Source organism: Marmota monax, unplaced genomic scaffold, assembly GCF_021218885.2.
Source record: "Marmota monax isolate L192 unplaced genomic scaffold, Marmota_monax_Labrador192_F-V1.1 WCK01_AAM20220418_F8-fsc01500, whole genome shotgun sequence".
Lineage (NCBI taxonomy): Eukaryota > Metazoa > Chordata > Mammalia > Rodentia > Sciuridae > Marmota > Marmota monax.
The window spans coordinates 1-62,260 of NW_026695007.1; the positions used below are offsets into that span (position 1 = coordinate 1).

Consider the following 62,260-nt stretch of genomic DNA (forward strand, 5'->3'; position numbering starts at 1 on the left):
CAAGCAAATGATTTGTTGGATGAAAATCTGCAGGAAGCATTTCCTGGGAAGAGCTCCAGGGGATCTGGCCTTCATTGATTAGCAGGCTCACCGGTGGGGTATGTCAATCTTAGGGTGGGAACCTAGGTTTGGGGAAATGGAACAGAAGCCAGCTCCACATCCTGGGGAACTTTATTCTCACAAATGGAGCTTTTTCAACACTGGGGCAAAACAGTCTTGATATGGAGCCAGGGCTACTTGAGAGACCTGTTACCATGGGGAAACTGGGTGGGCTCAAAGCCTGATGCCAGTCAGCACTGGACATGCTAGTGGCTCTGTAACGCCTGGGTGAGGTGGGCACACAAGGTGTTGATCCTAATGCACCATAAAAGAACATCATGAGTGAAAATACAGTCTAACCCAAGAGACATAATATCTGACCTCCAAGCCTGCTCCATGAGAGCAGGTGGTGCTTGGCCATGAATGAAAGCCAGGAAAGTAAGGGGCCTGGCTCCATGAGCCTACCCTTGTCAGAGAGGACATCTGTCTGTTTTCCAAAGAGCATCTATCTCACTGCTCAGCGCAGGGTCACTTACCCAAATGGAGGTGCAGGGCCACAGTCCATCAAATGGAATCAACATGGCTGCAGAGGGTTAAACAAATGAGTTTAACAGAAAGAAGTTGGAACTCAATACTGGTATAACAGCCACCAGGAGAGTGCCACCTAAGTGCCAGGCCCCCTTCTGTGTTGCTTTTCAAAGATTTATTCATTGCATTCATACAGCACTCCCAAGATTATGATGAGCTGCCATTGGTGGAACATCTCTTTACAGCAGTCACCATGCAGACCGTGTGGCATCTACATCCATGATTCTATATTGATGAATCTAAGTTGAAGATTTGACTTTGATGAATTTATATCAATGCATGGTTATCAATGAATCCATATCAATGAAATGAGATATTGAAGAATTGATATTAATTAATCTACATGAATGATATATATCAATGAATCAATATCACTGAATGTGTAATGATGTATCATATCAATGAATCAATATTAATGAATTTATATTGATTTATCAATATCCATGAATGAATCTATATCAATGAAATGATATCAATGAATCTCCATCAGGGAATCTATATCACTGAATCAATACTGATGAATCTGTGCCAATGATATTGATATTAAAATATCAATATAAAATATTATATGATGAATTGTTATGAATGAATCATTATCAATTCATTGATCTCAAAGAGTATTGGGCTGGGGTTGTAGCTCAGAGGAAGAGCACTTGCCTACCATGTGTCAAGCACTGGGTTCGATTCTCAGCACCATATACAAATAAATAAAATAAAGGTTCATCAACAACTAAACAAAAAATATTTTTAAAAAAGAGTATTGATAAATCGACATCAATGTATCTATAACAATAAATCTATATTGATGAATCTAAACCAATACATCAATATCAGTGTATTTATATCTCTAAAATATATTTATATCAATGAATCTATATAGACCAATTGATATCAATCAATCTACATTGATGAATTGATATGATGAATCCTTATTGATGAATCAAAATCAATGAATAGATCTCATTGAATCTACATTGATTTGTCTATATTGATGAAACAATATTAAGAAATTATATTATGCTGATGACTCTATATAAAATATTATATGATAAATTGATATCGATGAAACTGTATTGAATAATAGATCTCAAAGAATATATCTTGATAAATCAATACCAATCAATATTGATGAATCAATATCAATGCATCTACTTCAATGAATCTATATCCATGAACCAACAACAATGTACTTATTTCTTTTTTAATACTGTTTTTTAGTTGTAGATGGACACAATACCTTTATTTTATTTATTCATTTTTATGGGGTGCTGAGGATCGAACCCAGTTCCTCACACGTGCTAGGCAACCAGGGCTTAAAGGACCTGGAAGAAGAGTCTGCAGGGGTCATTTCTGACCAGGGCTTAAAGGACCTGAAGCTGGGACACTATTCCTAGAAAACTGTATAATATAATTGGATCCATCAATTCCCACCCTGTCCCACTTCTATCTGCATTCCATGATAATTTTAGTGCAAGTTCTCTTCTAGCACTGAAAGTTGAACTCATGTTCTTTCTTGACATTTCCATTTATTTTTGAGTTGGTTATATTAAACAGTTAAGTTTTTCAGAAACAATAATTATTACTTTATTCCATCTTTTGACTTGTGTTTTTAATTTTTTTTTTTTTTGGTCAGACAAAATGGTGTATGTCGGTAATCCTAGGAGTCCAGAAGGCAAAGGGAGGAGAATCACAAGTTCAAATCCAGACTCAGCAATTTATCAAGGCCCTAAGCAATTTATCAAGACTCTATCTCTAAATAAAATATAAAAAGTGTTGAGGATGTGGCTCGTGTTTAAGTTCCCTTGAGTTCAATTCTTAATACAAAAAAAAGGGAGTTTTCTTTAAATTAATTGTATTTTTGTTTCTTTTTCTCACCTTACTTTATGTAAGTTTATTTACCAAATATTAGATTTTTTGCTCCTTTCTTTCTTTCAGATTCTAATTAGGTTTTATATTCAGTTAGGGACTTGTTTAGCATCTCTATTTTCCAGAGCTCAAAACTCTCTATATTCTTTTAATCACATTGACCTGTTATCTGTCTTGGAATTTTTTATTAAATATGTTTGCCTAAGTTTATAGCATGAAAAAAAATTTGTAATTGTCATTTTATTCCTCTTGTTAATTTTTAATTTTCAAATGCATTTTGTTTCTTTTTATTCTGCTTTGTTTTATTCAACATGTTTATATCATTGCTGTGTCACTCATTACAAACTTTTATTAAATTTCCAGTTTCCATTTTCATACTACTATATTTTGAATATAGGTAAATTGTCTCTGAAACCTTGTGATTTTTATTTTGGTATAGCAGGATAAAGAAAGAACCCTCTCTTTCAACAGTTCCCCTGAAAAATTTCCACCTCCTAATCCATGAAACCTATGTGACCTTGAATGGTAAAAGAGACTTTACAGATGAGATGAAGTCATGAATTTTAAAAGAGAAGATTTTCCTAGATCATCTGGGTACAGCCAAGGCCATCACAATGTCCTTTATGAAAGGCAGCTAAGGAGGTACAATCAGAGTGGACCTGTAACCATGGAAGCAGATATTAGACTAATGCCTGTTGAAGAACAAGAACAACAGCTACGTATTGCAGCAGCTTTGAAACCTGTTGTGGGAGGGGGGATGAAAGCTTTTCAAGTTGAGACACCAGATAGGAGCAGCCCTCCTCAAACCTTGATTTTAGACCTCAAGTGCCATACTAGACTTTTGACCTCAGGACTAGAAAATGATATGTTTATATTTTAAGTGATAAAATTTTGGTAAATTTCTATGAAAGCAGTAGGAAACTGATACAATTAGAATAACCATTTCCTATGGATCTGGGGGTGTATGGACAGATGAGATATCCTTGGACCCACACCCACATTTCAGCATGCCTGTCACCTAGGTTTCTAAAGATTGTACTTATGTTGTTTAATTCATGTCACTTTTATTTTTGTTATCAAGTGCAAAGTATGAAAGTTCAAGTTAATGATAGGGTTTCCACTATATAAAATGTATCACATTAGCTGATGAGCTTTATCAATGCTGTAGCACTATGAATACTGGCTGGGTTCTTGGACTGTGTGATGTCATCAATAGGTCACAATACATTGTTGAGGCCTTAGTGATAGCTGATCTCATAACAACCCTGATATTTTGTTGGGCTCTGCTCAGTACAGAGATTTAGAGAACACATAGCATCACTCAATTTTTTTTTCTTCAGGTGTGGATTTCATTCTTAGTCATCATCAGCTAAATTTTGGAGAATTGAGCTTCTGAGATAAATTTACCTTATCTGAATAAACCTCCAAAGAGTTGAACCATGAAAAGAAGGCAAAAGAGGTAATATCTGGAAAGATATTCATTCCCCAATCTGCTAATAAGTCAAGGGTTATGTGTTGGCATATTCTCCAGACCTATGATAATCAGGAACTGCCTTCAAAAAAGGAGAAAGAGCATTTTTAGTCAGTAGAAAAGGAGGAGATGAGAGAGATTAAAAAAGCAAGAAAAGTGACAGAAAGAGGAAAAAAAGAAGAAAGCAGTATTATTCTACTGCCTATGGATCTGGGGGTGTATGAGATTATCCTGAAGGCAAATGTTTTTGATAGTAAAGAAAACATTCAATGATCCAGTTTTGTGTTTGGGGCTTTGGATCCTGGTCACCTACACAAGTCAGAGTTTATCTGTCAATGTTCTTTCGTTAGACTCTAATTAAAAACTGAGGGAAAATAATATCATATATATTTTAATAGTAATTTTTCCTTTTAGTGAAGATGAAAGTGGCTCACATGAATGAGGAAAATCCTGAAAGAAATTTAAACAATTTAAAACTGGCCATGCAGGGATGTATATGAAATTCTATAAATTTTATATACTCAGGAGTAAAAACTGTTTTGTTTCAGACTCTAAGATAGAAACCTGGAGAACATATGTGAAATGTAAAGAAAAAAAGGGACAAACACACAAACATTGTTAGCTATGATGGATAAATTAAGATAAGATTTGGCTTTTTAAGGGAAATGAGATAATGGTGGTAAATACACAGATTAAGTTTAAACAGATCACACTTTTGTGACAGTATCCTTCAGTGGTGGTAGGAGACAGATTGGAGCCAACCACAAAATACAAAGTTGTAGCTCATGTTTCTGAAAACAATCTGATATTTCCTGCAAAAACTGCTGAGGATGATCTGATGATATTTTCAATATTTTGGACTTGTGTGTTTCCTAATGGTCACTTGGAGAGGAATGGAGAGCAAAGCTGTCTTCAATAAAATTAATATGTATTCAAGATGCCCAAGATGCTACTGAGTATAAACTGAAACATGCCAAGAACATATACCTATTAACATCCATGTGGATACAAACACATAAAACATATAAGTAGGCCAGGAAAGAGATAAATATTTACTTCTACCATAATTGTCCACCTATTATATACCTAATAAGTTTATTTGCATCTACAAAAGAAATGTACATAATGACTTCATAGCAATGGAGACAATAGTCACTATCATGAGGAATCTCTTAAGTCAAAATTTAGAACATAGAAGTAGGTAGAAATGGTATGTCTTTTCCGTGGTTTAATTCACAATTCATAGACTGGAATGGAAGGAAACTTTGTCATCATGAGCATTGAGCTATATTGGATACCTTGAGTTAAAACATCCCAGAAAGCTAGAAAAAAAATAGCATGAAAACAATGGAATTTTTTGTATGCATATTCCTGGCAGTGGCACATGTTACTTCCACTCATTTTCAGTTTTAGAAATCTTTATCATATGATCAGAACTAACTACAAGGCAGCTTGATAAATATAATAGAGTAGTATGCCCAGGATGAAAGAATATATCTGGCAGTCTCTGTTCCATTCACAAATGACATATTCTGCAAATAAAATCATCTGAGCATACATTGGCACTGAAAGGAAAGCGAGGAACCGGGAGACACAGGTGAGCGAGAAATGAAAGACAGAGATCAGGCAGAGATACACACAGAGTTTATTTGTCAGAGCTGTCAAATAAAGTCCATCTCTCCATAGATGGAGAGAGGCAACACAGGCTTGGAGTTAGAGACTTGTATGGAGGTGGCTTAAGAGTTAGAGCTGGGTGGGTCCAAATGTGGGCAGTTAAGGGTGGGGTTGGTATGAGGGAGTGGTGAGCCTTTCTCAAAAAGGCCTTTGGGTGGAAAGTGAAACTCTTTCTTTCTTTTTTTTTTTTTAATTTTTTATTGTTGGCTGTTCAAAACATTACATAGTTGTGAAACTGTTTCTTAAGATGGCAGCTGTCACTTAAGATGACGATATAGATGCTAAGCAAGGACCTTACATTCCCCTCTTTTTTTGTTGTTGTTATTATTTGTTTGTTATTGGGCCCCTTAAGGGAGAAGGGTCATAGATCAACCTTCTGTAGCTTCTTCCTGCTTGGAAGGGGTGGCATCTGGACCCTTGTTAGGGGTGCAGGGTGTCATTGAGGCAATGGTGATGGTCAGGAGGTGCCGGACGATCCTGACTCTGGACAGCCCAATTTTGGTGAGAGGTTGGAAGTCCTGTAACGGAAGCTGGTTCATGGTTTGGTTAGAGATCCTTTGAATCTGGTCTTGAATAAATCTAATGATACAGGGGACAAGCATTAGAAAAAGACCTATGACAAGGAGAGAGGTCAGGAAGGAAGAGCCCACTGAAGAAGGGGGTTACTTAGCTGCCATCCTTCAGTTCCAATGGCAGTGGGAATCTTTGAGGCCTGAAGGAGATCGGAGATAAAAGGGGCATTAGTAATTGAAGTTCCCTTGGTGGTAAGGAATCTGTGCTCCTTCCATATAGCAACTTGGGAGAGAAGTATGTGGAACGTGGACTTAGAGTGAGTGTAAACAATAAGGGAGGCTCCCTTTGCCAAAGTGAAGGCTCTGACAAGGGCAACAAGTTCAGCCTGCTGATTGGATGTATTTTTTGGGAGGGGAGCTGCTTCCACAACAAACCAAGGTTAGAGAGACTGTAGCACAGCCTGCCAAATGAACTCCCTCCTGAAGGAAGGAGGAGCCATCTGGGAACCCTGTGTATATTGCCTGGAGCAAGAGGTCTTCCTGTATGTGGGAGAAAAGTGCAAGAAACTCCTCCAGAGTTTCAATGCATGAATGGGTAAGAGGAAAAGAGGTGGAAGAGCCCTGAGGAGTGGGGAGGAGAGTAGCAGGGTTTAAAGGTGAACACACATGTGGGAAGTAAGACTAGGATCTTCCACTAGGGAAACTGTAGAGATAAAAGGCAACAGGGGGGTGAGGAATGTAAGCCCTTGTAGATGAGCACTTCCTTTAGGTGATGGGGAACTAGGATGGTGAGTGAGGCCCCAAAGGTGAGTTTCTTTGACTTGTTAATGAGTAGAGAGGCTGTGGCCAAGGTTGGTAAGCCAGGGTAAAGTAAAACACTTTTTTTTCCCCCTCAGGCCTCCTATTGAGCCTACTGAGTCTGTCCTTTGTATTTCAATGTTAGCTTCAGTGCGGCCTTGGCCAGGGATATTGTTGCCTAGGGCTTTTCAATGTAAGAGAATTCTAGGTCCTTTGTTTGTCCAGAAATAGGGTCTCTGGAGGAATCCAGAGTTTTAGTGGCAGGTAGAAGCTGAGGAGGGGAGCAAGAGGAGCAAAGGGAAGGCTCTGAATAGAGAAAGGAGAAAGCCTGCACATAAGGGATTTTCTTCCATTTTTCTGAATGGTAGCAAAAGTTGTGAAGATTGGAAGGTTGAATTGGTCAGGAGCCAAATGGAGTGGGGCTGAGTGGGCAAGAAAGTAGCCATGAATCAGATGGGTTTGGGGAGTTCCCCATGGCAAGCTGGAGTCTGGGACTGAGAGTGGGAGTCACCTGCTACTTCCCTAGTCCTGGGCTTTGCCTGTAGAGAGTCTTGGTTGCCTGGCCAGGGCTTTCACGAGCTCTGCTGAGGAGCTGAGAACCAAGACCAAAGAGTGAACTCGCCAAGGGGAAGGTGAAAGGCGAGTGACTCACCCGAGATGGAGATTCAACCAAGAGATTTTATTGGGGGGCTGCCTGAAGGGGAAGAAAAGGAGAGGCAGAGAGAAACAGAAAGAGAGCAGAGGAAGAGAGCTGAGAGAAAAAGAGTAGAGAGGAGATAGAAGAGGAAGAGGACAGAGAGCAAAGGAAGAAGGCAGAGTGTGCGCTTGCAAACTTCAGCTTAAGAAGGGTTACATAGGCGACGTGATGGGTGCTGATTGGCAGGGTGACTCAGGAACTGTGAGCTGACACTGTGTCCTGCAGGGATTGGTCAAGAAAACTTTTGAATTTGGCGCTTTTCAGCTTGGCACCCTTCGGAGAAGACAGGGAGGGGTAAGGGATTCCGTGATGTTCTGTGATGTTCTCGTGAGACAGAAACTTAACTTCAGTGGGGAGTCTCCCACATACACAACAGAAGAGATGGGCTAGAACCTTGGTGCTGGGCCAAGAGCTAAGTTCTAGAGAGGAGACTTGTACCCAAATGAGGCCAAGTGTGGATGAAGAAAAACAGTGCTAGGTGAATGGAAGAAGGTGTGTGGTAATTGTCCTGGGCCCTCAGGCCAGGATCCCAAAGCAGCTCAAATCCCCAGAGGGGAGAGCAAGACTGATGGGAGAATGTGATCAAGGCTACTCTGGAAAAGTTTTGAGATGAATGAGAACAGGCTCATGGTGTGAGGCAATAGAAGGCCTTGAAACATCCCAGATAAAAGGGGCCACCTCAGAAGGCGGTAATGGGAAGGCAGTGGCAGATGGAATAGGGGATGGTCCTAAGGTAAGGGTGAGGATCAGGGGAGCGGCAGGCAAATCTGGATGGAAGTAAATATGAGGGGAGAAGGAAAGCATAGCTTTCAACTTTGTAAGGATGTCCCTACCCATAAGGGAACAGGGCACTGTGGAATGACCAAAAGGCATGGGTGAAAACTAGAGAGCCAAAGGCACAAACAAAGCTAGATGTTTGCAAGGACTGGTATGGTTTGCCCTCTACCTGAACAATAGAGGTCATAGAATGAGTGGTAGGCCCCCACACTCCTTGAAAACTGAATATGTAGCCCTGTGTCTAAGAGAAAGGAGACAGGCCTACCTGAAATATGCAGAGTTACTCTGGGTTCCCACAGAGTGATGGTAGTGGTCAGGTGATGAGGACTTGGGCCTTGTCAGTCCTCTGTAGAGTCTTAAGAGTTGGAAAGGGGGACCAGTAAGGCTGGATGGCTGGGGGCCTCTATGGGCCTGGGGACAGTCAATGGCCCAGTGTCCCTTTTGATGGCATTTAGGACAAAGGCCCGGAGGCTTGCAAGGCTTAGGACATGTATGAGCCCAGTGACCTGTCTGATCACATTTAAAACAGGGTCTGGGCCTTCCTGAGAGACCCTTCCATGGGCCAGAGGAACCAGGGACAGATGCTGAGGTCGGATGGATGGCTTGAGGGAGCACCTGATATTTTTGCTTCCAGGCCTTCTCATCTCTCCTGTTATACACATTAAAGGTCACTCTGAGAACCTTATCTTGGGGAGTTTAGGGGCCCCCCTTTTGAGGCACCTTACTTTGGCCTTAATATTGGGGACACTTTGGGAAAAAAAGTAGGTCATTAGTAGTTGTCTCCCATCTGGAGTCTCAGAGGCCAGATTAGTATATTGAAATAAAGCCTTCATCAGGCGACCTAAAAATGCTGAAGTGTTTTCATTTTTATCTTGGATGACTTCCTGGAGCTTTTCATAATTGATAGCCTTATGGGCTGCCTTTCTAAGTCCTGCCATGAGGCAAGTAATGAATTGGTTTTTTACTAGTTACTTCTCCAGGCAAATTATAATCCCAATTGGGGTTTCAATCAGGGATGGCTTCAGCATAATTTCTAGCTTGCTCCTTGGGCAGGAGGGTGTTAGACAAGATCATAAGGCATATATGTGGTGGAACTTGAAGTATACGACCTAAGCCACCCTTCTAACTGTGGAAGAGCTGATAAGGGAAAGGAACATGAACCCAGATTACACCATTGATTCCAGCCACCTTGAGAGGGACACAGAGATATGGGTGGGGCAGCGGCAGCCTGTGAGCATGGGGCAGGAGAAGAGAAGGGCAGAGGGCCAAGGGGACAGTTGCTGTGGCAGCTTCATCAGAAAGAAAGGGGAGGTGAGAGCTAAGGAGACTTGTGTGGGAGAACAAGAGTTGCAGAAGAGGGCTTAGAAGAGAGGAGAAGATCTGAACATATGACATCTCTTTCCATTTTCCCGAATGCTCACAATAGTTGAAAAGATCCCTGATAATACTGGGATCTAGAGTGTCGTTAAACAGCCATTCACAGTTGTTATCCAAAGGATATTGAGGCCAGGTCTCATTGCACAAATGGATAAGTTTTGGGGTGGGGGGTAGGTCCAGGATATGAGAGAGACCCAGTGAGCCAGGAGGAAGCCTAGAGGATGAGAGGGAATGAATAAGGATCCACCCATGGTGAGGTGTAGAAGGTGAGGATAGACGTGGGGCATCCCCCAGTCTCTAGTATCACCCAGTCCAGAGGATGGTTATGCTCAGGGAGTTGTCATCCTGCTGTAAACATTGGGGACAGAAGCCTGTAGAGGCACTTGGGCACCCAGCCAGGACTGCATAAGGGCAGAAGCCATAGGGGGCAGAAGTCCACTAGATATTAGTCATGGTTCTTTCCCAAGCAGATATTAGAGAGCAAACAAAGGCAGATGAGGTCCCAAATGTGGAGGACACACACCCTTCAATATTTCCACAGCCTTAACTCTCCTGCATTTAAAGCAAACTTTGCATTGGAAGTTTGGCCTTAGACCTTAGGCCAGGCTATGATATCTGTTTCTTCCTGTGATCAAAGTCCCACAACTAATAAGCAGCTGGGCATCCTGAAGGATGAACTCAGTCTCAACTCAAAGCCAAAATACCTCCACCAGACCATAAGACTCTGGCAACATTCCATAGTTCTCTTCATACTTGAAAAGTAATGATATTTTTAAATATCAGGACTTATGATGCATGTACATATAGTATTACGTATTAAAACACAAAGATAACCTTTTCATACATCTGAGTCATCTCTGGGCTTCCATTCCAAAATCCAGAGAATCAGAGTTCAGTTTACATCATTGGCAAACACCAGCTAGAATTCATCTCAACCCCCCTTTAAACATAAAAATATAGATTGATCCTGATATAATTTGGTTTCAAAGAGTTTATCAATTATAGAACAATGGAGACATTTCATATCAATAAGTGAAATAATACTGGGATTTGTAATTTTCATATAGAGATGAAATTGTGAACATCTCTACTTCATACCCAAAAGTAATATAAGCCATAAATAAGGACTTAAATATGAAAATTTAAATTTTAATACAATACAGAATATCTATGGCATTGCAATCAGACAGAATTTCTCTCTCTCTCTCTTTTTTTTTTTTTTTTTTTTTTGTACTGGGGAGTGAATCCAGGGCCCTCAACCACTGAGCCACATCCCCAGCCTTTTTTTTGTATTTTATTTAGAGACAGGGTCTCACTAAGTTGAATAGGGCCTTGTTAAATTGCTGAGGCTAGCTTTGAACCCTCTATTCCCCTGCCTCAGCCTCTTGAGCTGATGGGATTAAGGCATGCACCACCACGGCCAGCCAGACAAAATTTCCTAAACAAATTTTGGAAATCAGATATTATAAAGTAGATGTCACTGAAAAAATTGATGCATTTAATCTTATTGAACTGTCTACATCTGTTGATCAAATACGAGAGATAAGTTAAAACTGGCATTACTCTTGGAGAAAGCATAGTAAGTAACAAAAGACAAATATTACGATACACAATAAAGTATATGTATATTTTTAAAATTCTAAAGTTTGCAGATTTAAGAAGAAGATTTCGACTTTGTTGAGCTTAATTTATTAAAGGTTACTAAATGTTTATAACAAATATTTTAAGTCAAAAAAGAGGAAATGAGCCAGGCACAGTGGTGCACATCTATAATCCCAGCAGCTAAGGAGGCTGAGGCAGGAGGCCATGAGCTCAAAGCCAGCCTCAGAAAAGTGAGGTGCTAAGCAATTCAGTGAGACCTTATCTCTAAATAAAATGCAAAACAGGGCTGGGATGTGGCTCAATGGTGGATTGCCCCTGAGTTCAATCCCTAGTACCAAAAATAAATAAATAAACAAATAAGAAATGAAAACAATAACCTTGTCACCAGGTTACTTTCTCTGGGCCACCAGCCAAATCTCTTGCAACTCAACATTACCCATGAGGGCGCCATTGTGGTGGCCCTGGATAGGCATAAGGAGATCAAGTGGGCAAATCCAGAAACAGGAAGAGAGAGAAAGGAGACTCTGAGGCACAGGGCAATTTCTCAGGTCTTACTAAGCTCTGAGTTTTAGCCCAAAGCCAATCCAGTCCTCCTCCTTCCCCATCAGGTTTTTCTAGTTTCTTCTTGCTATTTCTTCTCTCCCTAGCACCTCTTTGACAGCCATATCCTTTGAAATTCCCAGGTACACTTCACCAGTCCAGCTAGGGGTGTATCCAGATTTTGTGGAGGAGGAAGTTCATGTAATTGGGGGAAGGTTAGAGAAATCTATTTTAAAAAGACTGAAAAGCATTAAGTATGCAAGTTACACGAACACATGGCTAGGGGCTTTCTCAGAAGCTCTGAGAATTCATTAACTTTATTAGACTGATTAGTTATATAATGAACTTTCCTCCTAGTGCATCCTCTAACTGTTACATGTTAAATGTTTATTTCCCATCCATGGTCACAGCCCTACATGCTTGCATTGGAAGGATGAAGGAAATGATGGAGAGGAAGAAGGCAACTATTTTAAGATCTCTCAGAACTTTGTTTCAGTTGGAAATTGTCATCAGGCTGAGCGACAATAACCCCTTCCTGGTGGGCTTCACCTGCTTCACACTGCCTCTGGCCTCCCGGTGCTTTGACGTTAGCTTCCCACTAGGTGGCACCAGAGGGTCGTAAACCCCGGACTGCTTTTGCGGGGAAAGCTCTAAGCACGCCCAAAGGAGTCCTTTCTCTTTTCCTTTAGCTACTGCAGGGTGCCGCTGAAGCCTCCTTGGGTCCCTGTGGAGAGAACCCGGTTGCACCAGGCATCAGGTAAACAGGTAAATCAGGTCGACAGGTAAACTGAGGCAAACGAAACTGGAGAAAACAGCTTAAAGAGCTGCTCTTAGAAAGGAGGCGGGTGCGGGGGCAAAGCCCGCGCTGCTGCCCAGGTTTACACCTGAAGACCCAGGGCCCCTTGGCTGTCAGCACAGGCGCCCACACTGAGCACAGTCCCTTCATCTCCTGGGGCCGCTGTATCCGAAAGGCGGGTTTCATCTTCTCTGGGATGGTACACCTGTGGCTGTGGTCCAGCTCCCCACTTACCTGAGGCCTTCTGTTCCCCCCACCCCCAAGGAGGAGCCTCTCCCAACTGGTCGCAGTAACAGTAAGTGGGCTAGAGGAAATGAACTCCACCAGATTCCCAGATACCAATAGCAGTTTCTCAGCTGAACCTGCTAGAACTCATGGAATCTGTGGAAGCCTTTGGATTCACCCTTGAAAAACAAGGTGACAGCATCATCACCATTGGGGGCAAGAAGCAGATGCCAGGGTGCAGGGTCTGCTTCTCTCCAGCATATGCAAGGCATATGGCAGAGCTCAAGTCACTGGTATATGAGCCAGTGGTAAATCTGTATAATAACACAACCCTGTAGTAAGTGTTGGATTCAGGCTGCTGTGCTAGCATTCAGTTTTTCACTGAATCATAATTGAATGCGGGAACTTTCTTGCATATGTTGTCATTTAACCCTCAGTGGGAAGAAATCTGCAATCCTAGTGTATCAAGTGAGAAAATGTGCTCACAGGAGTTAATTAAAATTTATCCAAAATACTACAACTCTCACCCCAACCAATGTCTTAAGTTTTGAACTTTCTAGGGCTTTGGGGTTGTTTTTTGTTGTTCTTCAGTTTCCCAAATGATTCTGATGCTAGGAAGGGTTGAGAACACCGCTCTAGGGAAATGTAATGAGTTCTGAATCTCTTTACTTCCACCATGTTTTCCAGCTTTCTATTTTTCTACCATTGTTTCCTGTGTTCCTTTTCCCAGAAGTTCTCACAGCTTTCCTACAAGGTTAGCTTCTCTTTCTATGTTCTCAAACCATCCAGGTTGGAGACAAGCCTGGAGCCAATACAACAGCAATCCCTGGCTGCCTCCCCCACCCCAGCCCCACACATCCTCAGAGGCTTAATTAAGTTCCCCCCACCCCAATACACACACACTGTTAAGATGGCCAAGGACTGGGAGAATGGTGCTGATCACAGCTCCCAACTTGCTCTTGCATCTCAGCTCACTCCCCTCTCTGCTTTTTGATAAAGAATAAAAAACTGCTGCAGCTGAGCTCCATCACTAGGACCACAGCCCTAATGACCTCATTTAACTCCAGTGCCTCACCTCATTCCCAGCTTCCCTCCATACCCTGATTTTTATGTTAGAAATGAGGTAATGAATAGGGAGCCAGATAGGATAATATATAACAAGAGCCTGTGGATATAACATCATCCTCTGATGCCAATGTAGCCAACAGAAAAAAGGACTCAAAAGGAGATCCTGATTCCTTACAAGAAATAAAAATTTCAATGGATGGTGGTAGGTGAGAGAGTAAGCAACCTGAGGGCAGAACTCTATGTGTGGAGTGTTCCACTTTTTCCTTAGTAATTATCACAGTGCTGTTAAGTGATTTGTTGGTGTGTATGAATGGATGAATACAGACAATCATGATAAGAGAACTAATCGTCTAATCGCTGCCCCTCAGCTATTTGAAAAGCACATGGTAGAAAATCCATGCTGAACATTTTGGTTTTGGTTTGTTTGTGTCATAAACTTGCAGATATAAATAAAGCTGTGAGTTATAGAAATTCCTTGGTCTGAAGTGAAAATAACAGATGTGAATTATGTAAAAGACATTTATACAGATGGGCTCAGTGGCACACAGGCCTGTAATCCCAGCTGCTGGAAGGAGTGAAGCAGGAGGATGGCAAGTTCTAGGTCAGCCTGGGAGACATAGGCCTTGCCTCAATATTAAAAGGGAGTAGGGGGCAAGATGTGTAGCTCAGTGTAGAGCACCACATTCCCCATTAGGACAAGTACCACAACAAACAAACAAACAAAAACCTGACATTCATTCATATTAAAAATTTTTATTTTCACACAAGGATCTATCTTCCTCCAGATTCAAATTTTTAAATCTGACCAAGAAGCAAAGGATTCCAATTTAAGTATGAATATCATGGACAGTTGGTCCCATAATAATTCCCAATGACAAAAAGGTAACTGCTCTCATATGGAGAAAGGAGAGACAGGGCCAACAGGGAGAAAAAGGAAGAGGGTCCCGTGCAGAAACTTCCAGTTGGCTGTGCGCCTAGAGGCAGGGAGGAAGCCTCTCCTCAGGTCGCAGGCAGGCCCTGTGCAGCATGGTTGCAGGAGGTGGTCCTAGGGCTCTGCCCAAGCCACAGAGTTGTGGTGGTTGAGCTGGGACCACAGATTTCCCCACTGCCTCTGGGCTGGGGCAGGAGGAGCACAGCTTTCCTAGATCTTAGATGCGGTCCTGGTCTTCCACAGCCTCCGGAACCGCGAACATGGTCGCCTCTTTGTACTTCAGGCACAGTCGCTTAAGATTACTGTGTCTCCAGGAGAGGAGACACTGGCTTCAATTGGCCCCTCTTAAGGGAAGTTGGGTAGCTAGCGAGCAGGGGGCTGCACTGTGGCTTGCAGAATCGTTCTGGGCGGAGCAGCGAGGATGCCATCTGCTTCAGAAGTACTGAGCGAGGTTCCCCTCACCTCGCACCCTTGGAAAATCGTTTCCGAACTCCCAGGACCCAATTTTTCAGAGTGCTCCTCAAATTCTAATGTGAAAAGGAATCGCCAACCCATACTTTAAAAAGAGATTCTGATTCAGTGGGTGGAAGTGCAGTTCTAACCAGCAATTCTAACCAGCCCTCCTCCGGTGAAGCCCATAGAAAGGGACCACACCACGAGTACCAGTAGACTAAAAACCACAGCCAACACGACCTGGGCCTACAGGGCAGAGCCTTTTCTGTTTCCTTTTCACAAACCAGACCCTGCTGTTGGCTGCTGCAGCACACCAGCCACCACTGTAGAAAACAAAAGAGAAGATCTTTGCTTGGTGAGATATGAAGAGCTGTGATTTCTATGTGTCATTAGGCAGGGAAGTATAAACAAATCTCTGCGCTCTTGATTCTCCTTTGGATCAGTCAGAAACGCTTGTTATGGGTACCCTGGTGCTCCAACATCCATCCTTTCAAATGTTTGGATATACTTGGGGGTTTTAATGGTGTTGGGAAATAAAGTTTTATTTTAGGCAGTGAAAACTTACATCTCAGTAACATCATTTTAATTTCAGTGGACTTTAGTGATTAAGATACCCTTTATGATTCATCACTGTCTCCTACTTTATCTATGGCTTGAAATATCTTTCTCTATTTTCTAAAACACCTTTTCATAAACCTAGAACAGTAATTAGCAATGGGAGATCAAGAGTCTTTGTCTTTTCACATCTAATGGCAGGAAAAGAGTAGAGTCCATTTATCCAAATGCATTCAAGAAAAAAGGAAAAGGTTTATTGCTTTGCTAGCAAAGGAGAAACATAGGGGACTCCTGTCCCAAAAGCTGTGATCCTGCCCATCAGCAGGAACAGGAGGTTTTATAGAGGTGATTCAGAGAAAATGAGATTAGGGAGGAAAGATCAGGAAGGAGAAGATCAGGGAAAAGAAGGTTAGGGAGAAGATCAGGGAGAAAAAGATTGGGCAAAAGAAAAGAAAAAAAAAAGCATGTAAGTTTCAAAGCCCCAAGGGATATAGTCAAAGCATCAAATGAACCCCTGTTACATTTCCCCACTGTCAATTTCTAGCCTCCATTTCTATGGAAACTGGGCAATGACATCTCCAAGCTACTTTCTGCTGAAAGGGGGCAAAGTTGGGGGAAGTAACCCAAAGTCCTTGTCCTCCATTTGGTGGGGCATGGACAGTTAAGGGCATTCAGCATCAGAACAGTCCAGAGCTCCACAGTGGCAAATGGCAGGTGACTGGACAGGGCATACATAGAGCAGGGATGCAGCCACCTTGGATCCTCAGCATGGAAGTAAGTTCCTTCATTCTTGAGAGGGGCTCTTTTGTCATGTTCCACCCTCCGCCTTTCATAATGGCCCTCTAGTTTTCTCACTCTAAATAAAACAAGATAAATGGGGAAATCTCAATTTTCCATAACAAGTTATGTACTTTCAATGATAGGTGTGGCATGAACTCACTTAAGGGATTCTGAAAGATAGGGATAGGAGTGTAGCCAGAGCCTAAGGCAGAAGCTAGTTCTGGTAACAGATAAGTTGAGAATGGGAAGGCAAAAGTCAGGGCTTAACCTAAAGGCAAATGGACAAAAAAGGGGCTTATGTTTTTCCATTCACTGAGTGTTTTGCTCTCCTACTTAACAACTAACTGAATAAATTCATGAAATGACTACTGACTTTTTTTCTTTTTTTGAAGAGGGGATAAAATGTCATTGAAAAATATTCCCTCACAATCCATAAAACCAATTAAGATAAATATATCATTATGTAATTATAGACCAAATAATGTTGATTTAATTTGAAAAACGTCTTAAATATCTAGAAAAGGAGAGGTACAGAAAGGATAGTGTCCCTGCACCAAGGCATATTCCAGGCTCAAGATCTGGGCACCACTCCACCTTGTGCCTTTCCAACTCAAACAAGGGTGGTGTGAATCTGCAGGGCTCCTGTGTGGGGATGGCAGCACAGGACAGTGGATCAGAAACAGAAATGGGTTTCTGAGACCAAGAAAGCAGGAGCAGGCTGTGGGAATGCCCCTGAGGGGCACATATGGCCTCCCACAGGTTCTTCTTCCCCTCTGTTCTTTTGCATCTACTAATCTACTGGGACAAGGACCTCATCTGCAGCAGCTTGAGGCTGCCAAGACCAGACAGGTGCTTAGACAGAAGTCTCCAATCCTATCCATGTGGAAGTCATTTCTTGCCTTTAAGAATTCTGCTCAGCAGCCATAATAAACTAGATTGGGTTCTGGTCTCCTCAAGGCTTTCCAAGTGGGGGAATTATTCCCCAACCCTGTTCTCTTTCTAGGTGGAGCTCTAGGGTTGCAGAATTCTGTGCCTGCTCCTAAAGGAGAGAAAAAAAATGGATTTTATTCATCTTTGCATATGTAATGCTTTTAAAATTGATTTACTTTTTGGCACATATTAAACTGTACATATTGGGGAGGGATTAATGTTATATTTCCATATAGAGATATGGAGTGTATTGGTCACATCCATCCACTCTTCTTCCATCTTCTCTTGACCCCTTCCCAGTCCCTAATAAGCCCTATTCTACATTAAAGTAATTTTTAAAAGAAGTTTCCACATTTGAGAGGGAACATGCCATACTTATAGCTATTTTCATAATACCTGGCAAAAGGTAAGCACTCTGTATATGCTTAAGTTAATACTAATGCAGAGTTTATGACATTGAAAGTAAAAGGATTATTAAACACAGTAGACTATAGTCCTGTAAGATACTAAATATATGTACTTCTGACAATTCTAAAGTGAATCTGATAGCCAGGCAACAGTGGGCCATGCATGTAATCCCATCCACTCAGGAGACTGAGATGGAAGAATTTCAAGTTCTAGGACAACCTGAGAAATTTAGTAAGATCCTGTCTCAAAAAGAAAATAAATATAAAGTGGATCTGGTACAAGAATGTTAAAAATCTTCTTACATTAGGGAGATGTTTAAAGGGCCACAGTTATACATTTGTCCTTCATTGGGATTATGTTTTTAGCATAATAGTACCAATCACATAAGAATAAATATAACTTTAAAAGGGTTATTAGTTGTATTATGTCTCAGGAACTGTCACTTTATTTACATTTCCTTTTACCTTCTTCAGTACTGGGAATTGAAGCTAGATCACTTAGAACAGAGATACATCCCCAGCCTTTGTTATCATTCTGAGACAGGATCTCCTTCAGTTACTCAGCCAGGCCTCAAACTTTCACTCTACCTCAGTTTCTCTAGTAGCTGGGATTACAGGTGTATGAGACAACTGTGCCTGACTGACCTATTGATTTCTTAATATCTAAAATCTATTTTTTGAAATTAACAATTTTGTTCTCACTCACAGGTTAATCAATCACCATCACCTGTGGCTTAGAAAATTTAAATAACACTTAAATCTATTATTTGATTTGAATCTGAACTGTATTTGGTTATTTGATATTTAAGTCTATAGCTTGCCCTCCCTCCCTTTTCTTCCTCCCCACACCTCTCTCTTCCCCTTAGTCCTTTTAATGTAGAAATTCATCAGTACAGAAACAACACAGGCAGCTGAGAATTCCAGTGAAGACTGGAGAATTGATCTCCATCTTCTTTCAAACAGTCCTCCCCATGAAGTCCTAAATTTCATTCTCAGCTAGAGCATAGCCTGTGGTTTGATTTGGAATAGTGAATTAAGCCTTTGTAGAAGAAGAAGGTGCATGCCCTGAAGAAATGCTATGTGACATAGGATATCACATATGTAAAGGAAACAGACTGGCATTTCATAATAAGTAAGCCTTTGTAAAATATTTTAACCTTAATCTAATCAATAGCTGATACCATTTTGATTTATTATAAGTGCATTCAAGATGATTTCTTTCCTTTCTTTTTGTTTTGCTTTTTTGATTTGTTCTTCTTAGATGTACAGGATAGTCGAGTGAAGATGATTGCTTTTCCACTCAAGTTCATCAGACCCAGCCTTCTGAAGCAATTTGCCTCCAAGAGTACCATCATCACCCAACATAAGGAACTCTACATTGAGACTGTGCAAGAGAGCCATATATAAGCATCTGAATGCTTAGCAGCCACTCAATCCTTTGCCACTTCTCTCAGCCCTAACACTGTTTCTCCTGATCTAGAGGCCAAAATCATGGACCATTTACTCCTGTGTGAAGTAGGCTCTGGATTCTGCAGAGATGACACTGAGATCCCAGTTGCTTTTGACACTGAGCTCAGAAGATTCTAGGCCATGGCTACTCTCTTCTATCCTAAGCTAGGAAGAACCCTGGTGGGACAGCCTACATTTCTACTGGGAACTGATCTCTAGGCCATGGGGGCTGCTTTATTGGGCCTGCCCTTGACAGAGTCTGTTGCCTGCAGCCCAGATACTAAGAAACATGCCTAATTCCTCCTGCCTGCCTCCCTGGAACCTTATGCCCATGACACAGAAGAACTCAAATTCAGCCTCAGGAGAGTGCCATGCTGCAAAGCAACCATGAAGTCATCCACCCTGGCAGCTTCTCTTGGTCACATCCATGTAGTCCTGGAAAGAGGCTCCCCAGAAACATGCTGATCTTTAACACTGGCCCATGACCACTGAGTCCTAGGAGTACTGAGTGTTCAATCTCAGAGATCCTATTTATTCTCCTCTTTCAGACAAATGTAAGATTTCTCTCTTGCACATGTCTCTTTGTTCACTTACTAATAGGCAAGAGATGTTTGTTTGTTTGTTTGTTTTCAGGCCCTCATAAATATTTGGTTCCCTTGCTCAACAGTAGACAGAATGAAGAGAGAAGAGAGGATGGAGGAGTGCCGCATGGGGTGGGAGACAGAGCTCTAATTCTGAGCTGTGCTGTGGACTTGACATCAGAGCCTTAGAGAAGGTCTGCTTTGGTGGGCAGAGTGTGGGAAGTATCCAGGGAGAGCAATGCAAAGGAGCCTAGGTGTTGGCCCTGAACAAATCTATCCAAGTATAGGAAAGAATGTGTGGGATGGCAGGAGTTTGTTAGGTGGGAAATGTGTCTCTTTGGGCACAATTTTTATTCTGCATCTACTTAAGGAAGGGCCTGGAAGTCTCCAGTTTCTAATGCCTTCACACAGCTGCCCATGCCCAGCACAGCCTCTCCCAGACACTGGCCCCATTCAGACTAATGTCACTCAGATATGGTTTAATACCCACCAGAAAGAGGAGGTCTTAGAAGGCAGAATTTCTGTCTCTGGTTTTTGGATCCCTGTGTTAATGCAATTAATATATATAGAAAATGTAAAAATGTCTGTTTAGACAATTTATTTCTTGATCGAAAAGCTTATATGAAAGGAAAACTGTAAAATATTAAAATAAAACTTTGAAAGGCATTTGTTTTACCCATATTTTTCTCAAATCAAAATGTTAAACTCACCTGATAAGAACATCCTGAAATCAGAAAGATTTTAATACTTTTTATGGAGAAAATGAATATTTCATGAATGAAACCTAAGTCCATTCTTTTGCAGTTGTTAAAAATAAAAGGTATTATAACAGTCTGAAAGGCAGGAAGTGGATGTTAAGGCACAGTTGTGTTCCTTTTGCCTTTAGGAACAGAAACTGAACACACTTACTTTAAGCACAAGGGATGAAGATAACTCATAATCTGATCAAAAAGCAAAAACATATTTCAAACTGAACATCAGAAAATATCTCTCAAAAAAAAAAAAAAAAAAAAAAAACCCAGCAATAGACTCACAAAGAGAGAATTTAAGAAATTAGAAAAAACTGGATCAGGAGGCCATCAAGCCCAAAGCAAACCTCTTCAGAGCCATAAAGGCCCCAGCAAATGTCAGAATACTGGGTCACTCCAAATGTTTGTGGGGAAGGTGTGCATGCATTAATGCACAACAATATTGTTGGAAAGTAAATGCTGCATTCACCCTAAAAAACGTTCTGGCAATGCTCAGCAAAATTCAGGAAATACTCTTTTGAGGGAACAGATATGTTTAAAGGTACCTGCCCTAGATAAATTCTCCCACTCGTGCATAGGGACAATTATGTGTGGTGATAGTGTTACCGCTGTTTTACCGGTGACGAGTCCTTGCTTCCCCAATGCTGAATATAACACCAGAGAAGCATGCCACTGCAAGTTTAGAGTGGAAAGTAGAAGCTTTATTAAAGGACAGCAGACAAGACTTCTCCCCGGAGGAAGAAGTGGACCCAAGAGGTGGAATCCGTGGAAGTGGGGAGGTCTTCCCTCTTTTATAGCTAAGGTCTTCATTCAGCTTTCCCGCATTTCTGTCAGAGTTTCTGTCCTTCTACTGTACATTTCAGAGTTCCTGTCCTTCTACTGTACATTTCATCTGCCCCTCACCTTTTGGGTCTCCAATGTAGGTGGGGTGACCCAAAAGGTCAGGGGCAGATGGGCCTGGAGCTGCTTTTCATTAGCATCTCCCTGTTTGCTGGGAGCTGTTTCATTAACATTTCTTTGGGGTGGGCTCTGGGTCTTGGGGACATTAACATTTCAGTCTCCCAAGTGCTGCTCTGCCTTCCCTGGCACCATTCTCAACATGGCCTTCATTTTCGATTTACTCGATATTAGACCCGATTTACCTAACTACACTAACTACCTATCTTTAAATCTGGCTTCAGTAGGGGATAGCAGCAATATGAATGTCCACTGCATGGAGATGTAGGGTGTGCTGAGGCACATCAGAGGCTACTATGTCAGTTCAAAGCTGCAGATGAAATGTATATAAAAAGATCTTTGTAACTCGAAAAGAGGGGCTTTGATTTGCAGATTAGTAGAATTCTTGCCTGGCATGCATGAAGCCCTGGGTTCACTTCCCAATGCTACCACAAAAAAAATTAATCAATAAACAAAAACATGTTGAAATTCCTTCTTAATAAAATTAGATATGTCCCCTGAAACTTTTTACATCAAGTGAAAATATAATCACCTGAAAGAATGAATCACTCCTCTTCCTATGATTTGTCCAAGGTGAAAATGTTTCACCATTGTCTTGATACACAAAACCCCACAAAATCTTACAAATCAAGAGGTTCAAATCTTTGTGTTCACTTTAAAACACAAAGAAACTGCCAAGGCCATCTAGGGTATGCATATCCAAAGGGCCACCAAGTGTCTGAAAGATGTCACTTTAAAGAAACAATGTGATTTTGCATACTGGCTCATGCCTATAATCCCAGCAGCTCTAGAGCCTGAGACAGGAGATTCCCACGTTCAAGGCCACCCTTAGCAACTTTGTAAGGGTTTGTGCAACTTAGTGAGACCCTGTCTCAAAATAGAAAATTTAAAAAGACCTGGGGATTAACTCAGTATTAAGTACCCCTGGATTCAGTCAACCAAAACAAACAAACAAAAAATGTCTGCCATTCCACTGTTAAAATGGTAGAGTTGATTGGTGTATCTAGAACAAAGAGTGGGGCTGACATAGGGTCCATAGACCAAAAAAAAGTGCTCAATTTTGGCAGACATCCTTAAATATGGAGAGAGTAATGTTGAACTTGAGGATTTAGATGTGAGTTTTTTGGTCATTTAATGTATCCAAATGAGCAAAGAACCAAGATATACTGCCACACTTACAGAGCTCATGGCCAGAAACCCATACATGAACTCCCCCTACCCCATTGAGATGATCTTAATGAAAAAGAATTTTTTCCTAAACCAGAAGAAGAAAATGCACACACGCATGAACACAAACACATGCAAAAAAAAAGAAAAACAAAAAAAAAACAAACCAAGAAAAAAGAAATGAAAGAATGAAAGAAAAAGGAAGATGTCTCTAAATTGCTGAGACTGGTCTTGAACTTTAAATCTTCCTGCTGCACTCTCCTGAGTCACTCAGATTACATCTGAGCTGCATCAGACATGGCTAAATACACATTTAAATAAAATAGAACTGGGAGGAATTTCGATTAAAAAAAAAGGAGAGTAGATAAAGGGGAATGACAGGATAGAATACTCTTATTTACATTAAAAAGGTTAGAATGGAGGGGGGGACTATGGATAAAGTGACATTAACTCCATTAATTTCCCCTTTAGACAGGACAATGATAAGAAATTTAGATACACTTTGATGCAGAAAATCTAGGCATGCATTAGAAAATTTACAATTCTAAGGGCTGGAACTGGGGCTCAGTGGTAAAGCACTCATTAACTAGCATGTGTGAGGCACTGGGTTTGATCCTCACCACTACATAAAAATAAATAAATAAAATAAAGGAATTGTGTCCATCTCCAATAAAAAAAAAAAAGAAAAATTACAATTCTAAATAGCCAGAGGACTCTCCTTTTCTGCTCCCCTTACTCATTTCCCTACTTAGCCATGAATGCTTTAAAACTTAACTTTTCCATCCAGCTTCAAGATGAATTAGCTTATGGTCTTAAGACTATGATCCAGCACCACTGAGTCTCCTCTCTAAAACCAGGGAATCTCTGCACATATGGGGAAAATTGGCTGTGTGCAGTGACCTATTCAGGCAATCCCAGCAAATGAAGACTCTGAGGGAAGAAAAACACATGTTTGAGCCATCCTAGGCAACATGGCCAGATCTTGTCTCAAAACAGAAAATAAAAAGGGTAAGAAGAAGCTCAATGGTAAAGTCTAAGATTCAATCAACAGCATATATACTAAAGAACTTAGCACATTTAGCATAGCAGAACTGTTTGCCAAATATTCATTAGAATTACTTTACATAATTGTTTTTTGTTGTTGTTGTTTTTTTTTTAGTTATTTCACTGGAGAAAAAAAAATTTAGCTCCATTTTGGTATTTTGTAAAAATATCACTGAGAAACAGTACTTTACCTCCCTGAATACTAAATGAATTGTAAAGATAAATCTTGTAATATGAGTCAGGGTAGTACAGGATTGTAATCTCAGTGATCTAGGAGGCTGAGGCAAAAGGATTACAAATTCAAGACAAGCCTCAGCAACTGCACTAGATCCTGTGTCAAAACAAGAACAAAAACTACTAGAAATGTATCTTGTTATCTAAAAGTATTGAGGATGTATCCGATAAGGTTGTCAAAACCAGAGTATGATTTCAAGTTGAAACTTAAAAACCCTAGGAAAACAAGGTTCTAAGAAGGCCAGCTTTAGCAGAGTTTCTTGGAAGGCTTCTGCAGCAAAATACTCTGGGTGAAGCTTTCTGGAAGATCTATGCCAATGGGTGAGTACCTAGGCCCAGAGTTTGGAGGTCTAGCTACTGTGGTCTGTTGAGAGGCCTGGAAGTGAGTGCAGTCAAGTGTGTAGTGGCAGCTGAGGTTCAGACTGGGAGGCTTGCCTGCCCTCCCCTGGCTGGACTTGATCTTCTACTCTAGCTTCTTGACTCTTTTGAATCCTAACTGCCTGGGCAGACTCTTGAGTCCCAAGAAGCAGAAAGTTGTAGGTGGGTTTGAAAGGAAGACAGGCAGAGGTGGCAGTTAGTCGCCTGCAAGGTGTCAGGGCATACCTGAAATAGCCTTGGGGGAAACAAATGACAGAGTTTCACACAATATAATTTCTCAAGTGGGTTTTCAAGGCTGCTCTGTATCTGCTTGGAGATATAGTGCTTGTAGAACACCCAATACACAAGTGTCCTGTCTACCCAACCTGTAGCCAGAAGATGCCACCAACCCACCATGCCAATAAGCAATGCAACAGCAATAAAGATGGGCCCTCTTAGATCTGAACATGGTCTCTCACCACCCAGTGTTCTGAGCTTCCTCTTTGCCCAATCTCCAGCAGGAGTACAGTACACCCAAGAATTTCACATTTTAGCACAATTTTTATTGAGAAAAACAGAAGAAACATGCATAATAGCTCTGAAGCCTCCATGGTTTAGAAGTAGACCCACAAGCATTACTGTTATGGGATCTGTTCCAAAATGCTCCTCCAAACAAGGGAAATCTCAGCACTGCTGGGCCCCAAAGGTTGCAGACTCAAGCAGCCTCAGGAAGTCTTGTGCAGAAAGGCCTGGATCCACTCCCAGCCTTAGCTGGTCCCATGGTGGCTTTCAGGGGCAGGAGGATGAGGACTTTTACAAGGATCCCCACCACCAGAGGTTTTTTGGGCTCCAGACTTTCATCACAGGTGCACCTGAAACAAGAAAAGGGAACTCCAGCAGGCAGTTGATGGCCTGTCCAGGACAAGAAGCTCTGTGTTCTGGAACAAGGTACCCTGTGTACTGGGAAAGTCACTTTGTTCAGACTGTTCCCAGAGAAGACACCCTAGCAGTGTGGAAAGCAGGTTGCAATCAAAGTCTTGGCTGTCATAAGAGCTAACCTCTTGGTGAATATAGAAGGGCAGTGCCCAGGGCCCAGGTGTCTGGTATGCAGAATTCCAGGCCAGTGGCACATAGCAGGGAAAGTGCTGCTCCATGGCACTGTGGGACTCACACAAGGTACCACAAGTATGTGGGACTTAACAGGGAGCACCTTTTGCATTTTTATACTCCACTGGCCTCTTGGGAGTTCCAAACAACAGACTGGGAAACTGGGTGGTGCTCAAATTAATCCTAAAAGAAAATCCCATCACAAAACTCAATTAATGATACCAACAACAACAAAAACCTATCATCTGTTAGTCTCTGTAATTGGGAGGCCATTTTGCTGCATATAAGTCATGTTTTTCTTCTGGCTTTAGCAGGGTAGTCAGCACAATACCCAGATTCTCACAACATGATTTGGTTGTAACCCTTTTCCTGCCTGAACTCTGCCTGAGTGGTAGAATACTTGTGACTAAGAATACTTCCAAAAAGCAATTTAAAAATGGAAAATGAGTTTTGAGTTTCAGATCTCCGTGCTAAAATCTCATGGATCTATGACCTCATACCTGACTCCATCCAATTCATATCTTGAAAAATGACTCTCCAATATAATAGAAAGATTCGGGGCTCTTTGGAGTACATTAGGTCAAGTTTCTTATGAATGGTATTCATGGCCCATAGTGGAGATTTTTTAAAAAATATTTTAAAGATAGCTGTCAGTGTCTTTGAAACACCCAATAGGAAGAAGGTAGTGAAAATTCACAAATTTGTAGAAAGCAAAAAACAATGCAAACAATTTTCTGATCAAAAAGAAAAGCACAAAGGAGAGTAGAAAATACCTTGATATAAATAACAATGACAACACACTGTACCAGAATTTATGGAATGAAGCAGGAACAGTGACAAGAATAGTGTATTAATCAGGGGTTCTCTAGAGGAACAGAATCAACAGGAAGTATGATTATAAAAAGGGGGTTGATTAGATTGGCTTACTTGACTAGAAAGTAGATAGTCCACAATGGCCATGTGCAGTCTGGAAATCTTTCTGCCTCCTGACTTGGTCCTCTAGGAGCCCTCATTACGGTTTTGATGTGATGTGCCCCAAAAGCTCACGTGGAAGACAATGCAAAGTTTCGAGGAGAAATGGTTGGGCTTAATTAGCCTTGATTTAATGGGTGAATGAATCCCTGACGGGATTGACTGAGTGGTAACTGGACACGGTGGGGTGTGGCCAGAGGAAGGGATACCCTGGGGCCCTGGCTATGGGGTTTACAGTGCTCTCTGACGGGTAGAGGCTCCTACATAAAACCGAAACAATTAAATGCGACAGGAAAACGTAGCTTAATAACAAACCGAAACAAACGGAGCTGAAGGGGAACTGAACCTACAAGGGGCGGCGAGCGCAGCCTGGCCCCTAGTCTCCTGGCAATGAGCTTTGCCGCCCGGAGAAACAGTGCCTAAGGCGCTGTGCCTAGCGGCCGGGGAACTAGGACACCGCAGCGCGGGAGACAATGGGCTCTTCGAAGGGCGTTGCTGTTGTCCAAAGAACGCCGCTTTGGGCTGCATTTACTCCTTTAGGCGGGTGTCACAGAGAAGCAAGAGCTTGGGGAGAGGGTGAGGCAGCTCGATCCGCAGTCCCAGCTGGGAGAAATGCCACGGCTCGATAGGAAACTAGTGCCAGCCACAGGGCACTCTTGCGTACTAAGAGCCCGAGCCCGCACCGCGGCCGGGTGCAAACGCCGGCGCAATACCGCATGAACAGGCAGGAGGCGATTTGTGCAACCACGACAGTGATGCCGCCTGCAGAGCCGGCTCTGGATTTCTCAGGTTCAGTTCCCCTCCAGCTCCGTTTATTTCGGTTTGTTATTCGGCTACGTTTTCCCGTAGCGTTTAATTGTTTCGGTTTTATGTAGGATCCGAATTCCTATCGTATTGTTTTCACCTCCTGAGTTCCTGGAGTTTGCTCTCCCTGCGTTTTAGCCTCTCTGGCTTGTCTCCGCCCTCCGCCTGGAAGACTGCAAATACTCGGGGTGGTGCGGAGGTTCTGCCTCATCTCTCCATCAGCGCAGAGGCTTCTGTCCTGCTGGTATGAGGCTCACGCGGTGGAGCAGTGGACCCGGTGGAGCAGGCTTGGGATTCCGCGGAGGTGGCACTATAGTAGCGACCTCTCCTGTGCTGGCTTAGAAGCGGTGGGCCTTGGCCTCTTCCTTGCTACCCTGTCCAGGAGAGTGCTCTGTTGACAACTGCGACTTCGACTGGAAAAGGCTCTCCAGTCCTGTTGGCTGCGGCACCGGGTCCACCTGCAAAACGGATTCCGCTTGAGTCCAGAGCTCCTGGGAACCAACCAAGCCGGGAAGCTGCGACTCAAGAAACTGGAGGCCCGGGCAGATGGGGTGGAGTCTGCGGGAGAGCCCGAGGCACTCACGCTGTAGCAGATTTCACTGGGAAGGACGCAGCCCCCCAGCCCACTACCCCGGTGACAAGCCGCGGGACACTGAGACCTCTGCAGTCCAGTGTCTCCCCAAGTGCCCCAGACCTGTCTCCTCCAACTGGTGGAACCCGCACCTGGTTTCCTCAGGCCTCCCGGCATGGATACGCCCCGTGTTCTCAACGCCGTGGGGGTGCTGCCCATCCTTCTCTGGCAGCCAGGCAGCCTTAGATCAGAGAAGGAGCCCCTCAGATCTTACTCTGTGGAAAGATTCTCCATTACAAAACGGCTTCAAGTAGGAAATTAAAACTCACTGAGATTTGCCTTTAGTTGTTCCTTGTCATTTATTTATTTATTTTTAATTCTCTTTCACCTGACCATTCTCTGTAGCGTTTCAGGTCTCCTATTACTTGCCGTTATCTTCTCTTTCAAACATCTGTATTCGTCTTATTTCACATTCCCTCCCATAACTTTAGACTTTTATCCATTTCAACTTTGAGAAACGACGTGTACGATTTTAGAATCACTCTCAGAAGTTTATGGATCTAAAGAATGAATGGGTTTCTCGATTTTATTCCTTAATCTTTAATACTCATTAAGTTTTGTTATTTAGCGCAATTTGAAATATAAATACTCCTTGGCTTTGCTCATTTAATTTCATATCCCTTTCATTTTTACAACGTGGTTTTAAAACATTTATTTATTTATTTATTTATTGAGACATTGTCTCTCTCAGTTGCCTAGGGAGACCAGGCTCACTAAATTGCTGGCTGAGGCTGGCCTCTAACTTGTGATCCTCTTGCCCAGCCTTCCCAGTTCCTGGGATTACAGTAGGTATGCGCCACCAAGCCAGCTCTAACGCGTTTTTAAATGCTGATTTGGTTTACGTATTTAAGTATTTTGTATATTTTTGTCTTTTTTTGGGGGGGGGTCCCAATTCCGTTTTATTTCTATTCTCACGCCTTCCTTTGTTTTTTTTTTTTAAGGATGACGTTTCATTGCATTTCACACTCAGTAATTTTGATCCTGTCAAAAATCCCGCAGGGGGGTTATCAATCTTACTATTTCTGGTGGTAGGACCAGGCGGTTGTGCACACGGGAAAAGTGCACAGATCACCAGTTTGGAAAGATTACTGATTTGCATGTCTAGCAGTCTTTCCACTTAGGTTTGCTGTGGAAGGCACGGTTTAGCACCAAACGTGAGTGCTACCATTACTTAAGTGTATCAGAACTCAGTTTTCTTGAGATTTCTTCGCCCAGGCAAGTGCGGGTAGGCCGACGAGGTCCGACTTAGCCTTGTATCAAAATTTTCCCCCTCGTACAGGTCAGGTGTAGCCTCGAATGTGAACGAATTAAGCGGAACACGTTCCTGTTTATTCCTTGCCTGTGATTTCTTAGTCGTGCTTTGAAATTTTCTTTTTCTGACAAGTCCCGGTGAAAGTTTTTTTGTTTGTTTGTTTTTTAAGAAGTCAAATCCAGCTAGCTATGCTTGAGATTTGAAGCGCCTCCCAAGGTTGCGTTTTCCGGTCAGAACTTAGTGGAAGGAAACCAGTACTAGCCAAGCAGGGCCTCAGACTTCTTAGTCGCACTGAATACATGATTGGTGGATAACTGGAGGGGTGGTCCGCTTCCTCTTTTCCATACAAAGGACTTCTTGGTGCCATAAAGAGTTAGTTTGAACAGTCAAGTTGCACAAGTGTACACAAATTCTGAAATCCTTTTAATTTAGCCTATCCGGCAGCCCCAGTTAGCAACAGCGCTGGCTTAGTATGCTACACTGGGTGGTTCCCCGCCTCCCCCCCCCCCCCCCCCCCCCCCCCCCGTGACCCGGTATTGAATCCAGGGCTTGGAGCCCTGAGTTCCACCCACAGCCCTTGCCCCAAGTTTGCAGATTCACTTTGTGAAGAAGCTTGGCGGGATGTTTTGCTTTTTAAATTTTCTTTTGGAGAGTTTAGCCCTGGAATAATGTATTCGGTTTGTATTGTTTCCTAATTGCGCTGCGGAAATGTTTTTCACAATTTATTCTCTCTCTCTCTCTCTCTCTCTCTCTCTCTCTCTCTCTCTCTCTCAATGCCATGTATTTCTCCTGCTAGTTTGAGTGTCAGGCAAAGGGCTTCACGTTTCCTTAGTAACATGGAGCAACAACCAAGCCAGGAAGTAGTTGGGAGGAAAGTAGCGGTTTCCACAGAGGTCCCAGGGAAGAAGCTCTAGGCGACTGGCTCCAGGTGTGGAGCTGGGGGGTGGGGGGACGGTGGTGTTTGAAATCAGGTTCCAGTGGATCTCCTGGCCCACCCAGGAGATAGAAAGCCAGGTTCCACAGTACATTGAGCCCAGAAGTTCTGCCTCCTGGTCTGTTGAACCCGGAGGACCACTGCCTACAACCCCATACCACTCTCTGACCTGTCCATTTCACACCAGTTTACACAGATTATGGCGGGGGTCGGGTTTCAGAAATCACCAGCACCTGAGTATTCGCTTCTGATTCCCTGGGCAGTCCTATCTAGATTCTGGAAAGCTGGGTGTGGAGTGTAGTCTTCAGAGCAAATTACCACCTAAAACAGAATTAATGATATTCACACAGAATCTTATCCTCCTGGATGAAATTATGGAGGTTGAGAAGAGATTGGCATAAGGTTTTGAAAGAAAAATCCCCACTAGATTTGTGAAGAAAGCTATTTGGGGGCAGCTGGTTCACTATTGTACCAAATCACATTGCTAGTTTTGGAGCACAGTCTAGAACCTTGTTCTTTGAACACAGAAAGTCTGGAAGGGAAATGTGTGAATGGTGACTTAGGATGTTGAGGAGCAGGACAGGGGCACTCATTCAGTTTTGCTGTGGTCTTTCCACTTTCACAGTTTAGTGTTCTACTGCCAGATTGCTAAATTAAAAGGATTTCAGAATTTGTGTACATATGTGCAACTGCAATAAGCTAAAGTCTCAGACTGAGTTACAGACTAGTTGCATGGCTTTCTAGATGAGTGACCCTCACCAAGTTCTCAAACTGCTGCAGCGTTTATTTTAACCATCTCTGAAATGGAGGTCAAGTCAGCTCTCACTTTTTCAAGGAGGTTCCTTGAGTACTCTTTGGTGGTAAAGTGAATGATGACCAGAAGAATGACCCATGCTGGAGTGACTTTTGTTCCAATTTCACCAATATTGTAATAACTGACTGTATCATGAATTGAAAAAATTACCTAATGGGAACAAAAGTAAAATGGACCCTTCTTTGGCAGTTTTTTTTTTTCCTGTGGATCTTCCTTCCTTCCTTCCTTCCTTCCTTCCTTCCTTCCTTCCTTCCTTCCTTTCTTTCTTTCCCGTTTCATATCATTTCCATGTTGGAAGTGTAATACAGCTTCATCTGAGTCAAACCTAATACTGTAAAGGCATCAATGGATTTACATATAGATCACTATTGACTTAATAAAGCCTGACTGATCACAGTACTTAGATCTTTACATTTATTTAATTTTATGCTATTTGATGGCACTTAAAAAATGATGTCTTATACTGTGATCTAATGGGTGAAGGACCCTCTCTCGCTCTGCTCTACCAAGCATGGGGCTGATAGTGCCTTGTGTCTTCTTAGAAGAAGGCGGCCAGGGGCCATAGACATCCTGTTATTTACACACATTTGGCCTATCCAGCAGACAGGCGGCTACCCAGAGAAGTTAGCCTGGGAATAATCCTGCTGGATCTTCCTGGCACTTCTTCCCTCTGAGTCTGACTCAGGGGGCCTCGTGTGAGCCTCAAGTTGCTCTGAGGCCTCCAGTATCTCTCCTCTCCAAATATACCTCCAAACATTGGGTTCTAGAGACATATAGTCCCTGCTCCCTTGGATGCAGAAAAATTTCCACAAAATGTCCTTTCTATTCTGAGTTCCCAGTCTGGGAATCCTGCTCTACCAATCCAGCTCAACTGTGAAAACAGGAATGAGGTGGACAGTTGTGGCAGTCTGGTTCCCTTTTTGTTTTTTTGTACCAGAGATTTACTCAGAGGCACTCTACCACTGAGCCACATCACCAGCCCTATTTTGTATTTTATTTAGAGACAGGGTCTCACTGACTTGCTTAGTGCCTGGCTAATTTGCTGAAGTTAGCTTTGAACACTTGATCCTCTTGCCTCAGCCCCCTGAGCTGAGCTGAGCATGTGCCACCACTGTGCCAGGCCCTGGCTTTGTTTTGTCAGCTTTTTCACTTCTGTGATTAAAAAGATCTGAGAAGAACAATTAGAGGAGAAAACGTTTATTTGGGGGCTCTTGGTTTCAGAGATGTCAGTCCACAGGTGACCAACTCCATTGTTCTGTTGCTCTGGGCCCAAGGTGGGGCAGAACACCATGTGTGGTGGAGAAAAGCAGCTCAGGTCATTGAACCAGAAAGGAATGACAGCAAGGGTGGGTGTGGGGAAGAAGAGCACAAATTAGCATCACTTAACAAGGACAAAATATATACCAAAGGCAGCTCCGGGGGACCCACCTCCTCCATCCACACCCTACCTGCCTATAGTTACCCCCCAGTTAATACCTATCAGAGGGTTGATGCATTGATTAGGTTAAGATCTGCATAACCCAGTCATTTCACCTCCAAACTTTCTTGCATTGTTTCACCCATGAGCTTTAGGGTGGGGACAACTAATATCTAAACCATAACAAGCCTGAAAGCAGGACAACCTGCCATCGGGTCATAAGAGGGCAGTTTCCCCCACCCCCTCCTGGTAGTGAGGATTGAAATCAGGGGCACTATGACACTGAGCTACTACTGGTCCCCAGCCCTTTTTATTTTTTTTGAGACAAGGTCTTGCTTGGAATCCCTAAATCCATTAATTGGCTAAGGTGCCCTAGGGTCAATAGGGAATGGAATTGAAAGCACCCACTGCATTCTGAGAAGCAAGAAGAACACTGACATAAAATAGATGATCAGCAAAATATCAAAGATATCAAGAAGTGAAAATTAAGAGATGATGTTCCTTCCTTTGGAACTGCTGCAAAATATCAGGGCATTTAGATAGACCCCAGTCTCCAGCACATCCTTTTCTCCTTTTGCAGTCACACTTCTCTGTGTTGCCGCTGTTGATGTGGATTCCATTATTGAAGAACCATATACATCCCTGTTGTGAATTGCAAAGTAGTACTTTTCTCCATGTGTTGCACTCCATTGAAGGATAACTTTGTGTTTTCGGTATTCCAGGGAATATTTTAGTGAGTTTGTCCAAAGATGATCTAGCCTAGGAAGTGATGACACAGATGTATGTTGCAGACATTGAAATGATATTATTATTAGACTTTAATTTCCTTTTTTGCACTTTATTTCTCAGAAGGTACAGATAGAAAGACTATCAGTAAGCAATGGAAAGGAATTATTTTCTCAAAATTATTTCTTGCTTTCCTCCTCAACTATTTCTGCTGTTGACATCAATAAGACCTCTCACTGGAAGGTGGAGGATTCATGTAATATTTTTTTTTTTTTGCCTTCACCAAGAGAATGGCAGGCCCCATAGACTCTCTCTTTTTGTTTGGTTCTGGGGATTGAACTCAGGGGCACTTAGCCACATCCCCAGGAGCCCCTCCCCCATCCACATCTTTTTGTATTTTATTTAGAGACAGGGTCTCACTGAGTTGCTTAGTTCCTGGCTAAGTTGCTGAGGCTGGCTTTGAACTTGCAATCCTCCTGCCTGAGCCTCTGGAATTACACGCATGTACCACTGCACCCAGCTCGCATAGGCTCTCTTGCAAGGAAGAATTGGAAGTACAGTTCAACAATTGTTTATTAGCAATACAATAATCCAAAAACGTTTTTACCTAATGTCTGGAGCATATATTTGTGAAGCTCCTTTGGCAGCCAAATCTGATGGGGTTAAGTCGAAGCTATTGTTTTTGTTTCTTTTTTTAAATTTTTTTTTAGTTGTAGATGGACCCAATATCTTTATTTATCCATTTTTATGCCTCACACATGCAAGGCGGGCGCTCTACCACTGAGCTACAGCCCCAGCCCTGCGAAGCTATTGTTTTGAAAATCTCAGCTTACGTGTACATGCATAAGAATGATTGTTTACTGGACACTGTCCTGTTTTATTCAGCAGAAGTACACGTATACAACTATGAACCGTTATGATTTGCATCCCATGGAGCTGCAGTGGATAGGCCACTTAAAGCTGAGCAAGTATCCATTATTGCTTCATCACTCTCAACACAGGGACTTTGAAGAAAATTTGCTAGAGTACTAGTGGGGGAGACCTTGTTCAGCTAGAAGGCCGAACCTGAGAGGTGATGAGGACTGTGTGGGATGGACCCTGGGCAGGAGTGCTTTGTACTCTCTCAGCCTGGAGTCCCTGAGCTAGAAACTTGGAATATCACTGCTCTGCTACAAGTCCTTGTTGACTGACTCCTCTCTGGTTGTTAAGGAAGAAAAGAGACTGTCCAAAGAGAGGGAAGACCCATACACATGATTTGACCCTAGTTCCCCTGAGGTGGCACCTCAGGTGTTTTGGTCCTCAGGGATGAATGAGGACTCCTGAGACTAGAACTGGCAGTTCCAAGCAATGCAGGAGGAGGGCTCAGCTACACCTAGCTGTCTACCACTGTCCAAGCTCCCTGGAAATACCCCTTCATCAGGAATCTGGAGGCCACTGGCTTCAAATTCATTATAATGCCAAATTTTCCACCCAGGAGGGGTTCCCTCTGCCACCTGTGAACACAGGTATGAAGAAGCATGATCTGGAACTGAACATGCTCAGGAATGTGCCAGCTTGTGCCTGTGTTTTTTACATGTGATGACAAGTCTTTCACCCTGAAAAAAAGTACAACTAATGAAACCTCCTGGGCCATCTTGCGCCCAGCAAGAAGATATAAAATTCTTAGGGAAATTAATGCTCCATAACAAAATTCCTTTAGATTATATTCCAGCCAAGCAAGAAGAATATTTTTCTACTGCCAATATACTTCCCACTGCATTAATATTAACACTTGTGAAATCCAAGAGCACCTTGAAAAGATTCAAAACAGGCATCTAGGCTTTTATAAATATCTACCGAAGCACCTGGGAATAAATGACTGATTCACCAGATTATTCTCCTGGCTCCCCTAGTGCATTACGTCTTCATTTTCTTGGCTACTTAAATGAGGAATGTCCATTTTACCGATCTGATTTATGATTTATGCCATAATGAAATGTACTTCAATCTGCTGTTATAAAACCGTTTCAAAAGGAGCTCAAATTTATGGTGTTAGAGCTTACAGTCCATGATGATCCTTACCTCATTTTAGCACCCACATGGCTTTACTCAATTGCACACAGTTTCGATTAAATTAAAGCTAATTAAGCCAAATCATTTCTCCTCTTCAGGCTAGGAGGGTTCCCAGCACCTTACAGCCCAGATCTTTGAACTGGCCTTCTTAAGCATTTCAACTGAGCATTCGCAGAAGGAGCACAACACCTACTTGTCACAAGTCTTACCTGCATGAATAGGGGTGAGGTCTTCCCAGTAAGGGTTCCCCCTGCCTTCCTTGTTTGGGGGACACTGGTAACCAGTTTGGGACCACGCCCAGTGCGCCCCTCGCTTACTACAAGTAGTAGACCTTTTCTCAGCCTTCTGCCTGTGCAGATTGGCTTTGCAGTCACCTACGGGCAATCTCGCGGGGTTCGGTTATCCTTCCCATGTGAAAACTCACAGGCCGTGAAAATACAACCTGTGACAGAAAAACCGATGCCCAGCCCTCTCAGTGAACACCTACTGGATGAAAAATTGCCCTGGGAAAATAGCTAGGGAAAGAAAGCCCTGCACAGGGACCCACCAGGTCTCCTGATGGAGATAGTCTCCAGTCTCTTGGAGCTGGGCACTGCTCCCCCAAGGGCTGGTGAGAAACCCCCGCTCCCTGTAGGGCTAGGAGAGGTGCCAGCAGCCAGAACTCGACCTTCCCCCAGCCTTGCTGAGGCCCAGCCTTGCTACCAGGCTGTTTTAGTCACCTTTCTTCCCTACTGTGACTAAAAGGACTCAACCAGCACAATTATAGAGGAGGGGAAGTTTATTTAAGGGAGCACAGTTTCAGATGTTTTAGTCCATAGAAGGCGGCCCCCATTCCTCTGGGGTTGGGGTGAGGCAGAACTTCCTGGAAGCAGAGGGGAGCAGCTCACTTGGTGTCAGAAAGCAGACAGAGAGACTCCACCTGAAGCTATTCCCCATAGCCAAGTCCCCAAGGAAGGCTTCCTCCAGCCACACCCCCACTGGCCTCCAGTTACCACTCAGTCAATCCCCTCAGGGATTCATTCACCCATTAAATTAAGGCTAAGTAAGCCACATCATTGCTCTTCCAAACCTTGTGCCTTTGGGGCCCAGCACACCTAAACCTTAACACGGGCTCCTGGAGGAACAAATCAGGAGGCAGAAAGCTGGGGGGCAACACCGAGGGAATCCCTAGGAAAAACATACATTTACTTAAGTACAAACAAGTCATAAAATTATTAAACGCCTACACGAAAATAATACAAAATGCACAGCAAAATCTACCAAAGGAAGAATTTCTTTAAAATAAACAAAACAGAGCCCTACAAGGAAACTGCAAACGGTGTTTGTTGCAGGGTGTGATCTTGGATTGCGATATCCCGTGGGATATGACGGAGATCTTTTCCACCTAAACCTAAAATTTCCAAGATTCAAAAGACACCGGTATTGGTGACACCTACAAGTCTCAATAGCCGTTGTTCCCTGAGTTCTACGTGAGTGAAAAATCACAGGCAGCTGCAGGCCGCGGTTGGATAAGGAGTAATGGAACTGGCGAGACCAAGAAATGGCTTTGGCGGCCACACCGCATTTCCCTGGGAGGTGCAAACCCCAAACATAGTCAAAGCTGGACTCTCCATTGCAAAACAAAACTTGTTTAGGTAAAAGAAACTGCGGATAGAGCTAAAGTGGCAATTGTTGAACTGGCCTTTCAGAAAAATGGCATTCGCCAGTCCCTCGTTTGTACCCGACATAACCATCACCCACAAAGCTGAAATGGAGTTTGCTCCCACGAATCCGGAACTTGCTTCCACTTAAATGGCAAGCGCTGCTGCTAAAACCGAGTTCTTACGACTAAAAATCGGAGGCTGGAATAAACACTAAGAAATGGCCAATCCCGGACTTGCTCCGAGGAAGCGATCGCCCTCTGGTGTTAAGTCCTAACTGGCCATAGACAAACGGGGACTCCAAGGACCAGGAAACCCAAGTCGGGACCCCAGGACGCGATTCGGCTTCTAGCTTCGCCTCCAATCAGGACACTCCTGGTAAATTGGGCAGACAAGAAATGGAAATCGCAGGCGCCTCTAAATGGAAGCTTGCTAAGCCAATAAAGGCACATCGCAGGGAGGCCAGGGATCCTGCGACAGAGGCGCGGCGGACACTGAAACAAAACTCGGTTCTTTGGCGGAGAAGGAGAGGAGGGCGTCGGGAAGACTGTGCTGGGAAAGAAAAAGCTCAGGCGCGGCTACAGCCGAAGGACTCGGGAACAGAGGCGCCGCGGCCCTGCCAGCCTGGCTGCCACTAAGGAACTCTGTTATGGCAACCGCGGAAACTGCACGTTAGAACCCATCAGAGCTGTGTATTCGGCGGTGCCACCGAGAAGACGCGCGCACAGAACAACTAGCTGAGCCGAGACCAAGAGAAAGTGGGCGGGAGAGAATGGTGTGCTGGGATTCCGCAAAGGACCTCAACTAGCCTTAGTGCCAGGGACAAACTTCCACTTTGGCGCCAACCACGGTGCTGTCACCTAGCATCAGGCTACGCAAAGAAAGGAGCCTTACTGCCACCCAGGCTTGGTGCAAATATGTGCTGTGACAGGAAAACTGTCGGGGGCACGCTGCTGGTCAGAGAGCTAATGGGAACACCGGGAAAGGTAACCGGGAAAGGCTGCACCAACTGGCCTAGGAAGGAGAAAGGGATAGCCCAGAGTTCTCTCTGTCCAACTAATGGCAGTGCTAAGGAGAAAAAGCAGGCTCTTTCTCTTTAGGGTGCGGCGCAAGTGAACTGCGATTCCAATTGCTGGCTTCACTGGACCCTGCCTGCAAAAGCCAAAACCAGCTTATGGCTTTGCCGAGGCCAAAGGCATCGCTTCTGGCTCCTTCAGCGGTGCAGCAAGTAAATCTACACCAGCTGGTAGCAGCAATGTCGGTGAGTCAATGCGTCTAGTGAGATTTCTATTCCCACTGGCTGTCCCCAAACCCGCGCTTCCGAAATAACAAAAACTTTCTTTTCTTGGGGAAGTCCGGGCCCCCAATTACCAAAGTCTCCAGCAACTAACCCAGAGGGCTGCACGTGATGAGAGCAGGCTGAGTCTCCCCCGAGGTGGGAACGGATCAGGCTGATCTAAGGGAAAAGTAAGGTATCCTGGACACCAACAGCTCTGCTAGCAGGAAGCAGTGCTGGGCCCTTCTTGCATGCCACCCCTCCGTCTTGGTCTGGGGCCCCTCTTCTTTTATAGACACCTCAGCGCTTTTAAGGCGAGTCAGAAAAACCTTTTTTTTTAAGCAAATATATTTTTTTAAAGAGAGAATTTTTTAATATTTATTTTTTAGTTATCAGCGGACACAACATCTTTGTTTGTATGTGGTGCTGAGGATCCAACCCGGGCCACACACATGCCAGGCGAGGGCGCTACCACTTGAGCCACATCCCCAGCCCCCCGCCTTTTTTTTCCCCAAAGGAAACTCTGCCCTAAACCTTCAAACTAAGGCTCCAGAATTACTTAGCTAGGGTTCTGTCAAATTAACGTTTTAAATGAGTCATTGATGGCTTCCCTGTCTTGAGATGTTGCAATGGTGACAAAGTTTCAAGCACTTGAATCCTCCCTTTCCACTCACTTTTCAAGTTAGACTGATGCCTCTGAATTGCTTTTTGCTAGAAAGTATAGAGGCGTCACTGCACAGAAGAAAATTGCTCTGTCCCACGACATTTTATGCTTCCCCCAAAGATCTGCACTACTGGAAGGGATGCCCCACAGAGACTGCAGACTCCACCATGTGCATCTCCAGCAGCCCTTAAGATCTGCCACACTCCTCTGGTCCCATCAAATCAATTCCATCCTCTTCCTAAATGAGCCTGGGATGTTTGCAGGAGGCACAGGTGTCCCAGAGAGGTAAGGGGGCCCCTTTTGGACTCTTATCTCACCTATTCTCAAGCTGGCTACTACAGTCTTCCCCCACTATCCTACCATTTCCTCCCCTAGCCAAAACCCTCTCTGGTACTTGAAGCATCTCCAATCGCCTCCTTTGCTGTGGATCTGGAGAATGGAGGAAGAAGTGCCTTGTCCCCACAGGAAAAGGTACAGCCACCTTATCAGGACCAAGAGGCCAGGGCAGAGAGCTGTTTAAAGCAAAACTGGGGGCCCATCAGTCCTATTACTCACTCACCCACCCCTTGCCTACTTCATTCATTCACACTTTGCACTACTGCAGATTGAACCTATGTATTTGAGGCATGCTGGGCAAGCACTATGGCGCTGAGCTAAACCCCCAACACTTCCCCTCCACCCTAGCCTTGCATCTTAGCAGAAATATTGGAATTAGCACCCCTAGTGTTAAGGGTTACCAACTCCAGTTTAGGAATCTAAAGAGGAGTTTGGTAGGAGTTACTCCCCTGAAGGAGTGAGTATGCTCCATCCATCAAACTTGGAAGAGCTCCCTTGCTATCAGGCATGTCCAGAGCCCCCTATTCCATGGAGGCTGAGCCAAGCACACACGTGGTGGGCCCATCACTGGATGAGTTCACTGGATGAAGTCAGCAGTATTGCCAATGCCCTCAATTCTCTCTCTCTCTTTTTTTAATGTTGTCAATTGACACTCAACAAATGAACATATTTATGAACTACAATGTGATATCTCTATACATACATACCTTTTTTGAACCTGTGCCTGTCTCATTCTTAAAAGCTTATCTTTGAGAAGTTTTGTTCCATGACCCAGGTGTGGAGAGTCCATTCTCTCCACTGAACTCTACAACCTGCCACTATTGGCTGTCTGGGCCACAGCTTACAATCATCTGCCTCTTCTGATGTCCATTGTTTCCTTCCTTCCTTCCTTCCTTCCTTCCTTCCTTCCTTCCTTCCTTCCTTTCTCTCTCTCCCTCCTTTCCTTCACTTTTTATTTTTACTTTTTCCCTTTTAATTTTTGTTATGACTCTTTCCTCTTTATTCCCTTATTTCTCATGATTATTCCTACCATTTTCTCTTAACCCCACCACAGCTCATATAAAAGGCTGGTTCTGATAGAGTCATCATGAACATTAGGTTACTTTGCATTTAACCAGCCACCATGGGGTATGAGAGTTGGCTGTGTCCTGCATGTCTCTTGACTTTAACTTGATTTTCTCTCACAAACATAAGCTCTTCAAAAGCAGGAAGCAGCTCTTCAAGTCTCTATATGCGGCATCCACCATAGAATTTCACTCATGACAGGTTACCACTCATGCTCCCTAAATATCTGAATTAAACTGACTTGGTTCTATTGAAGATAAATGTCTGGTCAAGGAAAGCTCTGCTTTCATGCCCTCCCATTTTTGTGACTAGAATGTCTGATAAACTGAAGGAAACATCCACTAGAAAGTAACTGCTCCAAGCACATGACATGAGGAAAAGCAATAAGTTCACAGCAGAAACACACATTAGAAACCTTTATAATTTATTAATCATTTAGGTTGTATTTATGATTTCATCAATTATGATAATACAATAATCATAATTTAACAACTTACTTTCTGCTTTCAGCTGTCTACTTATCACTGATGGATGAATTGTATCATGATACTACCTATGAAAGGTTTTGTTTTCAGTTCACAGATGGAAACATGAAGACTATAGATATTAAATCACCTGCTGAGTGTCATATCTAGAAAGTTGTAGGAATGGAACTTAAACTTGTGAAATTCAGGACCTTTGCATTGGTCGTCCCTATCAGAGGTATTCACCACAATTTTAGAAAGTTCTTTAATGTAGTTATTCATTAAAAACATAAAAATAAAAACAAAATAAAATTTGGAGTCAACAATTACAATTACAATTTGTAATTCAACAATTACACATGAACCCACCACATCTGAATACTCCTTCAACTCTCTCTGCGAACCTCTCTCTCTCCTCAGAGACCAGGGTATTCACAAGCACGGAGCAGGAATGTATTGCACAGATGGCCAACATCTCAGACTCAAGCAGAATTGTCCTGAGAATCAAAGGAGGGAAACCTACAGAAGTTATGAAGTATTTATTAGTCATTTTTGGATGGTGGTAGGGAGTTCTGAAGATTTGCTTACCCACCAAAATACATCCGCAGGCCTTCTTATATTATATTTTGAGACATGGTCTCACTAAGTACTTTAGGGCCTCCTTAATTTGCTTGAGGCTGGCTTTGAACTTAAGATCATCCTACCTCAGCCTCCTGAGTCCTAGAGTAACAGTCAAGCAAAACCACACCCAGCCTGGGAGCAATGTTCTAAACTGCTCCTCCAGTCGAATCCCCTTTATGTATAGTTTGCCACATGAATTTCCTTGGTTACTCTTTTGGCTGTGTTCATGGTAACTCAACCCTTGGCCTCCAGAAAATCCCTTCCCCTGTACTATCCATCTCTAACTTCTTCTTATCTTCTCTCTCCTTTTGTGTGTGTTTGTTTGTGAAGGGACCCTGGATATTAATTAATTACTTTATTTATTTATTTACTGTACCATGGTTATTTTGAATTACCAAATTGATTAGATTAAGAGATGCAGAGGATTAAGAGGCTTATGGGTGTGTCAATGAGGATGTGTCTAGACAGGATTGGCATGTGGGATAGCCAAGAGAAACGGAGACCTCATTAAGCATGGTCAGTACCATCCAATGAGATGATGGCTTGGATAGAATGAAAATTGGAAGAACAAGGAAAGCAGCAGCAGATGCAAGCTGATTCCTCTTGAACAGTTCCTGATTGCTGCTGTGATTGAATGTCAGACTCTTGCTTCTTCCAAAGCAGGCTCTGCCAGTGATTCTCCAGAAGCCTTTGGTCTACTACGAGGGGAGCACCCTGATTTCTCTTGTTCTGGGGATTCAGCCTCTTGGACTGTGCAGATACTTTGTTTTTCCAGTTCTCCAGCCTACAGACTGCCATTGTGGATGATCCAGCTTCTGGTGCGTAAGTCAGCCTAATAAGTTCCCTTCTTATAACCATACTTCCTGTTGATTCTATTCCTCTCCAGAACCATAATGCACAGGGATTGAGCCCAAACTGCTTAATCACTGAGCCACATTCTCAGAATTTTTTTTCCAGACAATGTCTCCTAAATTCTTAGGGTCTAGCTAAATTGCTGAGGCTGGCTTGAACTTGCAATCTTCCAGCCTCAGCGTCCTCCAAGGCTAACTATCTCTCTCTCTCTCTCTCTCTCTCCCTCTCTCTCCCTCTCCCTCTCCCTCTCCCTCTCCCCCTGTCCCTCTCTTTCTCCCTCTTCTCTCCTTGGAGACCAGGTAGTAAGGTGTAGGCCATGACAACCAGTGATGGGTATCCTGGGATTTTTCAAAATTGTTTTAAACCTGTCTATCAACCAAATCAATTCAATCAAACACTGACATCCAAGATGATTGAATTTTGCCTTCAGCAGGAATGTACTCATGAGATCCTATCTCCACTAACTTCTACACCGTGTGCTTCAGGTCAAGAGTAGCCCAGAAGAGTAGAAATCATCAGGCAAGGGGACTCTGAAGACTTTTCATCCTCTGAGAGTCTGCAGCTATGGAGAAGCATTTCCCCAGCTGTGTGAAGGAGGCCTGGGATTGTGGCTCCAGGGCCACAGGCACTGCTGGCCCTCATGGAATCAGATCCTAGGCCCTGGCCTCTGTCTTTTTATCCTAGGCTGAGCTTCCTTTCTTGGAATCACCAGGACTTTAACCGTGAAACACTTTTAAAACCCTGTGGGTTTCTTGGCTCTGACTGCCCCCTCCATGAATCCGGATTGCACAGCACTTTGAGAAGAGGCACAGAGCTGCCTGCCTGCCCAGGCCCAAAGCCTCTGACCCAGCAAGAGCCGCATACCCCACTAGGAGAATTGGATGCCTCTAAGAAACTAGGCAGACCAGTGCCCATGCTCTTTCCAGCATTGTGCTGTGCGGATGTCAAGAGCCACTGCCTGAGGTTTCCACTCCCATGCAGAGACTTTAGATTTTAAGGCTCTGGACTCCTGGCTGCCTGCCTTTGGCTTGAGAGCACTGGCAACTCTGCGAACATGCTGCAATGGATGATCATCTGAGAAGAAACAGTGTTAAAATAAACAATTCTCAGATTAGCAACCAAGTGAGAAGTTTACGCCTTCTTGAATTTTCATAAAATTTTCTGTCCCTTGTATAATAAAATTATAGAAACAATTGTTTTTCACTTGTGTGTTTGATTTGGAGATTGGGAAATGAAAGGCAGGTTGGCTGGATGCCAGTATGGGCCCTGCGCAGGTATCTTTTCTTTGCTGGACAAGGGATGGACGCTGGGGTCCCCTTGCACAGGGGGCAGACAGGGTTCTCCATTGCCTGTTGATCCTGCGCGGTATTAATGTATGATCAATGTTAATTACAAGTATTCTTCAACTCATTCCACCTCTGTAATTGTTCTGGGGCCAAACATTCACAGGGCTTAATCCCAGAGTTGTCTGAATGTTTGGACTTCTATAATGAATTGCAAAAGTCTTACTTTTACACTGTTGATACACCACAGGGAGATGTTCTACTTTGTCAGATTCAAAAAGAATATTTCAAGGAAAGGCAAAACAGCTAAGCAAAGTATATTCCCAGAGAAACTGATGACCCAGATCAGTTGTAGAGATGTTCATGTGTCTTCAAGGAAGTACCTCAATTTTCAGCATATAGGTTTTTTAAAATTTTTATCTATTTTTATGTATTTTATTTTTTAAGAGAGAGAGAATTTTTTAATATTTATTTTTTAGTTTTCAGTGGACACGACATCTTTATTTTATTTTTATGTGGTGCTGAGGATCGAACCCAGTGCCCTGCTCATGCCAGGCGAGCGCAATACCGCTTGAGCCACATCCCCAGCCCAATCTATTTTTATTTTTTTAAGTGTTGAACAATATAAACACAATCACGAAGAATCAGAAATAAAGGACAGTGCTGGTAGCAGGCCCGCCCTGGCCCCTGGGGACTCAACCCCCAGTTCTTTGTTATGCATGTCAATGTGGCCGTGACGCGGGCTTGCGGTTCCCTGTTTATCTGCCTGGAGCATACCTGTCTCTCGGGAACATCTTGACCTGTTCGAGCCTCCTGATAGGGGACGGTGACGTGACGGTAACCCAAGGACGCAGTTATTACTCTTCCCTCCTCACTTTTGAGTGATTTCCCGCAGCTGTTAAAAAGATATATAAGGGGAACAAATCTGGCAATAAAGCGCGCACATGCTCCCTCCTGGATGAAGAACCTTGGTGTCCTGTGTATTTTTAACCCCGCCGTCCCTCGCCGGACTCGGCTCCGTTAGCCGAGGACAGTCCCTAATTTAATACTTTATTTCATGCACAAGTTTTTCAGCATCAATTGCAAAATACATTATTGAAATATGAAATATTGATGCAATTGAAATATATCTTGAATTCACACACTGGCAGTTCTCTATAATCCAACTTTCAAATAGTCACTAATAGAATTAGGAGTAGAGGTCTACAGTTTTTTTCCCGTTCCTCTTCAATATTTTGAAAAAAGATTGAGAGTAGTCAGCCATGCTTCTTTTAATTTTTCATAGAATTCACTGATGAAACTACTATGCCCAGAGCTTTCACTTATTAGGATTTATTTTCCCCTAGTGGTGGACACTGAACCCAGGCAGGGCCTCCAGCATATGCTCTATACCATTCAGCTACATCCCCAGCCTCACCTTGTGTTTGATTACCTATTCAAGTTGTAGATTTGTTCTGGTGTTCTTGTTGATTCAGTCTTGCTAGTCTTTGTTAATGTCAGCATTCATTCGAGCTGATAGAATTAAGACATGCCAGTGATTAAGAGGTGTGATTGGCATGTGGGATAGCAATTGAAATGGAGACCCTCCCTAAAGTTGGTCAGCATCCTCCAAAAAGATGGTAGCTTGGATAGAATAAAAGGTGGAAGAACAAGGCAGCAGCAGCAGATGCAAGTGCTCATCTTCTTGATTGCTGATGCCATCACTTGAGGATATCGGATTCTTGCTTCTTCACTCCTCCAAAGTGGATTCTGGCAGGGATTGTCCAGGGAGTTTCCAGAAGCCTTCTGTTCAGACTAGGAGAACACTGATGAGAATACTCTTCTTTCCAGGGCTTCAGCCACTTGTGCAGCTACTGGTTCCTCCAGCTCTACAGCCTGCAAATGGCCATTGGGGACTATCCAGCTTCTGGTCAAGTAAGCCAATCTAATCATCCCCTTTTTATAATCATACGTCCTGTTGAATCTCTTCCTCTTGAGAACTCTGTCTAATACACCTTCGTGGTCACTGTTTCTGCTTCATCCCATAAATTTTGGTATAGTGTGTTTCCATTGTTATTAGTTATCTATGTATTTTCTTCTATTCCTTGTGCTTTTTTTGCTTGATCAGAATATTATTTAAATTTTTTTTTGCTTTCCTCAATTTTATGAATTTTTACTTCCCGTTTTTATTATGAATTTCTAGCATTATCCTACTGGGTGTTTAGAAGATACTGACTGCAAAATAGTTTTAAAAAATCTCCAGTATGGGCCATATATACACTTAATGAGGGATTATGGCCTCATTTACTCCAAAGAGCCCCAAGTCCTCCTATTATCGTATTAGGGATTCATTTATCAAGTTATGAATTGGATGGAGTGGGGTATGAGGTGATAGGTCAATCAAGATTATAGTACCAACTCTGAAAAACAAAACTCATTTCCCATTTTTAAATTGCTTATTCACAAGTACTCTACCACACAGGCAGAGTTCAGGAATGAAAAGGGTTACAAACAAATCATTTTGTGATTATCTAAATAATGTGCTGAAAACCCTGCTAAAGCCAGAAGTAAAATGTCTATTTTTCAGTGTCTTGTATGGAGCAAGTCTTCCGATTACAGAGACTAACAAATAATTGTTGTTGTTGTTAATCTCATTAATTGGGCTTTCTGATGAAATTTCATTTCAGGATTAAAGCAAACACCACCCATATTCCCAGTCTGTTGTTAGAAACTCCCTGGAGGCCAGAGAAGTTTCAGAACACCAAATCTGCTGCCTGCTGAGTCCCACATACTTGGTGGTACCTTGTGTAAGGCCCCAAACATCAGGGAACATCACTTTCTCTTCTGTGTATCACAGGCTTGGAATTCTGTAGACCAGGCACCAGGGCTCCAGAGGCCTCTGATCCTGAGCTCAATATTTCCTGGGGCCCAGTTGCTGCCCTTCTACCTCCAGCCATAAGTTATCACCCATGACAGCCAAGACTTGCACTGCAATCTGCATTCTACACCCCAAGGGCTTCTTCTCTGGCATTGGTCATGGAAAGATACTTTCCAAAAGCACATGGCACCTTGCACCAGGACACAGAGCTTCCTGTACTGGACCGGGCTTCTGCAACCCAGAAGAAGCCGCAGGCACCCCCAGGAAAGTCAGGGGTCTCAAAGGTGCCCCGACATTGACCACCCTCTGGGGCTCCCTTGTGTTCCAGGTGCAAGTGTGAGGGAGGTCTTGAGCCCAAGACCTATGGTGGTGGTGACCCTTGTAAGAGTGCTCTTCTCCCTGCCCCCGCCAGAGGCCAGGAGACCAGCCAAGGCTGCAGGGAGTGGACCAGTTGACACCCTTAGACTCAAGCAACCTTTGGCACCCAGGAATGCCGAGATTTCTGCTGCAACCATTTTTGGAGGAGTGTTTTGTTAGAAATACCTAGAAGTAAAGCTTGGATTTCCTACTCCACCATGGAGACTTCAGAGCTGGTGTTTTCTTAATAAATTTTTGCCAAAATGTGAAATTCTTACATGTAGTGTACTCCTGTTTGGGGATGCTGGGTGGTGAGACACTATGTCCAGATCTAAGGGGGTCAAGTCTGGATCTAAGGGTGCCCTCCCTCATTGTTCTTGCTCTGCTTATCAGCAGGGTGGACTGGCAGCATCTTCTCAATAGAAGTGGGTAGCCAGGGCACTGGTGGATTGGTGTTCTACCAGCAGGGCATCTTTAAGCAGATACACAGCAGCCTTGAGAACCCAGATGGGAAATGATCTTCCTGTGGTACCCTGCTATCTATTTCCCCAAGGCTACTTCCGGGGTGCCCTTGCAGTTGACTAAATGCCACTTCTGCCTGTCTTCCTTTCAAACCCAACTACAACCTTCTGCTTCTTGGGACTCAGAGTCTGCCCAGGGAGTTAGAATTCAAAAGAGTCAAGAAGCCAAAGTAGACGATCAAGTCCAGCCAGGGGAGGGCAGGCAAGCTTCCCAGTCTGGGTCATAGCTGCCACTACACACCTGACAGCACTCACTGCAAGGCCTTACAACAGACGGCAGCAGCTACCGTCTGTTTGAGCTACCTCAAAACTCTGAACCTTGGTATTCACCCATTGGCATAGATCCTCCAGAAGACTCCACCCAGAGGGTCCTGCTTCCAGGAGGCCTCCAAGGAACTGCCCCAAGGGAGGCCTTCTTGGACCCTACTTTTCCTAGCGTTTTTAAAATCTGAACTTGAAATCATGGGCCTTTGGTTTTTGACAACCTTACAAGATGTATCTCCAGTACTTTTTAGTTCTTGTTTTGAGACTTGATCTAATGAAGTTGCTAAATCATCTCTTGAACTTTTTTTTCATACCAGGATTGAACTTAGGGGTACTCAACCACTGAGCCACATATCCAGCCCTATTTCATATTTAATTTAGAGGCAGGGTCTCACTTAGTTGTGTAGCACCTCACCTTTGCTGTTACTGGCTTAGAACTCCCAATTCTCCTTTCTCAGCCTTCCCAGCCACTGGAGTTACAGCCACTCGGTCACCCTACCCGCCTTGTCTTGAATTTGTAATCCTCTTGTATCAGCCTTCTAGGTCACTGAGATTATAAGCCTGTACTGTCCTGACCCACATGGCAGGATTTATTTATTTTTCTAATTTAAAGACTGATTGAATAGATTTTTCTGCCTCTTTTCGGTAGAATGAATGACTGAGACCCTAAGCTGATACAAGGGAGAGAAGAAGTTAAACCTCTTTCTTCACAGTGTCTGGATTTAATATTTAGTTACTTCTAAAGAACTTAAACAAACTAGAATAAAATCTAATCACAGAAGTTGCATTAGGTAAGTTCCTCAGAATCAGACATTGAGTCAAAGTTTTATATGCAAATACTTTATGAAAGACACATTGCCAGAGTAATGGACAGGAGTTGGGGGAGTAGAACATGAACAGAGAAGAAAGCAAGCAAAGGTGAAATTTTCAGTAAAGTTCCAACTTCAATCTGACGCCCAAGGTTGTTTTGGGGTGTTCGTTTCTTACTACTGCAATTTGTCCTGCTTCCACACGGGGTGTTGGGCTTCCTGATTATGGACCAGTCAGCCACTAACTAGTGGACAATCCTGGGTGGAGGGAATCTATGTTCCAGTATCTATCTGCTCTTCACAAGTCCTGGAGATGAAACAGCACGAGTAATCCAACAAGAGTCCTCTGGAGAAGGGCCATTAGAAGCAAAGCCTTGACAGTCTACAACAGGAAGGTAGTCCAATTAGAGGGGTCTTTCCTGGATACATTTCGGCATAATCATCTTTTCTTGACTAAGATCCTGAAAGTCAAAAGCATATCAATAGATGATGTAAAACTGAAGTACAGTTTGTTTCTATATCTTCATTTTCCATTAACAGAAACTTCCTCAAGTCTGTGATTTTCTCACATTTCCTTTAATTTCAGGGACCATAGGAGAGAGGTCTCAGGAGGAATCAAATATTCCTTAGACTTCTTAGATTCCAGACAGTAAAAAACATGTTTCCCTTATATAAGCCACAAATTCTGTGGTATTTTGTTATAGCATCCCTAACACACTAATACACTTGTCTATCCAAACTATTATGTCCTTAGTTTCTCATTCCAATATCCATTCCTGGGTATATATGAGGAGATGACTATCTGGCAGAATAACAATCTGTCCTCTGCTCAGTGTTTTGTGCTTACTGAGTTAGGCATTTCAGATACAAACTCCAGAATGGAATGCTATAGTCTGTCCAGGAGGAAACATTAAATAGACTTTCATTCCACATTCCCTGGTACTGTGTTCTTAGCAGTCAGGAAATTATTCTCAAGTCTATAGCACTGAGACCATAGTCATATCAGCATGATGACCAGATGCACTAAAACTAGGATCCAAGTGCATTTATTCTCAGAGCATTAGTAAAGGCTGGGTTGGAGGCCAGTTCTATAAGTGCTACTTAGGAATGCTAAGTAAACAGAGGTCAAACAATCTCTGTCATGTCTATCATTCTGAAAATAAATCTAGAAAATCAAAGTCATACATCTCTTTATAACTGCCTTCCAAAGGAAACAATTTCTTAGATGATTTTTATTGGGATAGTAAGTTCAACCAATAAATCTAGAGGCCAAATAAAACTTTTCTAAATAGAAATAGAAAACTGAGTTAAAATATTAGAACAGAGGAAACTGAATGGCTATGTGCATCTCTTTTTGAAATCCTAGTAAATGTCCCTGAAGTACAGAGTGCCTCCCAGTAGGCACCCAGCATCTTTCTTCACCTTCTCTATTGGAATCTCACAGAAACATGGGAAATAAATATGGAAAGTAACTGAAGGTCAGAGAACTCACTGGGTATCTTGCCTTGGACCAAAATAATAAATGAATAGAATAGAAAAGCATAGAAAGTTTTAGAGCAGTTCTTACATGTAAGCATCTAATGGAAATATTCAGAAAGCTAAAAGGCAATTTAGATTCTGGTTGATAATATTGCATCAATCAAGAACACCATATTTAATTCACTATTTTAACAAAAAAAATAGTTCGTTATTCAGTAAAACCTTAAGTGGTATTCCTCAAAATTTATTAACAATAATCAAATACAAGAAGCCAAAGGCAGGAACAGAAGCAAATTTACTAAAGATAGGTCACTCTTGAGAAAATGCAAAGACAAAGAGCTAGAGCCCGCCCTTTAGATTCACAGGTGATTTAGCTTTGTTTTTTTTGTTTTTGTTTTTGTGTTTTGGTGATCTCTTCAGGGAATTAGAATGAGAAATTCACCAAGCCATTCTTTTCCATTATTTATTCAGCCAGAAAAAAAAGTATAGCAATCTACAGATAGTGGAAGGTCTGTCTGAGTTGGAGGTACATATAAGGTAGGAAACCACCCTAACTGTGATGGTCATGGTCTGCGTCAATTTGGATAGGCTGTATTCACCAGTTATGGCATCAGACATCAATCTACTTTTGCTGTGGAAGTATTTTGTAGGTATGATTAAAACCCATGATCAATTGACTTTAAGTTTAGGAGATTATTCTAGATGAGCTGGGTGGACCTGATTCAGTAACTGAAAGAGCAGAACTGACTACCCTGAGGAAGAAATCTCACCTGGGGACAGCAGTTTGCGTGCCTGCAAAAAGTTGCAGCCTACCCTTGCGGATGGGCTATTGTGTTGATTTCAGAAATGAGGACCCAGCATCCACAATACTCTAAGCCAATTCATATACACAATTGGTTCTCCATGTCTGTGTATTCGGCATCTAAGGATTCAAATAACCACAGATAAAAAATAGTTAGAAAAAAAATTGTCTTTACTAAACACATATTGGCATTTCTCTTGTCATTATTCCTCCCCAAATCCAGTGTTACAACTACTTACATAGCAGACACATTGTGTTAGGTATTATGAGTAATCTAGAGGTTTTTAAGATGTTTTTTAGAGTACATATGACGATGTATATAGGTAATATGGAAATATCTACAATATTTTATATTAGAGACTTGTGCATCCATAAATTTTGGTATTCATTGGGGTGGGGGACTAGAGCCAATCCCCTGCAGATACCAAGGAACAACTATATGTAAATGAATATGTACAAGTATGTGTGTATGAATATGTATATATATGTTATCTATAAATCATATATACATAAATATGCATGTATATAGATATATAGGACCCTCCTGGTTCTGCTTCATTACTTGAATTCTGTATACTAATTATTTGAACAACGAGAATTCAAAATAATTGTTAACTAAGTAAAAAGTTATTAGCTAGGTAACTGACAGTGAAAAACAGAACTCAGAGCTATCACACAGTTAAAAATTGTTTTAATACTTATTAAAATTAGAAGAAATTAAGTTGTAATAATTATTAAAACCAAAGAGAGATCCCGAGGGCCTAGTAATGGCTTTACTAGAGGACTAGTTGACTAGAGGACTAGTTGACTGATTCCAGTGTTTCTGAGTATACACTGTGAAACTAACTCACAGAAAATGAAACAAACTGAATTGCCGTTAGTTGCTGCTGACTGGAGTGAAGAAGCTGGGATAGACGATGCTCATGTGAAGGACAGGCAGACAGGTAGGAAGCTCAAAGGGGGATAGCTGCACTGTCTCCTACACGCTTCCGATTTCCTTCTAGTTCTCCCAGTATTGGACCCTAAAAAAAACAATGCAGATGGCAAAAATAAAGTACAGAATCCCTGTCCCAGAAGAGCAAGATAGTTTAGAATATAGAGGGCCTGGTTTCCCACTGAAGACAAGAGCTTAATTATTGGAACAGAGTTCTGTATTTTTCAGAACATATACTTTTGGCAAAATAGCTTCCCAAACTGAAAAAACCAACAAAAAGCATACAATTGGATATTTCTGTAGCTTACCATTTCGTGATTTTCCTAGACAGAATTAAATTTCCTTCTTTTTTAAAAAGTAGGTACTTAGGGTGTCGGAGTTGTAGCTCAGCTACAGAGCGCTCGCCTAGCACGTGAGAGGCCCTGGGTTTGATCCTCAGCACCACCTAAAAATAAATAAAATAAAGGTATTGTCCAACTACAACTCGAAAATAAATTTAAAAAAATATGTAGGCACTTAAACCCTCTTCTGCTTAACAATTCACTTCACATTCAAGACCTTGTAAATGAATTTTCATTGTGATCCATCCACTTAAATATCAACAATAATCTGCCTAATTGCCAAAATATTTTTTTATAATACTCAATGAAGCCAATTACATTCTTTGAATATGGGTCAGAACTAAAGAAGGATTAACTGCAGGCTACTTAAGAGTTAGTATTCTCCCTGTATAGGGAAATGTACTGGTGGGAACAGAAATCAACACAATTTAAAGTGCTAGTGATAGAAAGAAATAAATGATAAAGTTTGGACACCAACTCAGCATGAAGATACGAATAAGCGGGAAGTTGGGATCACACCAAAGGTTGGTTTTATGCTTGTTAATTTTGTTGGTTGGTTTTAAACAAAACTTGAGAAAGATATTAACAAATTTGGCAACAGGTCACTCCATTTGGTTCTCAAGTATTGATTGTGCAAATGTGTCTCTTCTGCTCTCACCTTAGAGAACAGCCCGAAGTTTCTTGAAAATGGCATGTGTGCGGCTGGGGTTGTGGCTCAGCGGTAGAACACTCTCCTATCATGTGTCAGGTCCTGGGTTCGATCCTCAGCACCACATATAAATAAATAAAATAAAGATTAAAAAAACTCATTAAAAAATAAATAAAATGGCATGTGCCATTCATAATTGTATGCCTTTTCACAAGCTGTGCCTTTTTCCTGGAATGCTTTTATTTCTTTACCTTTCCATGAATGACTTATTAGAACTCAGTCTCAATTCAGACTAGTATGAATTTAATAAATAGGCATACTTCAGAGGTACTGTGGGTTGCTCCAGACCACTACAATGAAGCACAGAGTGCAATAAATTAACACACACAATTCTTTGGTTTCCCAGTGCCCATTAAAGTTTTCTTTCACAGTGCATATAAAAGTTATGAGTCTGTTATGTGTGTGATAGCATTATGTCTAAAAGCCAGTACACGTACCTTAATTTAAAAATTCTTTATTGGTAAAAAGGCTAATCATCATCCCAGCTAATCAACTTCTTGATGCAGGGCTGCTATAAACCTTCAATCTGTAAAAAGTAAAATAAAATATCTCAAAAATGCAGTAAAGCAAAGTGCAATAAAATGAGATCTGCTTGTGTAAAGGAATGACGGATAAGCAAGGTCACCTGCATCGTGGAATGGATGCCATAAACACACTTGGTGTACAGCTTTGAAGTTCCAAATTTCTGGCCTGATAGAAAGTAAGAAATACATGCCATTATAACATAGATTGGAATAAACCACCTAATAAACCAATGAATGGTATGATCCACATAAAAGGGAAACCACAAACTGAAAGATGTACTTTTTCGGAATATTTAGGTTGCAAGAAACAAAATACATGACTTAAACTAGCTCAAATGACACAGGTAACATTTTTACTAACAAATGTAAAATCCAAAGAAGAATAGGTTTCTGGACAGTCATGATCTAGTGGTTCAACAATGTCATTCAGAGTCTAGTTTCTCTTAATTCCCCTGTGCTTTCTGCTTAAGCCTAAATTTACATCCTTTTCAGATATAAGAAAGCAGTAGCAACTGTAGAAGCATTATGTTGGATAATGAAGCTTTTTTTCTGAGAAACCTCTAAAAAATATTTACTAGCATCTTAGTCACCTGCCTGTCATCAACCAATCTCTATGACCCAAAGTATCAAATGTGTCTTTTGGTTTAAATTATTCAAGAGATGTTATGAAAGAGAGGTGTAGACTACATGAGGAAGGGGTTGAGAAAAAGAATAGAACAATCCAAAGGCTAGGGAGGCTAAGGCAAGAGGATCACAAGTTCAAAGTCAGCCCCTGCAACTTAGTATGGCCTTAAACAACTTGGCAAAAAACTGTCTCAAAATAAAAAATAAAACAAGGGGCTAGGGATGTAGCTCAGTAGCCAAGGGTCGCTCAGTTCAATCCCCGGTGCCAAATTGGAAAACAAAACAACAACAAAAAAAAAAAAAAAAAAAAACAAGAACTAAGTAAAAGTAAGAGTAAGAAGAACAGAAAATTTCCTTAAATAGGAGGAGACTGGGTCACAGTATCGAAGTTCCTAAATGCTACTATATGAAGTTTATTGTTAACTTCATGGCTGGCATGGGTCCTTCAAAAAGCAGATTGTGAGAATATCTGATCTGAATAGACGATAATAAAATTAATCTCAGACCTCAGATATGTTGATTTTAAGATTATGATATGACAACGTTTAAACAGAAAATTGGTACGTGGAACTGAAGCCCAGGAAAATAAGGGAGGTGGAAGACACACTTGTGACAGTTTTGAAGCTGAAGTCAATATATCTGTCAGCACGTAGAAACTATCAAAACAACAGATTCCAGGGCTGGGATTGTAGCTCAGCAGTAGAGCGCTCTCCTAGCACCGGCAGGACCTGGGTTATATCCTCAGCATCACATAAAAAATAAAATAAATAAAAGACATTGTGTTCTGTCCATCTACACCTAAATAAATAAATAAATAAATATTAAAACAAAAAACCAAAACAGATTCCACCACCTTCTTTCAGGGTGGTTTGTGTTAAAGTACCAGTATTCAGTTCTTGATCATTCAAATAAAATGCTTTCCTCTAATCAGGGCAGTGTGCAGAGAAATGAAAACAACTTGGCAAAAACCTGTCTCAAAATAAAAAATAAAACAAGAGGCTAGGGATGTAGCTCAGTGGCTAAGGGTCCCTCAGTTCAATCCCTGGCGCCAAATTGGAAAAAAAAAAATGGTGGAATTGATTTTGCATTAGCAGTTTTTACTTTTTTTCACAAAAACAAAGTTTGATTCTATAACTTTTAACTTTTAAAATATTGTGGCATCGAGTCAATGTGCCTTTCTTGTGGGATTCTTAGCTAATAGAGAAAACTATTAATAATGCCTACTTATTTCATAACACAGTATAACTTATTACATTTTTTAAAAAAGGTCAAATCAGGAAACAGTTAATCTTGAATGTGGATAAATTCTGAATTTGACATTCTGTGTTGTCTTTCCCATTAATGGTTAAGATTTACATTCTATTGAACCATCACATGTGATGTTGTATAGTAATAAACCCTTCACCTGGATAGGCTGCACTGTAGATAGACCACTGGCACAGGAAGAGAAGTCGGAGGAAAGACGAAAAGCAGCAGCTGTTCTTCAGTGGCATTAAATTGCAATTACTCATGTGAAACTGGACACGACTAGTAGGTAATAAATGGATTTGTTATACATTATGCATTTAAGACTTGTCATTAAAAATTAATTACCCTGATTTCAGAGCGTTCACTAATAAATAATTTTGTATAATGAAGTACATATATGAAGACATACAAGGAAAAGGGAGGGAAGTCAAGTACTGAAAACAGAATTTTGAGTTATTTTCCTTAAGCACTATTCAAGTATAATACTAAATACATAAATTTCATCAGACCCATTCTTCAATTTTATTGTATGCATATTATGATCTTGCATCTTATGATAAAAATAATGTATCAAAATTTGTGGTTCATAGAAGATGTTAAAATTATCATAATGCTATACATACCTTCATTTGGGATACCTGTGGATCTCCTCCATCTTACCTTTTGAAGAGTTCAGATTAGCTCCCCTGCCATTGATATTATGTACTTAAGATTGGTCTGTCTCTTTGCAGATTTGTACATTCTAGTGGAAATCTTTTTATCAGAGGTTTTGTAAAAGTTCTGTATCTCAATCCTTTATCTCTTTCATTTTGTTCTTCACTGATACAGTCATAGAGGGGTAGTCATGCTTTGAATCTAACTAGAAGTATATCCATTGGCATAGCAATTGTATAACAAGAAGAGAACAGTAAATGGTATGGCATCAAAAACATTAATGAAGCAAATTGTTTCTGCTAGTGTTCACCTATACCTCTATACACTGCCCAGATAAACATACTGGAATGTCTAGGATGTTGCATGAGGTTATGACAAGCTAATATTGTGAAAACTGACTGAAATTTCATAGATTTTCTATCACTAAAAAAAAAATCACATCATTTCACATACATTCTCTTTTAGTCTATATTTACTCATTAGCATTTCCGGACACAACATAAATGTAGAAGCTAGCTTAAGCTGAATTTCTAGTCTTTTAAGGACAAATATATCACTATGAGTCATAAATGACCTACATCAAGATCACATAATACAGGAGGTATATAAAAAAAACTTCAAAAATTTATTTATAATTAAATTCAATTTACCAAAGGGAAATTTCATCAGTGAACCAACCTCTCACTAAGCTAATACTCCTGTCCACTTCTTGGTGTTTTTGATTGTGTTTATAATCACAAAAATTGCTAACTTTACATCTATCATCTTTCATTTTCTTTGAGTTGTACTTACCCGTAGACTCTTGAAGTTTGAAAGCCGCTCAGCACAGGGATTCTTAGCAAGTGTTTAGAGACCAATTGCTCCCTGAGCACTCCAGACAGCTCCTCCTCAGTGTGTGATCACAGTGTGTGTGCACACCTAGTGAACTTACAGACCTGGGCAACATGGGAGAGATCCTCCCAGGAAGTAAGCAAGTTGCTGCCTCCGGGCAAAGCACACCATCCCATTTACAGATAATGATCATAGAAATTAGAAACCTTAATATGGGTTGTTTATGGTCACATAACTAGTGGTAGATACAGAATTTACGAATTAAAACTCTTTACCTCCTCTGAGTTTCAAGTGAACTCGACTCTTTAGAAAAGCATCTATTAGGCCAGACTCCAGCGTTGTCAGTTGCAGCATGCTGTGTACAAGAAATTCAACTGAATTTTATGGAAATTGTGAGAATAAGGTGCCTAACAACATAGACATTACTTGTGAAACATAATCCTATTACATTATTACATAAAATGATCCTCCTTGTTGTACCCAGACCTTAAAATTTAGAACTTGTTATTTTGCTTGAAATAAATCTATTCTGGTCTCTTTACTTAGTTCCACATGGTAAAATGAATCCTTTAATTCACAGCTATTTTTTAATTAAAAATGCTTGTGCCCCTCTGGTTATAATATCACAACCATGAGCAAAGTCATCTAAATGAATGAGAGGAAGATTACCCCCTTAAAGTCAAGAGCTCTGGTTTAACACATTTTTCTAAAGATATTGGGTTTGGCAGTTCCTGGTATTTCCAGGGGAGACAATGCAAAGAGTTTTGTAAGATTATATTTTTCTGAACAAGAAGTTAGTTTGGGAACATGGGCAGAAAAGGTGGAACTTCATAAAGGTATTCCCTCCCTCCATCTGATAACATTGGTGCCATGGAAGAGTATTATTTGAGCCATAGCTGTCAAGAATATTGAAACTGAAGTCTGATTTATAATATTTTGGTATATTTATTTTATTTCATACTTCTTTATTCTATACTTTAATTTTGTCTTGAAAAATATTCCAGGCACTATGAATTTGTGTTTTAGGTCAATATGTATTTATTGTTTTATGCTATTGGCCATTACGCCTCAAATCTAAACAGGTCTCAATAGATATCTTTTCAATTCCCAATAAAACCTATCTGTCCAGACTTTACTTTAATTACAGATATATGAATAAAAAGAAGAAAAGAACAGAAAAAAACACCCCAGCCTTAACAGTAAGTTCTTTCATTCAGATTTACACCTTTACCTACTGAAGTGATATATGTTGTCTATATGATATATGTTGTCTATATCTTTTATTTTAACTATACCAGGGAAAATTTGAACAAACAATGAGTACAATTTCCAAGCTGTTGAGCACTAGGAAATTTTCCCTTCAGATTTTAAGTTTGATTTGACTTTGCATTTGAAAGCCGGAAAGGGGAGGAACTTTGTGGATATTGAAAGGAGTGTGTGGGTAGTGGCTGCCACGGAGGCCCACACAGGCCTCCATTAGGACTGGTCAATTTGTCAGTGGCCAACACTATCAATACCAGATTAACATGTTATCTAGTTAGAAGAGTGACAAAGTTGAAAGGACATCCCCAAATGCTGCTATCTGTATAAACTACTCTTTCTGGGAAAAAAGGAAAATGAGACATTCAAGAGAGATTCGACAATTGCAGAAGCCCAAATAACCAAAATCTCTCAGGTTTTATTCCTACATCCCTGGTGGTCCAAAAAGCAGGGAAGCTATAAGAAGGATCATGATTTTAAAAAGTGAGAAAACTGGGGGACCCACCTGTGCTCACTAGGGGAGTAATATTATAATGGTGGTAAGTCATTTTGAGAGTCAGTTTTAATCATCTAATGCCTGCCTTCCATAACTCCCTGTAACAGACAAACCCTGATTCTAGCCTCAGGCCTCCCCATTCTTGGGAATCTTAGAGGAGCAAGTCATGCAGGGGAAACTTCTATTGTCCCTGGCCATTGGATGTGGAACTGACTCATAGTCACCAATGTTAAATTCTATGGGTCCCAGCACAAGTTTTGGGCTCCTAAGTCTTTCTAAATTTACATGGATGGATCCCAATTAGAGCAAAGATCTGGGCCACATGGGGACTGCCCAGGTAGTGTTCCTAACCTCTCTTTGGTAGGGGATCTGTCTAGGCTATTGCCTTGAGTTCTACTATGTAGATTGCCCAGCCATCTGTCATGGTGCTCTGGCTCCTTGGGAAAATGAAAGTCCTCTGCTTCCAACCAGTTTGACTTGTCCTCCTGTGTCCTGCCCTAATTCTGCATGACCAGGAAAAGGTCTGTTTTACTCAGCTTTTTCACTGCTATGACTAAAAGTACCTGACAAGAACCATTTTAGAGGAGAAAAATTTTGTTGAGGGGGGCTCACCATTTCAGAGGTCTTAGTCCATAGACAGCAGGCTCCATTCTTGCAGACTCACAATGAGGCTTAACATCATGGTGGAAGAGTGTGGTGGGGGGAGGTGGATCACACGATGATCAGGAAGCTGAGAGAGATTCCACTGTGCCGGATATAAAATATATATCCCAAAGACATGCCCCCAACGGCCCATCCCCTCTAGCTACACCCTACCTGCTTTCAGTAATCACTCAGTTAATACCATCACTTATTGATTTAAGACCCTCAGAACCCAATAATTTCTCCTCTAAACCTTCTTGCATAGATTCACACATGAGCTTTTGGGGGACACCAAACATCCAAAACAAACGGGGTCCTCAGTGAAGAAGCAACCTCCCAGGGAACATCCCCAGTGACACCTGTCCTCCAGCCATGCCCCACCTGACTATAGTTACCACCCAGTCAGTCCATCAAACAGGATGGACTGAATACCATACAGCTCTTATAATCTGTTTCACTTCTAAATATTAATGCATTAACATAGGATCTTTCCAGGGATGTCTCACACCATAACAGTATGTCTAACTAAATATCCTATTCCAATTTCAATGATTATTTGGAGTGAGATATAACTAGCCAATTAGAGGAAGCACTCTACTGCCCTGGTCCTTCTACAGGCACACACACGAGATATTAGAGAAAACTGCAATCTAAAGGAGAAACTTTTTTTTTTAAACTGGTCTTTTTCTCTTGAAAATTGAAAGTAAATTTCACCAAGGGACCTCTCAAGTTTTTGCCAATTTTCCAATCACATCCTTCTTAACAAATGCACCCATGCTAAGATCTCACTTTGTACCCGGCTGTCAATTCTCTTTCATTTCCCTCAATCTGGAGCAATATCTTTCTCTCCTTGACCTTCCTGATTTTAACATGAAGAGTTTTAGGACATTCTTTTTGTAGAATGTTTCTCACTCAGGTTTTGTTTGATATTTCTTCTGATGAGAACCTCATTATGCATTTTGGATGAAATTATCACAGAAGAGAGCTGCTATTCTTCTCGCTGCCTCCTATCAGATAGTACATGAGCAAATTGGTCCCAATATTGATGACATTACTTTTGACCACTTGATAAAAATGGCTCCTGCCAAAGTTGTTCTTTTGAATGCTTTACTCTGGAATTAATAACTTGATTGCGTGGACAAAATTCAGGGCCATTCAAATCACCCATTCCTCATCCCACATTCTATTCAGCACTTACTTAACTATTATTGCTATCATGGATAAGGAGTGGTGATTTTTCAATTGCTTCAATTCTTGTATCTTTATTATACATTCAACTATAAAATACTTTCTATTTCCATTTGGTTTTTCCTATTAGTTCAATGGTTTATTTTAATGTGAATATATTCACATGAGTACTTCTTTGGATGCACAAATTATTCCATATGTGGACACCAGGAACCCATCAGGTTTTTGACCTTTTTCATCTATCTTATATTACTTCCTTCGTTTATGTCACAGAAAGATGCTATAATTACACTTTCATATTTTATATTCTGTTAAGGTCTGTAAACAAGTCTGGATGGCGCCTGGCATTTTGCCAGAGGGAGTGGTTTGTGAAGTAAAGCCAGGGAGCCATTAAGTGTGGAGATTCCTTATCGGTTGACTGATGTATCTAGTTTATGCTAATTAAGATAAGCTGTGTGGAATGTATAAATACCTCTGTTGTCCTACAACAAAGGGCTCCTACTCCTGCTGTATCAATCTACACAAGTTGCTTGTCCCCCCCCCCCCCCCCGCCTTATTTGGCTGCAGCCGGACTGCGGCAATATTCTTTTTCATTTTTTTTTTTGCTTAGCTCTAGGTTAGCCATTTCTCTATGAAGACTTGAATTTTTGTACTGAGAGTAGTGTTTAGAAATCAAAATCTGCATACTAGGGTATTTTCACTATGCTGGGGTGTTGCTATTTAGCTTCTGCCTTTTATCTACATCTTTGATTAAATGTCTTATTGAATTTCACTCAAGTTCATGTCCACTCTGGCCTCCCTTTCTGCCATACTTGCATTGACTTCTCTATCAGTAAGACCCTAGCCTAACATCTTCAATATATTTGCTTCTGTGCTCAGTCCCTTTATGTTGCCAATGTCCCAGCTTACTACACTTCCTTGACCTGCAATTGCCACCACCATCCATGGATAGGCCATTGTCACTGATACTGGCCAATGTCAAGAAAGGAGCAAAATATTGAGAGCAGGGAGAAGGAAGGAAGAAAAGAAGGAAAGAAAGAAGTAAGGAAAATGAACATTCATGGAATTTTTTTCATTTGGCCATCATTTCAATTGCAGCGTATCTTGTATTTTGTAATACACGTCTAAAATTACTGTGAGTTTGTGCCCTTGTAGATCATTCTTCTGTTATGAAACTGCTGATGTTTCAGCTTAGAATTATTATTTGGTTCATCTCACAAATTTTGGCATGATTGGGTCCTATCGAGTCCACTAAAACTGAAAAGTGGAGGGAGGGGAAACAATATGTTCATTGTACTACAACGTGGACAAATAGCTTTGTTGAGATGATACCCACTGTGAGTGGCAGCTCTACCAAAATCCCACAGTGGGAGTGTGTATATTTAAAGCAAAGAGGGAAGGAGTTGACATGAGATCTGCTTCCATTAGAAAAGGAATGTGTCCCTCTTCTCAGCCTTCATTGCATTTCTCCTGATTAATTCCATTGATATCCTGAAAGGTGTCCTTGTATTAATTTTCAAAAAACTGCATTGCATAAAAAAATGAATGGTAGAATACAATTTCCTAAGAAACAAATGACAATATCTGACACTGGTCTCCTTAGATTAAGAGGATATACTAACTGTTTTAATAATTCACAAACTGTTTATTAAGCATACACTAAATTCTAAATACTTTCAAGAATGGCTTCAAGATCACTCAAATGATATATCTAACATAAAAACTCAGTATATCTTGATGAGCCATTTCAAACTAACATATCAGTGATAAAATACACATGTCTCCTGGGTCAAGAAGGATGAGAAAAAATAAAAAAGTAAGGAGAAGGGAAAAGTCAGAGATAATAGGCAAGGCACACTAATAGACTAGAGCCCAGGAAAACAGCAAAGAGGCACTGTCAAGCCTAAGGTCACACTGAGCAACAAGGGCCTCTAGAGGCTAAAGCCAAGAGCCACTACAGGGAAGGTAAAGTCAAGGACTAAGGAGTGGGGAATGGGGGTTAGTAAAGCAGAAAGGGCAAGGGAAGAAAGCAGGTAGTGCAAGACGAGCAAAAAAAACTACAGGCACAGGACAACTACTAAATATAAGGATTCAGTGTGTGGAACCAACAACCCAAGGAGAGCAAGAGAAAAAAGAAGAGGCAATGTAATGGGCCCAAACCAAAAGCTTGAAATCATGGGAGAGGA

The 62,260-nt window shown here is 41.8% G+C and overlaps 2 long non-coding RNA genes across 2 annotated transcripts; one reads left to right on the top strand and one right to left on the bottom strand.

Annotated features, from left to right (window-relative positions):
• Window positions 1-25,165: 25,165 nt before the first annotated feature.
• Window positions 25,166-26,900, bottom strand: LOC124081369 (uncharacterized). The gene is made up of 2 exons (XR_006848028.1): window positions 26,659-26,900; window positions 25,166-25,496 (listed from the first exon to the last, which is right to left on the bottom strand). It is a non-coding gene; the product is annotated as an uncharacterized LOC124081369 (long non-coding RNA).
• Window positions 26,901-37,283: 10,383 nt separating this feature from the next.
• LOC124081368 (uncharacterized) lies at window positions 37,284-43,409 on the top strand. Its single transcript, XR_006848027.2, has 4 exons — window positions 37,284-38,234; window positions 39,034-39,198; window positions 42,063-42,217; window positions 42,737-43,409. It is a non-coding gene; the product is annotated as an uncharacterized LOC124081368 (long non-coding RNA).
• Window positions 43,410-62,260: the final 18,851 nt, after the last annotated feature.